The following is a 72,089-nucleotide window of genomic DNA, read 5'->3' as shown; positions in this document are numbered from 1 at the left end:
CGAGATCCTTTACCACCCGGGGAAGGCCAATGTGGTGGCCGATGCGCTTAGCTGCAAGACGGTGCCGATCAGGGACGTTTGCTTGAGGATGACCGTGGTGACTCCCCTATTGGAGCAGATTCGGGAGGCTCAACAGGAGGCTATCAAGGAGGAGCATCGGTAGAGCGAGCGTGTGGTAGGTCAGGTTTCCTCCTTTGATTATGATGGCAGAGGACTTTTGACACTACACCGTAGGGTGTGGGTGCCATATCACGGTGGCGTGCATCAGATTTTGATGGAGGAGGCGCACAAGTCCCGATTTTCTATTCATCCCGGGGCGACGAAGATGTATAGGGATCTTCGTCCGGATTACTGGTGGCCCTGCATGAAGCGGGATGTGGCATGGTACGTCGAGAGGTGTTTGACCTGCAGGAAGGTCAAGGCCGAACATCAGAGACCGCATGGAAAGATGCAGCCGTTGGACATCCCACTATGGAAATGGGAAGATATCACGATGGATTTTATCACAAAGCTTCCCAGGACCGCACGTGGAGTGGATTCGATTTGGGTCATCGTGGATAGATTGACCAAGAGTGCTCACTTTATTCCAATCCAGGAGAGCATATCGGCCTAAAAATTAGCCGACATCTATATCAGGGAGATTGTGGCACGGCATGGAGTGCCAGTATCGGTAATCTCGGATAGGTATGTGCGTTTTACTTCCAGATTCTAGAAGAAATTCCATGACGAGTTGGGCACTCGTCTGCATTTCAGCACCGCCTTTCACCCGCAGACAAATGGTCAGAGTGAGCGGACCATCCAGACTTTGGAGGACATGTTGCGGGCGTGTGTGTTGGATTTCGGTGGTAGCTGGGATACCTATCTTCCTTTGGCTGAGTTCTCCTACAACAACAGCTATCACGCGAGTATTGACCGACCACCGTTCGAGATGTTGTATGGGCGGAAGTGCAGAACCCCGATATGTTGGGGTGAGGTTGGCCAGAGAGTCATGGGAAGCACCGAGGTGGTGCTAGAGACGACCGAGAGGATCCAGCAGGTTCGGAGCAGACTTCAGACTGCACAGAGTCGGCAGAAAAGCTACGCCGATAGACGTCGATCCGAATTGGAATTCCAAGTCGGGGATATGGTCCTCCTGAAAGTGTCCCCTTGGAAAGGTGTCATTCGATTTAGGAAGCGGGGCAAGTTGGGCCCAAGGTTCATCGGGCCGTTCAGGGTTGCAGCCCGGGTGGGCAAGGTGGCGTATAGGCTGGACCTGCCAGCCGAGCTCAGTCAGATCCACAGCACCTTTCATGTTTCGCAGCTGCGGAAGTGCCTGGTGGACGATTCAGCAGTAGTACCATTGGAGGATATTCAGGTTGATGATAGCTTGAATTACATTGAGCGCCCAGTCGCAATACTAGACAGAAAGGCAAAGACGTTGAGGAACAAGAGGGTAGAACTAGTAAAGGTGCAATGGCAGCACCGCAAGGGTTCGAAGTGGACTTGGGAACCGATGGACGAGATGATGGAGCATTACCCCGAGCTGTTTCAGGACCGGGCAGCAGACTTCGAGGGCGAAGTCTAAAATAAGTGGGGGAGATTTGTAGCACCTGGTTTCCGGTATGTGAATTTTATTTGAGTATTGCCCTATTTTAGCCTTGGACTCGGCGAGTCACAAGGTTCGACTCGCCGAGTAGGGACGAGACCCAGGACACGTTTAAGTGGGCGACTCGGCGAGTCCATATCCTGGACTCGGCGAGTCACCGCTGTAGGATGAAACCCTAAGTTTCAGGGGTTTGCACCCTATTTAAACCTCAAATCTGCCTCTTGCCAGCCCCCATTCACCCCCAGAGCTCCCAACCCTCGACCTAACTCGTCCTAAGCTTGTTCCTTGTGAATTTGAGGCTCTTGTATGGATTCTTGAAGGTTTTGAGGCAAGGAGGGGAAAGAGATCAAGAGGAAGGAGAGCCATTCAAGCATCATTGTGTTTTTCAGCAGGTTTCATTGAGGTATATCTCGTTTTCCCCCTGTTTCTATGCTTAAGATTTCATTTAAGGCACTCTTGAGCCATTCCCCAAACTTGTTTGTGCTTAATGTTTCGTAATAAGTGGGTTGGCCTTTAGATCTAGACAAGATTGAGCTCCAAGAGCTCAGATCTGTTAGCTTTATGGACCCATGTGGCTTGTTCATCCTAGATCTACCCTTTTTGAGGCATTTTGGACCCTAAAATCCATATTAGTGAAGATCCACACGTAAAGTTGGAAACTTTACATATGATTCGTGTCTTAGAAGCCTAGATCTATGAATGGCATGGACTGAAATCAAACAAATCGGTGTATCTAGTGGATGCATGGCGACGACTCGGCGAGTCGTTCATGTGACTCGGCAAGTCGGATCGCGAGTCACCAAATTGGTCCCTTTTAGACGTATCGAGTTGAGCCGTGAGTCACAGGGGGTGACTCGGTGAGTTGAAAGTTGGACTCACTCATGATAGGACTCGGCGAGTCAATGCCTGACTCGGCGAGTCCAAGGCAATCTTCATAGATCAAGAACAGACTCGGCGAGTTGTTCATACAACTCGGCGAGTCTTAGCATATGTGTTCTTAGGATGAAGATGAACTCGACGAGTTGTTCATACAACTCGGCGAGTAGGATGAAGGAGTTGAATGACAGTTTACAAGATGAACTCGTTGAGTCATAGCCCAACTCGACGATTAGAATCAGGGACCCAGGACAATAGTTTGTTAGGGACTCGGCGAGTGGAGATCCACTCGGCGAGTCGGGTCAACTAAAAGTTAACTTCGAATTGACTTAGGGCTATACCAGGGGTAAAATGGTCTTTTTACCTAGAGGACAGTTAGCAGTGTATAATTAAGTATATTGTGGGAATTACAGTCGGGGAGTTTCCGGAGCAGCAGCAGCAGTAGTAGGTGATCAATTCCCACACAGACCAGCAGCTATTTCGAGGTGACTTTCCCTTCAGTAGTAACGGGTCTAAGGCACCAAGGCCGGCCCGTATAAATGAGACGATAGTATTATAGTGTGGGCCGAGCCCGTATCTATTAGTCGAGTTGATTGTGATATATACCAGTATGATAGAACTGTTTACACTTGTTGTCTGCGTGATACTTGTATGATATGTGTTGACGGTTGGGTGTGGGCGGGGCCCGTGTCCCTCCGAGAATGGAGTGTGGGCTAGGCCCGTATCTCCCAGGTAGCGAAGTGTGGGTGGGGCCCGTATCTTCACGAGTGTGGGCGGGGCCCGTATCTCCTAATTGCACGTTAATTGTTATATGTTGTATGGTATGGGGTATTATGGGGGAGCTCACTAAGCTTTGTGCTTACGGTTTCAGTTTTGGTTTCAGGTACCTCCTCAGCTAAGGGAAAGGAGCCGGCACGGTAGCAGCATGTCACACACACACTCTTCCGTTTCCGCATTTACGAGATTCACTGGGATTGTACTCTGATATTTGATGGGTTGTATGGTTTGATTATTAAAACATGGTCTGCGATGTGTTATGGCGTGATCAAACAATGTTTTTATTTATTAATGTTTTCTAAAAGTAATATTTTAAAATGAAATTTTTGGACATGAAAAATTGGGTTGTTACAACTCCCCTGGAGTCTATGATTTATTTTGCCTTAGTCAGCAGTCTTCACTGCTGAGGCATGTGTTATTTTCCCTGAAATTTTCCTACTTTCTTTCAAAACCAATACCACATTTTCATAATGATAGTCTTAAGGAAAAATTACTTTTTACCACATAAGTTTGTCCAGTCTTGGTAGAAGACTACTTTTAATTAGAAAATATAGGATTTTCTGGAAAGGACTCTGATTCACTATATACTTTAAAAATACTACTTATATAAAGTTATTTGGATAAAATGATACTAAAGACTTATGAACTCACCAGCATTTGTAAAAAAAGTTGATACTCGCTTTTCAAATCACTTGTATTCTCAGGTCAGCAATAGACAGGTGCCTCCACGAAGCTTTTGATGAACACAGTTTAGTACCAAGTTGCACCTATATTATTACTTGTATTACTTTGATGATGTAATGTAATGTAATCAATTTAAAACTATTACTATTAATGCAATGGTTGTTGTACTTTGATTACTATACTGCATATGTTGTGATACTTGACCTGACGTCATCCACCCCAGAACGTTTCTGCCATTCTGGTTTTGGGGTGTGACACCATAGGATGCTCCCTGGATGCTCCATAGGAGTTACAAACCCATGGGTCATGGAAATGAAGAGTCATGTCACATTAGGGTTTACACGGTGTAACCCTAGATATGACACACTATATAAGGAACATGATGCTCACCAAAATCAGGTACGAAAAGAACAAGAAAGGGCTAGACTAATTTTTGAAACTGTTATTCATACTCAAAGTCATTCCAAAACATTTGGTGTTGTGTGAAGCATTTGAGGCATCACACTTGGGGTGCTAGTTTCTCAAGGTTTTCAAGGAATCAAATCGACTACAAGGTATGTAATTCTAGCCATCTTTTAGATTAAAAGTTCCCCGTGTATGCTAGATAGGATTATGAACATTGGAAATCATATTTTGCATGTATTTTAGACAAACATAGATCCAAGGTTATCTAGGGTTGCATGTACACTTAGGGGTGTTAGAATGCTCAAAACCCATCAGTGGTATCAAAGCCTAGGCTTGTTTGTTCATACTAGATGCAAAATATTGAATAATTGAAATGTTGATCTGTCTGCATAGGGGACTCGACGGGTCCAATGGGAGGACTCAACGAGTCCAAGTGAAAATGCATCCAACTCGACGAGTCACTTCATGTACTTGATGAGTTAGCCATGTAGGGTGTAGAATTTCGATTTTTGCATCTGGAAATGGACTAGAAACACTACCCTAAACTATTTTGGTGTTGTAAAACTTATTTTAGAAGGTCTAATGGTTGTGCTAATCCATTTACAATGGCTAATATCAATTTTTCATGATTTTATGTGTTCATATGTTCTTGAAACTTTGATATGAATATTCATGTTTTTATGAGTTTTTTGATAGATCATAGGAATTACTTGTTTAAATGATTCATTCATGATCTTTAGGTGTTTTAATGGAGTCCATAACTTGTCGTCAATTTATGGATAACTCATATGTTATAAAAGAACACATAAGTTATAAAATGAAGAGTCTTCATTTTAATAACTCATATGTTATGAATTTGAAAGGTTTTGTAAACTTACAAAACTTGCCCTTAAGTTTCGAAACATATAAAGTCACTTAATAAACTTTATTTCCAACCCCTAGGTTTTTTAAAAGTTAAAAATCAATCCTTATACTTTATAATATTATAAGTTAACAATATATATATATATATATATATATATATATATATATATATATATATATATATATATATAAGAGCAAGTCGTCTTACTATTAGTAGGCCTTATTCACGAAGTCGGTCTATAAGGGGGGTATAAGGTTGCTGCCTATAAATTGGCAGCTTAATGGGTGTCCACTCTCACCCACCGCTTCCTTGATCGGTGGAGGGTCGTTAACCGAACGGGTAAGAGAAGGACTTATAAATTCTCATTAAAAGTATGATGAATATTATAAAGTAACTAAATGTTTTATTAAATTCCTAATCTTAGTTACTTTAGGAAAATGTAAATAACGTGCTAATCCATGAAATTACACTTTACACTTTGTTTATGTCGTTGGTGGAGTGTGTGTGGTTAACCGGCACACTAACTAGGACTTAACAAGGTAGGTAAAGGGTGACTTAAGGTTTATCATAGTATCGGCGGAGCGTGTGTGGTTAACCAACACATTGATTGAGTGATGAACTTTAAGGGTACCAAGTAATTTACATGGTTACTTCACACCTCGTTTTGTGATCCTCGGTATCCCAGTCACAAAACTTGGAGGGCACAATCGAGATTGAAACATGCCTTTGAAATGTTCAATGAATCTCAAAAGAATCTAGGAATTTCTAAGAACCAATTAAAAACCTAATATTTATATTTCGTTTTTCATTGTGGAAATTGGTGAATTGGCTTTCACCTACCTTTCAAATATGTTATAGGTTAGATTATGACATACCTCTTCTAGGTTATGATATAATATGATTGGATCCTAGCCTTAATATTACATTTGGGTGTTTTATTAAGGACTCTCTTTATATCTAAACTAATCCTGTTCTCTTCTTTTCAGATGTCTTCCAACAACACTGCTTCTGGCTCAAACCCAACTGGCTCCTTTTTCCCTCATGAACCTATGTAGGAGGGTCATCTTCGATGGTTCCAACTTTATGGATTGGATCCGGCACATCAGGATGGTGACTCGTTACGAGGATAAGGAATATGTTCTCAATAAGGAGCTAAAGGATATCATTGAGTCCACTGCTACTACCCAGGAGATCGCTAACTTTCGGACTCATGAAAGAAATTCCACCAAAGTGGCATGCTTCATGATGGCCACCATGACAGCTTAACTCCAAAAGTCCTATGCGGAGTACTACCCTTGTAGGACAAAAGTATACGAGTATACCGAACCGTCGAAATCCGTAACTACAAGTAGGACAAAACATAAGTAAATGGGTGTTGTACACTGTGGTTAAACCTGGGCAGTTATGTAGTTGTGTCTAGGATCAATATAGCCTGGCCAACTATATTCATTCGAGACACGGCCAACATGTGCTTGGGAGTGACTGTGGTCGCAGCATGCCTAAAACTTACCCAATATCTCAAACAATGAGTCGTCGTTGCAACGAGACAAGAAATACTATAGGAGTATTTATTGAGCCAATCCTTCGTAGAAAATCCTCGTATACGCGATGTTACTTGAACATTCCTCTAGCGATAAAATGTTCTGTCTTGATAACTCTTTCCTGCTTTATCGCTTAGTATAATGCTATATCTGTCTTGATGAGATATCCCCTGTTCCATATCTCTTGATTCAATTCAGAGGACTTATGATCCTCTCTTTCCTGATCTTTTTAGATCAAGATGCCTCCAAGAAAGAGACCCAGCTCGAAGAACAACGACAATCCTCCTCCGACACCACCTCCTCCTCAATTTGATCTCGCATCACTTCAGACAGTTCTGACTGCCGCAATGGTGGCAGCCATGTCACAAATGAATCCCGATGGCTCCAGAGGTGGTCCCCAGCCTCAAAACCCAGAAGACAGTCTGGAACACCGAAGAAAGGGTTCCTGTAAAGACTTCATGAATGCAAAACTCACATCCTTTGATGGCACTGGGGGTGTCATTTCCCTAACTCGATGGTTCGAGAAAATCGAATCAATCTTCGAAATATGTGTCTGTTCTGTCACACCCCAAAACTGATAACGGCGGAATACGTTTCGGGGTGGATGACGTAGTGTACAGTATCATCACAATTGTATAATATTAGAAACAAGAACCATACAACCATTTCATTTACATAGTAAGAGTATTTACAAGTGTGTTTTGTAATGTTTGACAAACACCAAAAGTAAACAAAAATAAGAGATGGGTCTTGTATCCTCCATCTTCTCCAAAAATTGCTGCTGTACCTGTCTATCTTTGACCTGAAGATACAAGTTATTTTGAAAAGAATATCAGCATAAAGCTAGTGAGTTCATAAGAGTTTTAGTGTGAGTACTTGTATAAAAAGCATTAGAGTCATTAGTATGAAAACTGAAGTTTGAAATCATAAATAGTGATAAAACCTAGAAAATCCCATATTTTCCAGAATTGCATAGTAAATGAAAATCCTTAAGAAATCTGTTGTTTCTATCTTTGAATGTCATTTATCATAGAAGTGTAATAGTGACTCACCATTTAGTAATGTAATATAGTGAGTTATTCTTAGAGTATATAATAATGGTGCAGCATCCTTTAGTATTAGATACTTATTTACTTCGGGATATTACTTCATCTTTCTTTTAGTATTTTAGTGCGGTTATAGTGTCTTTATAGTATATTCCTAATAGTGTGAGTAATAGCGAACTCCCATGACCTTCCCAGTCATGCATAGTGTAGTAGAGTAAAAGCGTCCCTGGGCCTGAGCGGCTCGGACTGAAGTTATCAGTCGGGATGTAATAGCGTCTGCCCCGTATAGATCTACACATATAGTGTCGTCTTCCTGTCGGAAAACTTCGGGCATAGTGAATAGCGTATAGAGTATCCCGTAGTGGATTAGTGAGTTATCTCATGATTAGTGCATTCTCTTGTATTATAGTGTAGTAATCTTTCATATAACTTGTATTGTATTCTCTTATTAGTGTATTGCTTCATAATATAGAGAATTATAGTAGTGTAGAGTAATAGTGGAAACTAGGGATAGAGTCCTTAACTATACCCATTATAGTTAATTTAGTGTATGTGGTTCTAGTCAAGTAGTGATTCAGGTAATTAATGAATTAAGAAGTACTCATAATCTGTACTAATATATGAGATATATAATTAAGAAATCAACGACAGTCGGATGGATAACTACTACCCTAAGTCCACAATCAAACAAGAAACAGGAAATAAGGCGAGCTATCGGTCCTAAGTCTTTGAAGTCTTACTTATATAAATATATTAGTATGATTACATTCTCATAAAGAGTTTTATTTAACAAAAGTATTGTACGAAAGGAACATTTAAAACTTGTTTGTTAATCCAAGACAGTTTTGAAAACAATTGACTTATTTATAAAGCATAGTGATAAATCACATGTGATTTGAACTACAGATTGTGAATCACATGTGATTAACTCTGAAATCAGAAAAATAGTTTTGTATAACTTTTCATAAACATGTATATTCAACTTGTATCTCCCCCCTAAAACATATAAAACATTTGAAAGGTTAATTAAGGGGTATGAACTCACCTGAAATCGCGGAAATCGGGTAAAAGTGTCGATTGAGCGTTTGGTACCCAATAACCTCTTGAGCACCTCCTAGGACCCTAATGTCATATGAAATATGTATTTTACAAGAAGTTAATCATCTTATGCTTTTCATTATAGTATTTGGACATTCTAGCATCGTTTTCGGGGTTTTAAGGCTTAGAAGGGGTTCCCGGGAGTGGTACAAGGTCATGAATGATTTACGGGAGGGTCCACGAGCTCACTCCCTTGGAGTTTATGGCCCAAAAGCCATCCTTTGGGAATTTACGGCCGTAAACCCCCTAGGTTTGGCCGTAAACTCTTGTGGCACTCCAAAGTGTATGTTTAAGGTCTTATTTCACTTCCTTGATTTAGTGGTATGTGTCTTGGACTATTTTAAGGGATTAAACATCATATATTGTGACATTTTTGGGGAGTTTACGGCCAAGACTTGTTCTTGGGCCGTAAACTCTTGTAAACCCTTCAAGATGTATGTTTTAATGGTACAACAAAGTCTCATACACCTTAGATAAATTCTAGAAGGCCATATAGTGAGTTTGGGACAATTTGGCATATATTTTTGGGGAGTTTACGGCCCAAGAACACCCTTTGCCATAAACTCTTCATTTTGTATCCAAATGTGAAGTTAAATGGTACAACACACTTCCAAAGGCCTTAACTAAATTCCTTACAAGCACTAGGGTAGTTTAGGGACTTGTTTGACACAAATTTTTGGGTGTTTACGGCCCAAGCTTAGCCTTGGCCATAAACTCCTCTTTTTGCCATCAAATGATGTTGTTTGATGCATTTAAGCCTTCCTTGTTGTCAAGTCTAAATTGCCAAACACCCTAGATGAGTTTTTGGGACATTAAACAAGTGTTTTTGGGGTGTTTGAGGTGTTTACGGCCTAAGCACAAGCTTGGGCCGTAAACTCCTTTTTAGGCTCTAATTCCTTGTGTTTTAGTGTCCAAAGTCCCCTAGGTTTATGCCTTAACTAGTCCATAAGCTTAAAGGAAGGAAAAACAAAGTCTTTGGCATGATTTTGGGGGTTTACGGCCTAAGGAGCTTCTTAGGCCGTAAACTCCTTTATGGTCCTTGATTCTCATGATTTTGGACTCTAAAAGCAGTAAAGTATGATTAGATTAAGTTAGGGGATGAATCCTTACGTTTGGAAGTCAGAAATTCGCGGATTTGGAGTCGATTTCGGGTCTAGAGAGAGAAAGTAGTGAGAGAGAGGTGTAATTGTGGTAAAAGAGTCCAATTGAAGTGTTCAAGTGTTTTTATATGTCTCGGGTATTGTACCCGATACACGGCTACCCGATGCTAAAGTTTAACGGGGTTAAAACTTTTTACCCGGGTGAAGTGGTTGAAACGGTAATACAACTCTATTAGGTTAAACTAGATTCACACGTAAGAGTTATATTACTTATAATGATATTAGGACATGCATATAATTAGATATTCGGATATTAACGATTCCAAATACTACATAAAATAACGTACGTTAACGTATTCCGTTAGTGAAAATGGGATTTGTAACGGGAATAGATTCAAGGTTGTCACATCATCCCCCCGTTAGGGGAATTTCGTCCCGAAATTTTAGAATTCATACATATAAGAGTTACAGTACAACTACGTGAAGAGATGGGGGTATTTGAGTTTCATTTGGTCTTCGCGTTCCCAAGTGAATTCCGGTCCTCGTTTGGCGTTCCACCGAACTTTCACAATTGGGATACAACTTTGCTTCGTTCGTTTTACTTCTCGATCCATAATTTCCACGGGCTCTTCCACGAAGTTGAGGCTCTCATTGACCTCAATCTCGTCGAGGGGAATTACGAGTGTCTCGTCTGACAGGCATTTCTTCAGGTTACAGACGTGAAAGGTAGGGTGTATGTTGCTTAGTTCGTGAGGTAGGTTGAGTTTATAAGCTACGGGGCCGATTCTAGCGAGAATCTCAAAAGGCCCTATGTACCTTGGGTTCAACTTTCCACGCCTTCCAAATCGTATCGTGCCCTTCCAGGGTGAGACCCTCAACATGACTCGATCTCCCACCTGGAATTCCAAGGGTTTTCTTCGTTTATCGGCGTAGCTTTTCTTTCGATCCCTAGCGGCTTTTAGTCGTTCACGTATCTGTATAATCTTCTCGGTCGTTTCTCGAATGATCTCCGGACCAGTGAGAGAGCTATCAGGAACTCTTCCTTTAGCTAGTTGAGTGTCACCCACCTCAGCCCAGCACAGAGGGGATCTACACTTGCGGCCGTAGAGGGCTTCGAATGGGGCTGCCTTGATGCTCGTATGATAACTATTATTATAAGAAAATTCCACAAGAGGTAAGTGTGTGTCCCATGACTTACCGAAGTCTATTACGCAAGCTCGCAGCATATCCTCTAAGGTTTGAATCGTCCTCTCACTCTGTCCGTCGGTCTGCGGATGGTAGGCTGTACTCATGTCCAGCCTCGTCCCTAGCGCTTCTTGCAACGATTGCCAGAACCTAGAGGTGAATCTACTATCTCTGTCTGAGATAATAGAGATAGGGACGCCATGTAGTCGTACTATTTCTTTAATGTATGTTCTAGTGAGTTTCTCCATCTTGTCCGTTTCCTTGATGGGTAGGAGATGTGCGGACTTAGTCAACCTATCGACAATGACCCAAATAGTGTCTAATCCACCCGTCGTCTTGGGAAGTTTGGTTATAAAGTCCATTGTGATCCGCTCCCACTTCCATTCTGGTATCTCGGGGTGTTGGAGAAGTCCTGATGGCTTCTGATATTCAACCTTGACTTTCGCGCAAGTGAGGCACTTACTTACAAATGTGGCGATCTCCGCTTTCATGTTTGGCCACCAGTATAGCTTTTTGAGATCCAGATACATCTTATCTGAACCTGGGCGGATGGAGTAGCGAGTGTTATGCGCTTCCCTCATAACCAAATCTCTAAAACCTCCATGGCGTGGAGTCCAGATTCGGTCCATGAAGTAGTAGGCTCCGTCACCCTTTACCTCCAAATTTTTATCCATTCCACGTAGAGATTCTCCCAACACGTTCTCGGGCATTAAGGCTTCCAGCTGAGCCTCTTTGATCTGCGTGGAGAGATGCGAATGAATAGTCATCGTCAACGACTTGGTCTTTCGACCAGTATACTCCTTCCTGCTTAGTGCATCTGCTACTACATTGGCTTTTCCCGGGTGATATCTAATTTCACAGTCGTAATCGTTAAGTAGCTCGACCCATCGACGCTGCCTCATGTTGAGTTCTTTTTGGTTCATTATGTGTTGGAGGCTTTTATGATCAGTGTAAACCACACTCTTCGTCGCATATAAGTAGTGTCTCCAGATTTTTAGTGCAAAAACAACCGCTCCTAATTCGAGGTCGTGCGTAGTGTAGTTCGCCTCATGGGTCTTTAGCTGTCTCGAGACATATGCGATAACCTTACCCCGTTGCATCAAGACACAACCGAGCCCCTGGTTGGATGCATCACAGTATATGACAAAATCTTCTGTCCCTTCGGGAAGGGATAATACCGGTGCGGTGCATAGGGCTCACTTCAGGGTTTGGAATGCCTTCTCCTGTCTTTCCTCCCAGTCGAACGGTACTCCTTTCTGTGTCAGCATAGTGAGAGGTTTCGCAATCCGAGAAAAGTTTTGAATGAATCTACGGTAGTAGCCAGCGAGGCCTAGAAATTGACGAATTTCCGTAGGCGTCTTCGGTGCTGACCAGTTCTCAATAGCTTTAATCTTGGAGGGATCCACATGAATTCCTTCTTCACTAACCACGTGACCTAAGAATTCGACTCTTCGGATCCAGAACTCACACTTAGAGAAATTCGCATATAACTTTTCGGATCGCAACGTTTCCAAGACTTGTCGTAGGTGATCCTTGTGTTCTTCCTCGTTCCGAGAGTAAACGAGGATATCGTCAATGAAGACAATGACGAACTGATCCAGGTATGGACAACACACTCTATTCATCAAGTCCATGAATACTGTGGGGGCGTTGGTCAGTCCAAAGGGCATCACTACGAACTCAAAGTGTCCGTAGCGGGTTCGGAAAGCTGTCTTCGGAACATCTTCCTCGAGTACCCGTAACTGATGATACCCAGATCTAAGGTCAATCTTGGAGAAGTAACTTGCTCCTTGTAGTTGATCAAACAGATCGTCGATACGAGGGAGAGGGTAGCGATTTTTAACCGTGAGTTTATTGAGTTCTCTATAATCGATGCACATCCGAAACGATCCGTCCTTCTTTTTCACGAACAAGACCGGAGCTCCCAAAGGTGAGAAACTCGGTCTTATAAAGCCCTTGCTGAGCAGTTCGTTGAGTTGACCAGACAGTTCTTGCATTTCGGCGGGCGCTAAATGGTAGGGCGACTTAGCTACGGGGGTAGCTCCTGGAATTAGGTCGATTCTGAACTCAATCTGATGTTTGGGAGGTAGGCCGGGAAGATCCTCCGGAAAGACGTCAGGGAAATCGCATACTACGGGAATGTCTTTTGGATATTTCGATTTCTGGTTAGTGTCGACGACATGGGCAAGAAAGGCGCGGTATTCCTTGCGTAAGTATTTCTGAGCCTGAACACTGGAGATGATACGAAGGCTCGTACTCGGCTTATCTCCATATATCAAGAGGGTTTCGTGATTTGGAAGGTTCAGGCGAATGGCTTTGTCGGAACATAGGATATCGGCGCAATGGAGACTCATCCAATCCATACCAACAATGACATCGAAATTTTTTATTGAGACTGGCATAAGATCGATTGGAAATGAGTGATCGTCTAACATAAGAGTGCACCCTATGTAGATTTCGCTAGAGCTTTCTGTTTTCCCATTAGCCATTTCTACGACCAATGTTTCTTTTAGTGGCTGAGAGATTTGTTTGAGTAAGTGTTTAAAGTTATGATTTACGAAGCTTCTTTCTGCACCACTATCAAATAAGACACAGGCATAGGAGTTGTTGAGAAGAAACGTACCCGTGACTACTGTGGGATCTGCTACCGCTTCATTGTGACCGATAGCGAGTAGCCTTCCAGTTCCTCCAGCATTTGTGGTCTTTGGACAGTTTCTCTTAAAATGACCCGCCTCTCCACATCCATAACAAGTTGGGGTCACTCCCGTACCAGGAACCTGCGTGATAGGTTTGGGAGGGGCCTTACAAAATCGGATAGTATGGCCTTTTCGACCGCAGTTGGAACACTGCAGTTCACGGCAGGGGCCATTGTGGTGGAAAGGGCACTTGGGACACTTGGTCAAGTTTCCACTGTAAGCTTTTGGCGGGGCTGGAGCAGCTGGAGTAGTTGGGGTGGTGGCAGCATGGACCGCCACAATTTGTTGATCCCTTGAGGAGGTTTGAGTTTTCTTGCCTTTCATCTTATCCCATCGCTTCCTCTTTCTGTCAGATGAAGCGGGCGGTGCAGTGGTTGTTGTCGCCGGAGTGGAGGGGATTTCATGGTTGATCAGACTCTGGGCCAATTCCTTGGCGCTATCAAAAGTTGTAGGGCGTGAAGCTAGAACATTTCCTTGATACGGGGGCACTAAACCCCAGATATACCGTTCAATCTTCTTGTTCTCTGTAGGGATCATATTGGGGCACATAGCTGCCAAGTCGCAAAACCTGGCCGTATAAGCTGTTATATCGGTCCCCTTCATCTTGAGGTTCCAGAGTTCTTCCTCAAGTTTCTGAATTTCGCCCCTAGGGCAGTACTCTCCTCTCATGAGGTCCTTCAGAGTGTCCCAGCCCATAGCATTGGCTGTGACCAAGGAAAGTGAACTAACATGGCCATTCCACCATGTCAAGGCCCTGTTGGTAAGGGTAGCGGTAGCGAACTTGATTTTGCTCTCCTCGGGACAAGAGCACATCTCAAACACCGCTTCGGTTCTTTCGAACCATCGGGATAATGTCAGAATTCCTCCGGTACTGTCGAAGAAGGTAGGTTTACAGTTCATGAAATCCTTATAAGTACATCCCTGCACTCGATGATGGACTTCACCGAACCTGGAGTTACCACCGCTCGCATCCCCAGAATTCATTTGGGCCATGGCTGCTATCACGGCCGCAGTTACCGCTGTTTGAAATAACACCAGATCGATCTGTGGAGGAGGGGGTGGTGGAGTAGGTGTTTGAGTTGCAGGTCTTCCTCTGGCGGGACGCTTTCGTGGAGGCATCCTTTACTGGAAGAAGTATAGAAATGATAGTAATAGTAAGGGCCTATTGCGAATATAAATAGAGTGTTTTGTGGACTAAATCAACATAATCCAAGATCAAGATGAGAGTTATAGCAATAGAGAAATCAACTGCCAATATATTGGAATCCATGATGCAACACAAGTTCATGAAAATTTGACCTAGCAATAGGTCTTACATCATACCATAGAGAAAAGGTTTGGCAGTTTAGAGGTTTGACTAGGGTACTTTCAAGCTAGGAATGTTTACAGATAATAGATCTACTGAACATAGAGTGGATAGGTTAATCCATTAAACAAAAGATAGAGGTAACTAGACGTCTTCTACTGGCGACGGTTACTTGTCGGGTGAATCCTCAGTTCTGCTAGCTGACGCATAACTTCTTGAAGGTGTCGGTCATGAGTCCTTTGGCGTGCACGGAGTTCTCTAACTTCAGCTCGGGATGCAGCCAGCTGGTGCTGCAGAGCCTCGTTAGTCCTCCTTCTCATGTCCATGGCTTCTTCGAGTTGGCGGATGCGAATTGTGTTGAGATTTGAGTTGGCATCCACTTCCACAACTCGACCTATTGCAGCTTAACCTTGCTCGACGTTCCTGGCAATCCTTCGGATCATGATGGGAAGAACCTGATCTGCTGATCCACCTTCGTTTATGTTGTAGAAACTTTGGTCTCCATTGTATGGCGTGGGCTGACCCTGCTCTTCGCTCCATCTGTGCAAGGATATGGCCCACATAGGAGTGGGGCCCTGAAATGTTGGACGGGGGTTGGGGTTTGGGACTCCAGGGGGTAGGTTATTAACTTCTGGCTCGGAGTCGGAGTTATCCGGAAAGCCTTCTGCTCGGTGGTCATCCAAGGGGATTGGGTGATCATCGTCCGACTCTTCACTGAGCCATCCCCCATTACCCTGGTTTGGGTAGTACGGGTCGCCAGGAGGGTGGAAGCCAGCCATGGTATCTATGCGAGAAGAGGGGAAAACAAGGTTAATAGGCGTACTAACCTAAATTACTTATAAGACGGTCGTCACGAGTTGGACCAATACTTGCATAATGCATACTAATTACATGTGATTTGGGCAGGATAGTCCGTCGAATAAGTGACCCTAACTCTAAATCCACAACCAAACAAGGAACAGGAAGTAAAGCAAAGATCACAGATTCTAAGTCTATAGCGCCCTAGTCACATGTAACCGGAAAGTATCCATTTAGCAACTATTGCTCCATTAGTAACGACCCTTTTTAGTTCTCACAGATGTATGTTTTTAGAGGTACAGAATACTCCTATAGTATTCTAATGTTAACGTTATTGTGGTAGTGTTGGTAAGTTTTAGACTTGTTGCAATACCACAACCAAACTTAGGCACATGCTAGTCACTCCCAGGAAAACGTAGTTGATCAGGCTACATCCCCCTAAATGTGACTATATGTCTCTAAGCTCAATTGTGCTATCCAACAATCTTAATACTTTTGTTTGGTTCTAGGACGATACTGACTTCTGTGTTTTATAATGATGTGTGAATATATACTTAGTTAAATCTTTTAGATACTTAACTGTATATATTTTTGGTCAGAGTGTTTTAGTCCCGAAGTGTTTATAGTTCGTATATCTTTTATAGGTTGATATACTTGATTCACTATAAACAATGCTCTGATACCAATCTATCACACCCCAAAACCGATAACGGCGGAATACGTTTCGGGGTGGATGACGTAGTGTACAGTATCATCACAATTGTATAATAGTAGAAACAAGAACCATACAACCATTTCATTTACACAGTAAGAGTATTTACAAGTGTGTTTTGTAATGTTTGACAAACACCAAAAGTAAACAAAAATAAGAGATGGGTCTTGTATCCTCCATCTTCTCCAAAAATTGCTGCTGTACCTGTCTATCTTTGACCTGAAGATACAAGTTATTTTGAAAAGAATATCAGCATAAAGCCGGTGAGTTCATAAGAGTTTTAGTGTGAGTACTTGTATAAAAAGCATTAGAGTCATTAGTATGAAAACTGAAGTTTGAAATCATAAATAGTGATAAAACCTAGAAAATCCCATATTTTCCAGAATTGCATAGTAAATGAAAATCCTTAAGAAATCTGTTGTTTCTATCTTTGAATGTCATTTATCATAGAAGTGTAATAGTGACTCACCATTTAGTAATGTAATATAGTGAGTTATTCTTAGAGTATATAATAATGGTGCAGCATCCTTTAGTATTAGATACTTATTTACTTCGGGATATTACTTCATCTTTCTTTTAGTATTTTAGTGCAGTTATAGTGTCTTTCTAGTATATTCCCAATAGTGTGAGTAATAGCGAACTCCCATGACCTTCCCAGTCATGCATAGTGTAGTAAAGTAAAAGCATCCCTGGGCCTGAGCGGCTCGGACTGAAGTTATCAGTCGGGATGTAATAGCGTCTGCCCCGTATAGATCTACACATATAGTGTCGTCTTCCTGTCGGAAAACTTCGGGCATAGTGAATAGCGTATAGAGTATCCCGTAGTGGATTAGTGAGTTATCTCATGATTAGTGCATTCTCTTGTATTATAGTGTAGTAATCTTTCGTATAACTTGTATTGTATTCTCTTATTAGTGTATTGCTTCATAATATAGAGAATTATAGTAGTGTAGAGTAATAGTGGAAACTAGGGATAGAGTCCTTAACTATACCCATTATAGTTAATTTAGTGTATGTGGTTCTAGTCAAGTAGTGATTCAGGTAATTAATGAATTAAGAAGTACTCATAATCTGTACTAATATATGAGATATATAATTAAGAAATCAACGACAGTCGGATGGATAACTACTACCCTAAGTCCACAATCAAACAAGAAACAGGAAATAAGGCGAGCTATCGGTCCTAAGTCTTTGAAGTCTTACTTATATAAATATATTAGTATGATTACATTCTCATAAAGAGTTTTATTTAACAAAAGTATTGTACGAAAGGAACATTTAAAACTTGTTTGTTAATCCAAGACAGTTTTGAAAACAATTGACTTATTTATAAAGCATAGTGATAAATCACATGTGATTTGAACTACAGATTGTGAATCACATGTGATTAACTCTGAAATCAGAAAAATAGTTTTGTATAACTTTTCATAAACATGTATATTCAACTTGTATCTCCCCCCTAAAACATATAAAACATTTGAAAGGTTAATTAAGGGGTATGAACTCACCTGAAATCGCGGAAATCGGGTAAATCGGGTAAATCGGGTAAAAGTGTCGATTGAGCGTTTGGTACCCAATAACCTCTTGAGCACCTCCTAGGACCCTAATGTCATATGAAATATTTATTTTACAAGAAGTTAATCATCTTATGCTTTTCATTATAGTATTTGGACATTCTAGCATCGTTTTCGGGGTTTTAAGGCTTAGAAGGGGTTCCCGGGAGTGGTACAAGGTCATGAATGATTTACGGGAGGGTCCACGAGCTCACTCCCTTGGAGTTTATGGCCCAAAAGCCATCCTTTGGGAATTTACGGCCGTAAACCCCCTAGGTTTGGCCGTAAACTCTTGTGGCACTCCAAAGTGTATGTTTAACGTCTTATTTCACTTCCTTGATTTAGTGGTATGTGTCTTGGACTATTTTAAGGGATTAAACATCATATATTGTGACATTTTTGGGGAGTTTACGGCCAAGACTTGTTCTTGGGCCGTAAACTCTTGTAAACCCTTCAAGATGTATGTTTTAATGGTACAACAAAGTCTCATACACCTTAGATAAATTCTAGAAGGCCATATAGTGAGTTTGTGACAATTTGGCATATATTTTTGGGGAGTTTACGGCCCAAGAACACCCTTTGCCGTAAACTCTTCATTTTGTATCCAAATGTGAAGTTAAATGGTACAACACACTTCCAAAGGCCTTAACTAAATTCCTTACAAGCACTAGGGTAGTTTAGGGACTTGTTTGACACAAATTTTTGGGTGTTTACAGCCCAAGCTTAGACTTGGCCATAAACTCCTCTTTTTGCCATCAAATGATGTTGTTTGATGCATTTAATCCTTCCTTGTTGTCAAGTCTAAATTGCCAAACACCCCAGATGAGTTTTTGGGACATTAAACAATTGTTTTTGGGGTGTTTGAGGTGTTTACGGCCTAAGCACAAGCTTGGGCCGTAAAATCCTTTTTAGGCTCTAATTCCTTGTGTTTTAGTGTCCAAAGTCCCCTAGGTTTATGCCTTAACTAGTCCATAAGCTTAAAGGAAGGAAAAACAAAGTCTTTGGCATGATTTTGGGGGTTTACGGCCTAAGGAGCTGCTTAGGCCGTAAACTCCTTTATGGTCCTTGATTCTCATGATTTTGGACTCTAAAAGCAGTAAAGTATGATTAGATTAAGTTAGGGGATGAATCCTTACGTTTGGAAGTCGGAAATTCGCGGATTTGGAGTCGATTTCGGGTCTAGAGAGAGAAAGTAGTGAGAGAGAGGTGTAATTGTGGTAAAAGAGTCCAATTGAAGTGTTCAAGTGTTTTTATATGTCTCGGGTATTGTACCCGATACACGGCTACCCGATGCTAAAGTTTAACGGGGTTAAAACTTTTTACCCGGGTGAAGTGGTTGAAACGGTAATACAACTCTATTAGGTTAAACTAGATTCACACGTAAGAGTTATATTACTTATAATGATATTAGGACATGCATATAATTAGATATTCGGATATTAACGATTCCAAATATTACATAAAATAACGTACGTTAACGTATTCCGTTAGTGAAAATGGGATTTGTAACGGAAATAGACTCAGGGTTGTCACATGTTCGGAGTCGGACAAGGTAAAGTTCGCCGCCTGCACCTTCCTTGATAAAGCCCTAACTTGGTGGAACGGCCGATTCAAAACTTTAACTTTACCTGTAGCAAATGCCATGGGTTGGGAAGCTATGAAGGAGCTTCTGCTTGCAGAGTATTGCCCTCGAGGTGAAATACAGAAGCTAGAACACGAACTCTAGAACCTTAAGATGAAGGGTTCCAACATAGCTGCTTATACCTCAAGATTCGATGACCTGGCATTACTCTGTCCAGGAATGGTTACCCCGGAGAGTAAAAAGATCGAGAGATTCATCTGGGGATTGACCCAGCCAACAAAAGGGAATGTCTTGGCTGCGAAGCCAGACACCTACGACAGTGCTAAATGTCTTGCGAAAATCTTGATCGATCATGAAGACAACTATGATGAGGAAGCTACTACCCCCGAGCCAGTCACCAGCGGAGATGGAAGCAAAAAGAAATCTTGGAACAAGCGGAAGGCCCAGAGTACGCAAGGGTCTTCTAAGAAACAGCAAACAGTAGCACTCTATGCTGCTACTACCCCTGTTGCTGTTTCAGCTATCGGTTCCACATCGCAAACTCCCACCAGTGGATACACTGGTACCCTTCCTTGGTGTGGTAAGTGCAACTACCATCACCGCATTCCTGGTCCATGTCGGGAAAGGATCTGTGACAACTGTGGGAAGAAGGGCCATCTTGCTCAAACCTGCAGAAAACCAGCCAAATCAACGGACCAATCATCCGAAGTGGGAATCAGTCCATCCTGCTACAATTGTGGCGAAGCAGGGCACTTCAAAAGGAATTGCCCCAAAGCAGCTACAACCACTGATCCCTCTGTCGCCGCAGGTATACTTCTCTTTGATAATTCTTATACCTCTAACTCTTTTCGATTCCAGTACAAAGAGGGAAACCTGTTATCTATCTATTCGAACATTTTCTAAGCTCAATCCTTCGTATGTGATCGAAATGTGTATCATCGAGACGACTAACCAGTGAGATAGAGAACACTAACTTTGTACCTATAGATTAAATCCTCAGTCCGGAGGACTATTCTGTCCTATTCGATTTAAAAGGGGGAAACTTTTCACGAAAATACTTTGATGCTATGATTGACATGAAATGACCGAGTCTCGTTCATGTTGTTATCTTGGTTTCGAAAGGTTCGCCTGTCTAGATCTTTTCCTCGACCCGACTCTCATGATCTTCGGCATCAAACCTTCGTATTGTTTCATGCTTTAAAACTCAAAGGTTTTTCCTGATATGAATTACCACGTATCCCTCGTTTCTGTGAGCATTGAGAAATGGGAAGTTAGCAGCACTTGCTTCTAAATGTCTGTTCCGAAGGATTCCCGGGAATTTCATTCGAACATCTAAAGTTTAGTCCCACCTCAGACCTTTCAAGATCTTCGTAGAAATCGATTCTGCAACCTTCAGATTTCGGATGCACTTAGAACTTGGTAACATCTATCCAGTACATCACGTCTCGAATCCTTAGAAACATCTACCCAACGAGATCCTATTGATTCCTTTGAGGAAACCGAAGACGTTCAGGGTTGGAACCCCCATGGGAGAATCAATTAAGGTCATAGATTGAGAGAAAGTCAAGGTACGAAAGAAAGACACGTCCCGATAGTGAGAATTCGCTAGAACGCCCATCAGTGGCCCGATTCCATTTGAGAAAGTGAAGATCCGAGGTAACAAATCCATCCGTGTCTCATTTCAAATTCATGATCTATATCTTATTCTTTGAATTTCGGGATGAAATTCCCTCTAATGGGGGGATAATGTAACAACCCGAAGTTGTTCATCGCCAAAACCCGTTCTACCCGAAAAATTCACCGTTATCAAATTCTTTCCGTGTTCACTTTGGATTAAATTATTTAGACTTATATGTTTATTATAATTTAATGAGTGTCCAAACCCCTTTGGAATTCATGAAATTAACCCATAAGTGTTTATTTCAAAAAGTTAGAAACATTCCCGCCGGGTTACGGTAACTTAATTGGGTGCGACCAAAAGCCTCGTTGAATGCTGGTATCGGGTAGAATTCCACTGTGTCCAAGTTTTAGGACCCATGTAAACATGTTTAAACATTCATTTAAAGCTTTTTCTTCCATTCTCTACTCTCTCTCTAACCTCTCTCCTAAATCCAAGTTTAAGGGTCCAAAACTCAAATTTAAGACCTCAAATCTCTAAGGTACTTTCCCTAGCTTGTTATGTAACCTCCCTAGCCTTCAAATTCGAGTTCAAAACATGGATTAGGACCACATTCTTGAGTTTTCGGCCCTGGAACCATCCTAGGCCGTGAACTCATATGAAATGGGTTTTGGAGCACAAAAACCCTTCCTAAACACAATTGGACCTTAGATATGGCTACATGGTTTCATGGAATGGACTTATGACATTTAAAACATGTATTTTGAGACATTTGAAGGAGTTTATGGCCAAGGCACATGCTTGGGCCGTAAACTCATGTATATGGGGTTTTTAAGCCCTTAAACCCTTCCAAAACCTCAACAAGACATGGATATGACTTCTAGAATAATTGCTTTAGCCTTGGAACACTTTAAGCATAATTTTGTTGGATAAGGTGTCTAAGTCCATAACTATTTCTGGTATGTACTTGACCCGACCCGGCCTGGTCCATTTGGGTTGCATGGCACCATGCAATTGGATAGACTAAATGAGAGAAATAACACTTGGAGATTATTAATATATTATAAGTTCTAATATATTAATAATATTATTTGATTAGTTTGATCAAGAATTAATTTAGAATTAATTAAGTGATCAAAAGATAACTAATTAAATATATGGGTTGATTATGTAAACCATCCATATCTTGTATAGTGGGCTAAAAGGCTCCATGGACTATCAAGTTGGGTTCCACCCATAGGATGCTCCATGGATGCTCCATGGGAGTTACAAACCCATGGGTCATGGATATGAAGAGTTATGACACATTAGGGTTTAACCCTAGATGTGTCAACACTATATAAGTAACATGTTCTCCACCTAAAATCAGCTACACTAAGAAACAAGAGGGCTTGGCCGATTTTGAAGAAGTGTGTCTTCTCTCATAAGTTCTTCCAAGAGCATTTGGTGTTGTGTGAAGCATTTGAGGCATCACACTTGGGGTGCAAGGCTCACAAGGTTTCAAGGAACACTAACAACAACAAGGTAAGTTATTCTATCTATACTTTATGTTAAAATTGTTCCCCATGTATGCTAGATAGGAATATAACCTTGGAATTCAACTTTGCATGACAATTAGACAAACATAGATCCAAGGTTATTAGGGTTGCATGTACACTTAGGAAGTGTTAGAATGCTCAAAACCCATCAGTGGTATCAGAGCCTAGGCTTGTTTGCTATTATTTGTGCTTAAAAGTTGAAAACTGAATCGGAAATCTTGCTGTCTGCAAATGGACTCGTCGAGGCTATAGGGGGGACTCGTCGAGTTCATGAGTATCTTCAACCAACTCGGCGAGTGAGTTCATGCACTCGGCGAGTAGGGTCGACTGAGTGCAGAATTTCGATTTAGTTGCTGGAAATGAATTAGAAGCATTACCCTAAACTGTTTTGGTAATTAAAAACTTGTTTTTGGTGGTGTAATGTCTTTGCTAATGCATTTACAACAACTAGTTATCAAAATTACAAAGTTTTAAATGTAATTTTTGATTGTGTTCATATTCATGTTCTTGTTCTTATGATGTTCTAGATGATCATAGGAATTATTTGTAACCTATTTGGTAGATTAATTCTTGATCATAATGTGTTTTAATGGAGTCCATAACTTATCCTTAAATTATGGAAAACCAAGAGTCACACTTGAGTTAAAACCATTAAAACAAATACAAGAGTTAGAAAAATAAAGAGTCTTCATTTTATTACTCTATTAAACTCATAAGTTACAAGAAATGAAAAGTTTTGAAAGTTACAAAACTTGCCCTCAAGTTTTGGAACAAGTAAAGTTAAGTTAAAACTTTTAAAAGTAAAAATTCAACCCTAGAATTTAATAATTATATATATATGTATAAGAATAATTAAAAGTTAAAATTCAACCCTTATACTTATATTATGATGATTTAATAATTATATATATATGTATAAGAATAAAGTCGTCTTACCGCTAGTACGCCTCATTCACGAAGCCGGTCTATAAGGTGGGTATAAGGTTATTGCCTATAAAATGGTGACTTAATGGGTGTATATTCTCACCCACCGCTTGCTTGACTGGTGGAGGGTCGTTAGCCGAACGGGTAAGACAAGGACTTATAAATTCTCATTCAAAGTATGATGAATATTATAAAGTAACTAAAATGTTTTATTAAATTCCCAATCTTAGTTACTTTAGGAAAATGTGAATAAGGTGCTAATCCATGAAATTACACTTTACACTTTGTCTAAGTCATTGGTGGAGCGTGTGTGGTTAACCGGCACACTAACTTGGACTTAACAAGGTAGGTAAAGGGTGACTTAAGGTTTATTATAGTATCGGTGGAGCGTGTGTGGTTTACCGGCACATCGATTTAGTGATAAACTTTAAGGGTACCAAGTGATTTGCATGGTTACTTCACACCTCGTTTTGTGATCCTCGGCATCCCAGTCACAAAACTTGGAGGGCACTCTCGAGATTGAAACATGCCTTTGAAAAGTTCATTGGATCTCAAAGAATCTAGGAATTTCTAAAACCAATAAAAACTAAATATCTAATATTTCGGTTTTCGTGGTGGAAATTGGTGAATCGTCATTCACCTACCTTTCAAATATGGTATAGCTTAGATTACGACATACCTCTTCTAAGTTATATTATATTGTGATTGGATCCTAGCCTTAATATTACATTTGGGTGTTTTATTAAGGACTCTCTTAAATCTAAACTAAACTTGTTCTTCTCTTTCAGATGTCTTCAAATAATGCTTCTGGCTCGAATCCTAATGGCTCCTTTACTCTTATGAGTTTGTGTGGGAAAGTCACCTTTGATGGATCCAACTTCAATAAATGGATCAAAAACATCAGGATGATTACCCGCTACGAGGACAAAGAATATGTCCTTGACAAGGAGCTTAAGGAAATTGATGAGTCCACTGCAACTCCACAGGAGATCGCTGACTTTCATACTCATGAAAGAGATGCAACCAAGGTGGCTTGCATCATGTTGGCCACCATGACAGCTGAACTCCAAAAGTCTTATGAAGATTTCTACCCTTATGAAATGCACCAAGATTTGATGGAAAGATACCATCAAAGTGCACGACAAGAGAGGTACGAAGTCATCTGCTCCATGATAACAACCATGATGAAGGACGGAGAGTCCGTCACGAGCCACATGCAGAAAATGCAAAGGTATGTGGATCGTTTGCTGAAGCTCAATGTGAACTTCCCTGAGGAGCTTGCAATAGATATCATTTTGCACTCCTTACCATCGTGCTATGATCAATTCCGCATGACATATCACATGAACAAGGAAGAGGTCACCCTTAGCAAACTTCAGGGACTTCTCAAGACCGCAGAAACAGGTCTTAAGGGGAAGTCGGTTGCTATCACTCCTACTCCAGATTCAACTCCGGTCTTGGCAATCGGGCAAAGTCGAGGAAGGAAGAGAAAGAGATCTTCGAAGGGTACCAAGGCTCGGACCCTTGATGGCTCTTCTTCAAGTGGAACCAAGAAAGGTTTCATTACTCCTTCTTCTGACCCAAAAGAGGCTGAATGCTTCTATTGCCATGAAAAAGCTCATTGGAAGCGGAACTGCCCAAAGTACCAGCAGGATGTGAAGGATGGGAAAGTCAAACCCAACCATGCAGGTATTTACACTATCTTTTCTAATAACCCACCCCATTCGAAATCTTGGGTCCTTGATACCGGTTGCGGTATTCATATTTGTTGTGACTTGCAGGGACTAGGAAGAAGTGAGAATGTGGAGCAAGGAAGAATAAACTTAATCATGGGGAATAGGAAAGTTACACCTGTCACCAAGATTGGAGTTTATACTTTATCGCTAAGTAGTGGGTTAAATTTAGATTTGAATAAATGTTGTTATTCGCCAGAAATGGAAAGAAATATTATTTCCTTTCATGCATTGTACAAACAAGGTTTCACCTTTTCGTTTGATAATGAAGTTGGTTCGATTAATGTTTTCTTTAATAATGTTCTTTATTTTAAAGAATTACCTTGTGATGGTGTGTATGAAGTTGTATCTGTTGTAGATAACTTAGGAAATAATGTTTTGTGTATTGATTCAACTAATAATAATAACTTGGATAAAGCATCATTATGGCATTGTCGTCTTGGACATATAAGCAAGAAACGCATAGGCCAACTCCAAAAAGATGGAGTCTTGGAGTCGTTTGACCTAAAGTCAAATGATAGTTGCGAATCATGCTTACTTGGAAAAATGACAAAGTCACCCTTCACAGGCTCGTGTGAAAGGGGTGAAGGTTTGTTGGACCTTATACACACGGATGTGTGTGGACCATTCAATCATGCCACAAGGGATGCTAATCGTTATTATTTGACTTTTACTGATGATTACAGTAGATATGGATATGTCTACTTAATCAAGCATAAGTCAGAGACTTTTGTGAAGTTTAAGGAATTTAAACAGGAAGTCGAGAATCAATTGGATAGGAACATTAAGATGCTTCGATCCGATCGGGGTGGTGAGTATCTTAGTTCAGAGTTCCTCGACTATCTAAGGGAATGTGGGATTGTCTCACAATTGACACCTCCCAGGACACCGCAGTTGAATGGTGTGGCTGAGAGGCGTAATCGAACCTTGTTGGACATGGTTCGTTCCATGATGAGTCGATCTTCGCTACCAATCTCATTCTGGGGGTATGCCTTAGAGACTGCCGCCCATATCCTTAATCTAGTCCCTACAAAGAAAGTTGCCAAAACTCCTCACGAGATGTGGACTGGTAAAGTACCTAAACTAGACCACATCAAGATTTGGGGTTGCAAGGCTTTCGTGAGACGCGAGACTCATGATAAGCTCGAACCCCGAAGCGAGAGGTGTATTTTCATCGGGTACCCACAGCAATCCTTTGGTTACCTCTTCTACAGACCTAGTGACAATGTGGTCTTTGTAGCAAGAAGAGGAGTCTTTCGAGAAAGAGAGTTTATAAGCCAAGGAGACAGTGGGAGGCAATTTGATCTTGAAGAAATTCAAGAGTCAAGTGGTGAAGGAACTTCAGTCTCTAGCCCTCAACTTGAGGAGGAAATTCCTGTTGAGCCAATTGACGAATCTGTACCTCTGAGGCGTTCCACGAGAGTTAGGAGTGCACCTGAGCATTACTATGGATTCCATATTACTGCAGAAGGTGAGACACTTATTAGTGATGAGACACTAGTAAGTCAAAATGACCCTAACAGCTACGAGGAAGCCATGGCAGGCCCCGAGTCTGCTAAATGCAAAGAGGCTATGGATAGCAAGATACAATCCATGTATGACAATCAAGTTTGGAACTTGGTTGAGAATGTACCAGGTCGAAAGACTGTAGGGTGCAAATGGGTGTTCAAGAAGAAGACCGACATGGATGGTAAAGTACACACTTATAAGGCTAGACTGGTTGCAAAGGGCTTCTCTCAAATTCCTGGAGTGGATTATGATGAGACCTTTTCTCCGGTAACCAAGATTAAGTCTATTCGGGTTCTGTTAGCCATAGCCACATTTCATGACTATGAAATTTGGCAAATGGATGTAAAAACCGCTTTCCTTAATGGAAAGTTGGCTGAAGATGTTTACATGAGTCAGCCAGAGGGTTTTGTCAGCAACGAGTACCCTAATAGAGTGTGTAAGCTTGAGAAATCCATTTATGGATTAAAGCAAGCACCTCGCAGATGGAATCTTTGCTTTGATGAAAAGGTCAAGGAATTTGGCTTTTCTAGGAGTGAAGATGAATCTTGTGTATATGTCAAGGCTAGTGGGAGTATAGTTAGCTTTTTGGTATTGTATGTGGATGACATACTACTCATAGGAAACGACATTCCAACCCTGCAGGAAGTAAAGTCCTGGCTTGGAATGTGTTTCGCTATGAAGGACCTTGGTGAAGCTGCCTATATTTTGGGGATAAGGATCTTGAGAAATCGGAGTAAAAGACTAATTGGACTTAGTCAAAGTACCTACTTGGAGAAGGTTCTGAAGAGATTCAGAATGCAAGACTCCAAGAAAGGAGAGTTGCCCATCCAGAGTAACGCCAAACTGAGTAAGACACAAAGCCCTAGCACTGAGGCTGAGATAGCACAAATGAGTCGAGTACCTTATGCTTCGGTTGTAGGATCGATCATGTATGCTATGACGTGTACTCGACCTGATGTAGCTTTTGCCCTGAGCATGGTTAGCAGGTTTCAGGGGAACCCTGGCAAGGCACACTGGACTGTGGTAAAGAATATTCTCAAGTACCTACGAAGGACTAAGGACTGGGTCCTTACCCTCGGTGGGAGTGATGACTTGAGAGTTGTAGGGTATAGTGATGCTAGCTTCCAGACTGATAGGGATAACTTCCGCTCTCAGTCGGGCTGGGTCTTTACCCTAAATGGAGGAGCAATTTCTTGGAAGAGTTCCAAGCAAGAGACAGTGGCAGATTCTACTTGTGAATCAGAGTATATTGCAGCTAGCGAGGCGGCAAAGGAGGCGTTACGGCTGAGGAACTTCATTGGAGACCTTGGAGTTGTACCAGCTATTAAAGAGCCAATGGAAATTTTCTATGATAGTGAAAGTGCTGTTGCCTTAGCCAAGGAACCAAGGGATCACGGGAGATCCAGACACATCGACAGAAAATACCATTTCATCAGACATCGGATCGAAGAAGGACTCCTCGTGGCAAAGAGGGTATCATCAGATGAGAATCCAGCAGATCCCCTCACGAAGGGACTGACTCGGATTAAGCATCTCCAGCATGCTCGGAGCATAGGGCTGAAGGATGATATTAGATTTAGTAGTTAGATAACCTCGAAATTTGTAAAGTGTAATTGACATTTGATGATGAATAAAAGTGTTTTATTTATGAGTAAAGTGTTGCTATCTCTTGTCAATCGTTTACTATATTTCTTTTGCATGTTTTGACTTCCAGAATAATTTTGTTTGGTATAACATATTATTCAAACCTCCACAGTCGGTCATATGTCGGAAGTAGGTATGAATCAAGACTGTCATGTTTGGTTGTAGAGGTCTTGGACAAGGCTACAGCAATCATGAGTGCTCATAAGTTCTGAGCATTGGACTCAACCCACGCTCACTGGAATCACTTCATGGAATTCTATCTCGAGTGATCGTGAGACGGTAATATCATATAAGTCTTTAAACCTAGAGATATGATTTGTTACTTACAAGTTGGTTATGCATTGATTGTACGAAAAACGCATTGCTAACTCGATGTTATAAATCGCGCTCTTGTGTGTAATCCAATGAGTAGTAGAACAAACATATGAGTCGAAGTTTATCTGTTCCTTCTTGGATTAGAAGCTGATATCTGGGCCCCTCGATGATTTTGTTTTTACCTATGTACCGGGCCCGGTCAGAACTAAATTGATGTGTTCAATGAAGTTCTTTGTCAAACAAATTGGAAATCGGGAAACAAATCGTTGGACAATAAGTAAGACATTGTTCCATGTATTTGTCCGACTGATATCTAGAACAGAGGATTATATGATCACTTATCTTAAATGGCGTACCATCATCGTCTCATTTTCGAGAAATCTTGTAAAGTGCTACGATTGCCGATCGGTTCCTGAAGTCATACTTGCAGTAATAGTTATTAGACTTATCCAAGTGGGAGACTGTTGGATAAGGTGTCTAAGTCCATAACTATTTCTGGTATGTACTTGACCCGACCCGGCATGGTCCATTTGGGTTGCATGGCACCATGCAATTGGATAGACTAAATGAGAGAAATAACACTTGGAGATTATTAATATATTATAAGTTCTAATATATTAATAATATTATTTGATTAGTTTGATCAAGAATTAATTTAGAATTAATTAAGTGATCAAAAGATAACTAATTAAATATATGGGTTGATTATGTAAATCATCCATATCTTGTATAGTGGGCTAAAAGGCTCCATGGACTATCAAGTTGGGTTCCACCCATAGGATGCTCCATGGGAGTTACAAACCCATGGGTCATGGAAATGAAGAGTCATGACACATTAGGGTTTAACCCTAGATGTGTCAACACTATATAAGTAACATGTTCTCCACCTAAAATCGGCTACACTAAGAAACAAGAGGGCTTGGCCGATTTTGAAGAAGTGTGTGTTCTCTCATAAGTTCTTCCAAGAGCATTTGGTGTTGTGTGAAGCATTAGAGGCATCACACTTGGGGTGCTAGGCTCACAAGGTTTCAAGGAACACTAACAACAACAAGGTAAGTTATTCTATCTATACTTTATGTTAAAATTGTTCCCCATGTATGCTAGATAGGAATATAACCTTGGAATTCAACTTTGCATGACAATTAGACAAACATAGATCCAAGGTTATTAGGGTTGCATGTACACTTAGGAAGTGTTAGAATGCTCAAAACCCATCAAATTTTTGGGGGACTTATATGAGTTTACGGCCAAGGTTTGTGCTTGGGCCGTAAACTTCTTAAAAATGGGTGAAAATTCAATTTCAAGGTGTTAGAAAGCCATCCAACACCACCAAAAGCCTTGGAATAAATCATAGCACCAACCAAAAATAGTTTAAGGGCCTTAAACACATAAAAACCCTTCATTTAAGAGTTTACGGCCATAAAAGGTGTCCCATGGCCGTAAACTCCAAAAACCCCTTCAAATCATCAAGCAAATGCATGTAAGGCTTAGGAATAAATCTAGCAATCACATGTGATTAGTTTGGAATCCAAAAACACAATTTTTCATGGGTATTTAGGAGTTTACGGCCAGGAGACCATGCTAGGCCGTAAACTCCCATAAATGTGTCATTTTGATGTTAAAAATCCATTCCAAGACTTTGATCCAAACCTAGAAAAATTCCCCTAAGTGTTTGAAGTCCAAATTGCACCATAAACCACCCACCATGAGTTTACAGCTGTAAAGTCATGGGGAATGGGTGTTTAGGCTGTAAACATCATTTAGAAGTTTACTCTTGGGGAGTAAACTCATTGCCTAAGTCCCTCGCATCATTACATGTCCTTAAAAGCCACCCGGGTCCCTCCAAACACTTGTATCGGAGTGTTTTCGCGACTAGAAGTAATTGTCCCTAACAAATAATCAATCTAATTCCTAATTAGACACAAATGTGTATCTTTACATTATACTTAGGAACCTCGTGCGTTTGCAAGCCCCGGAACAACGTTTAACATCCGAAATCATCACATTCTTATTCGGTGAGTTCATACCCCTACGCCCTTTTCCGTGTTTTTCAATGCTTTCAGGGGGGAATGCAAGCAGACTATAACTGTTTTCAAATCATAACATTGATATGTTTCAAATAATATCTGGAAAATTTATAAACACTTTTACTCCTTATGTATTATGCTGAGCATAAGGAATGATTTATCAATTACAACTAAATGTATTTTAGTTAAGAAAATACCCAAACTAATCAAATTATTATGGTAATATTTTGGGGTTCTTTATTGTTCGTTTTATCATGTATTGATATCTATATAAAGTTATTAGATAAACTATGTCTGATTTAGTTTATCTCTGTATCATTATAATGTATTGTCAGATAGTTTCATTGTATGTATCTATATTCGTTGTATTACGTTTTCATAATCTTCTGTATGTTGATATTGTATGAGAACCCTGTGAATAGTTTAGTACTAGTTTGTGAGATAGTCACTACCCTTTATGGATGATCAGTAAATCCTCCCCGGAAGTGTAACCAGAGTCTCCTGGAGGGAGAGCGAGGAATTTGTGAATAGATCTATTCGGGACTGACAATCCCACACCTTAACTGCTAGCTGCAGTTAGGCGGGCACGCCTGGGGTGACAAATTTCTAGATATCATTCGACGTCTGACAAGCGTCAAGGAGGTCTCGTTGTCGTATTAGCATGGTTACCTGACTCACAACATGTATTAATATAAGTGTATTCACAGTATCGTTTTGACTTTGTTTCGATTCCATATCTACTTTTTATATGGTATTTACAACCTGTACGGGATGTTTTCCCCATGATTTTTAACTATATTTTATATGGGATAGTAATCCCATGGTTTTGAATCAACAACTATTCCGGGATTGTAATCCCATGGTTTACACTTATATCTTGTCCGGGATAGTGATCCCATGGTTCCTAATCTATATCTATTACGGGATAGTGATCCCATGATTTCAATCTATATCAAGTACGGAATGATAATCCCATGGTCTAAATCTATATCTTGTTCGGGATAGTAATCCCAAGGTTCTTAATCTATATTTTCATATATATCAAATTATCTTGTGTCTAGTCCGGGATGGTAGTCCCATGATCTTAAATTTGTATTTTCATATGTGTGAAACTATATTATGTCTCGTTCGGGATAGTGATCCCAAGATTTTCAATATATAGTTTTGTGTATTAAACTATACTCTGTGTTAGTAAATCTTGCATTTAGGAAAATATGGGATTTTCCTGGTGTAAAATACATCACATAATCGAATTGATAACAAATGATAACTAAACTAACTTTACATAAGAAAATATGGGATTTTCTTGTATAACAAACCTTTTCGGAAAAACTAAAGGAAACCGATACATTTTCGTAAAACAAAACCGCTTATGAACTCACCAGCTTTATGTTGATTTTCAAACCGCTTGTATTCTCAGGTCCAAGTTAGACAGGTACCCGACGATATCTTTTGGTGAAGACGGAGTGCTCAGTAGACTCGTCTCAACTTTTGTTAATATGATGCATATTTATATCTTGTATAACTTTACTTTTGAAACAAATGTAAACTTTCATATGTATGTAATGTAATGGTTGTTTACTGTGATTACTATGTACATTGGATTTGATACACAATGTGGAGTCCACCCCAGAAATGTTTCTGCCTTTGATTTTCGGGGTGTGACAGATTGGTATCAGAGCCCTTGTTTATAGTGAACGGAGTATACCAAAGCTTACATGGTATAAAACTATAAACACTAAAGGGCCTCAGTGCTCTGAATTAAAAGCATCTTCAAAACTATAAGTATTTTCAAAAGTATACAAGTATACCGAACCGTCGAAATCCGTAACTACAAGTAGGACAAAACATAAGTAAATGGGTGTTGTACACTGTGGTTAAACCTGGGCAATTATGTAGTTGTGTCTAGGATCAATATAGCCTGGCCAACTATATTCATTCGAGACACGGCCAACATGTGCTTGGGAGTGACTGTGGTACGCAGCATGCTTAAAACTTACCCAATATCTCAAACAATGAGTCGTCGTTGCAACGAGACAAGAAATACTATGGGAGTATTTCTCGAGCCAATCCTTCGTAGAAAATCCTCGTATACGCGATGTTACTTGAACATTCCTCTAGCGATAAAATGTTCTGTCTTGATAACTCTTTCCTGCTTTATCGCTTAGTATAATGCTATATCTGTCTTGATGAGATATCCCATGTTCCATATCTCTTGATTCAATTCAGAGGACTTATGATCCTCTCTTTCCTTATCTTTTTAGATCAAGATGTCTCCAAGAAAGAGACCCAGCTCGAAGAACAACGACAATCCTCGTCCGACACCACCTCCTCCTCAATTTGATCTCGCATCACTTCAGACAGTTCTGACTGCCACAATGGTGGCAGCCATGTCACAAATGAATCCCGGTGGCTCCGGAGGTGGTCCCCAGCCTCAAAACCCAGAAGACAGCCAGGAACACCGAAGAGGGGGTTCCTATAAAGACTTCATGAACGCAAAGCCCACATCCTTTGATGGCACTAGGGGTGTCATTTCCCTAACTCGATGGTTTGAGAAAATCGAATCAATCTTCGAAATATGTGCCTGTTCGGAGTCTGACAAGGTAAAGTTCGCCGCCTGCACCTTCCTTGATAAAGCCCTGACTTGGTGGAACGGCTGAGTCAAATCTTTAACTTTACTTGTAGCAAATGCCATGGGTTGGGAAGCTATGAAGGAGATTCTGCTTGCAGAGTATTGCCCTCGGGGCGAAATATAGAAGCTAGAACACGAACTCTGGAACCTTAAGATGAAGGGTTCCAACATAGCTGCTTATACCTCAAAATTCGATGACCTGGCATTACTCTGTCCAGGAATGGTTACCCCGGAGAGTAAAAAGATCGAGAGATTCATCTGGGGATTGACCCAGCCAACAAAAGGGAACGTCTTGGCTGCGAAGCCAGACACCTACGACAGCGTTAAATGTCTTGCGAAAATCTTGATCGATCACGAAGACAACTCTGATGAGGAAGCTACTACCCCCGAGCCAGTCACCAGCGGAGATGGAAGCAAAAAGAAATCTTGGAACAAGCGGAAGGCCCCGAGTACGCAAGGGTCTTCTAAGAAAAAGCAAACAGTAGCAGTCCATGCTGCTACTGCCCCTGTTGCTATTTCAGCTATTGGTTCCATAGCCCAAACTCCCACTAGTGGATACACTGGTACCCTTCCTTGGTGTGGTAAGTGCAACTACAATCACCGCATTCCTGGTCCATGTCGCGAAAGGATCTGCGACAACTGTGGAAAGAAGGGCCATCTTGCTCGAACCTGCAGAAAACCAGCCAAATCAACGGACCAATCATCCGAAGTGGGAATCAGTCCATCCTGCTACAATTGTGGCGAAGCAGGGCACTTCAAAAGGAATTGCCCCAAAGCAGCTACAACCACTGATCCCTCTGTCGCCGCAGGTATACTTCTCTTTGATAATTCTTATACCTCTAACTCTTTTCGATTCCAGTACAAAGAGGGAAACCTGTTATCTATCTATTCGAACATTTTCTAAGCTCAATCCTTCGTATGTGATCGAAATGTGTATCATCGAGACGACTAACCAGTGAGATAGAGAACACTAACTTTGTACCTATAGATTAAATCCTCAGTCCGGAGGACTATTCTCTTCTATTCGATTTAATAGGGGGAAACTTTTCACGAAAATACTTTGATGCTATGATTGACATGAAATGACCGAGTCTCGTTCATGTTGTTATCTTGGTTTCGAAAGGTTCGCCTGTCTAGATCTTTTCCTCCACCCGACTCTCATGATCTTCGGCATCAAACCTTCGTATTGTTTCATGCTTTAAAACTCAAAGGTTTTTCCTGATATGAATTACCACATATTCCTCGTTTCTGTGAGCATTGAGAAACGGGAAGTTAGCAGCTCTTTCTTCTAAATGTCTTTCCCGAAGGATTCCTGTGAATTTCATTCGAACGTCTAAAGTTTAGTCCCACCTCAGACCTTTCGAGATCTTCGTAGAAATCGATTCTGCAACCTTCAGATTTCGGATGCCCTTAGAACTTGGTAACATCTATCCAGTACATCATGTCTCGAATCCTTAGAAACATCTACCCAACGAGACCCTAGTGATTCCTTTGAGGAAACCGAAGGCGTTCAGGGTTGGAACCCCCATGGGAGAATCAATTAAGATTATAAATTGAGAGAGAGTCAAGGTACGAAACAAAGAGACGTCCAAATAGTGAGAATTCGCTAGAACGCCTAGCAGAGGCCCGATTCCACTTGAGAAAGTGAAGATCCGAGGTAACAAATCCATCCGTGTCTCATTTCAAATTCATGATCTATATCTTATTCTTTGAATTTCGGGACGAAATTCCCTCTAACGGGGGGGATAATGTAACAACCCGAAGTTGTTCATCGCCAAAACGCGTTCTACCCGAAAAATTCGCCGTTATCAAATTCGTTCCGTGTTCACTTTGGGTTAAATTATTTAGACTTATATGTTTATTATAATTTCATGAGTGTCCAAACCCCTTTGGAATTCATGAAATTATCCCAAAAGTGTTTATTTCAAAAAGTTAGAAACGTTCCCGCCGGGTTACGGTAACTTAATCGGGTGCGACCAAAAGCCTCGTTTAATGCCGGTACCGGGTAGAATTCCACCGTGTCCAAGTTTTAGGACCTATATAAACGTGTTTAAACATTCATTTGAAGCTTTTTCTCCCTCTCTCTACTCTGTCTCTAACCTCTCTCCTAAATCCAAGTTTAAGGGTCCAAAACTCAAATTTATGGCCTCAAATCTCTAAGGTACTTTCCCTAGCTTGTTATGTAACCTCCCTAGCCTTCAAATTCGAGTTCAAAACATGGATTAGGACCCCATTCATGAGTTTACGGCCCTGGAACCATCCTAGGCCGTGAACTCATATGAAATGGGCTTTGGAGCACAAAAACCCTTCCTAAACACAATTAGACCTTAGATATGGCTACATGGCTTCATGGAATTGACTCATGACATTTAAAACATGGATTTTGAGACATTTGAAGGATTTTATTGCCAAGGCACATGCTTGGGCCGTAAACTCATGTATATGGTGTTTTTAAGCCCTTAAACCCTTCCAAAACCTCACCAAGACATGGATATGACTTCTAGAATAATTTCTTTAGCCTTGGAACACATTAAACATAATTTTTGGGGGACTTATATGAGTTTACAGCCAAGGTTTGTGCTTGGGCCGTAAACTCCTTAAAAATGGGTGTAAATTCAATTTCAAGATGTTAGAAAGCCATCTAACACCACCAAAAGCCTTGGAATAAATCATAAGACCAACCAAAAATAGTTTAAGGGCCTTAAACACATAAAAACCCTTCATTTAAGAGTTTACGGCCATAAAAGGTGTCCCATGGCCGTAAACTCCAAAAACCCCATCAAATCATCAAGTAAATGCATGTAAGGCTTAGGAATAAATCTAGCAATCACATATGATTAGTTTGGAATCCAAAAACACAATTTTTCTTGGATATTTAGGAGTTTACGGACAGCAGACCATGGTAGGCCGTAAACTCCAATAACTGTGTCATTTTGATGTTAAATATCCATTCCAAGACTTTGATCCAAACCTAGAAAAATTCCCCTAAGTGTTTGAAGTCCAAATTGCACCATAAACCACCCACCATGAGTTTACGGCCGTAAACTCAAGGGGAATGGGTGTTTAGGCCGTAAACATCATTTAGAAGTTTACTCTTGGGGAGTAAACTCATTTCCTAAGTCCCTCGCATCATTACATGTCCTTAAACGCCACCCGGGTCCCTCCAAACACTTGTATCGGAGTGTTTTCGCGACTATAAGTAATTGTCCGTAACAAATAATCAATCTAAGTCCTAATTAGATACAAATGTGTATCTTTACATTATACTTAGGAACCTCTTGCGTTTGCAAGCCCCGGACCAACGTTCAGTATCCGAAATCTTCACATTCTCGTTCGGTGAGTTCATACCCATACGCCCTTTTCCGTGTTTTTCAATGTTTTCAGGGGGGAATACAAGCAAAAAATAACTGTTTTCAATTCATAACATTGATATGTTTCAAATAATATCTTGCAAATTTATAAACACTTTTACTCCTTATGTATTATCCTGAGCATAAGGAATGATTTATCAATTACAACTAAATGTATTTTAGTTAAGAAAATAACCAAACTAATCAAATTATTATGGTAATAATTTGTGGTTCTTTATTGTTCGTTTTATCATGTACTGATATCTATGTAAAGTTATTAGATAAACTATGTCTGATTCAGTTTATCTCCGTATCATTTGAATGTATTGTCAGATAGTTTCATTGTATGTATCTATATTCGTTGTATTACGTTTCATAATCTTCTGTATCTTGATATCGTATGAGAACCCTGTGAATAGTTTAGTACTAGTTTGTGAGATAGCCACTACCCTTTATGGATGATCAGTAAATCCTCCCCGGAAGTGTAACCAGAGTCTCCTGGAGGGAGAACGACGAATTTGTGAATAGATCTATTCGGGACTGACAATCCCACACCTTAACCGCTAGCTACAGTTAGCCGGGCACGCCTAGGGTGACAAATTTCTGGATATCATTCGACGTCTGACAAGCATCAAGGAGGTCTCGTTGTCATATTAGCATGGTTACCCGACTCACAACATGTTTTAATATAAGTTTATTCATAGTATCGTTTTGACTTTGTTTCGATTTCGTATCTACTTTTTATATGGTATTTACAACTTGTACGGGATGTTTTCCCCATGATTTTTAACTATATCTTATATAGGATAGTAATCCCATGGTTTTGAATCAATAACTATTTCGGGATAGTAATCCCATGGTTTACACTTATATCTTGTCCGGGATAGTGATCCCATGGTTTTTAATCTATATCTATTACGGGATAGTAATCCCATGATTTCAATCTATATCAAGTATGGGATGATAATCCCATGGTCTAAATCTATATCTTGTCCGGGATAGTAATCCCAAGGTTCGTACTCTATATTTTCATATATATCAAATTATCTTGTGTCTAGTCCGGGATGGTAGTCCCATGATCTTAAATATGTATTTTCATATGTGTCAAACTATCTTATATCTCGTTCGGGATAGTGATCCCAAGATTTTCAATATATAGTTTTGTGTATTAAACTATACTCTGTGTTATTAAATCTTGCATTTAGGAAAACATGAGATTTTCCTGGGGTAAAATACATCACATAATTGAATTGATAACAAATGATAACTAAACTAACTTTACATAAGAAAATATGTGATTTTCTTGGATAACAAAGCTTTTCGGAAAAACTAAAGGAAACCGATACATTTTCATAAAACAAAACCGCTTATGAACTCACCAGCTTTATGCTGATTTTCAAACCGCTTGTATTCTCAGGTCCAAGTTAGACAGGTACCCGACGATATATTTTGGTGAAGACGGAGTGCTCAGAAGACTCGTCTCAACTTTTGTTAATATGATGCATATGTATATCTTGTATAACTTTACTTTTGAAATAAATGTAAACTTTCATATATATGTAATGTAATGGTTCTTTACTATGATTACTATGTACATTGGATTTGATACACAATGTGGAGCCCACCCCGGAAATGTTTCCGCCTTTGATTTTCGGGGTGTGACATAACAATTGGACATAACAAGAACTGTGTAACATAATAGATAACTAAACTTTACATATAAGAAAATATGGGATTTTCTTGGGTCGTAACTTTTTCATAAACCAAAATGAAACTCGTACATTTTCAGAAAACAAAACCGCTTATGAACTCACCAGCTTTATGCTGATTTTTAAAATGCTTGTATTCTCAGGTCCGCATTAGACAGGTACCCGATGATCCTTTTGGCGAAGACGAAGTGCGTCGAAGACACGTCGTGATTTTTTTCATATATATACATATGTATGACACTTGTAAACAAATGTAAATTTTCATATGTAATGTAATGGTTGTTTTCTTTGCATACTATGTGAATTGGATTTGATACTCAACGTGGAGTCCGCCCTGAAAATGTTTCCACCTTGGTTTTCGGGGTATGACACCCTCAAGTTTTGGAATTTGTAAAGTCACTTTAGAAAAGTTTAATTCCAAACCCTAGAATTTTAAAAGTTTAAAACCCAATCCTTATACTTCATAGTATTATAAATTTATATATATATATATATATATATATATATATATATATATATATATATATATATATATATATATATATATATATATATATATATATAAGATCAAGTCAGTCTTACCATTAGTAGGCCTCATTCACGAAGCCGGTCTAGAAGGGGTTATAAGGTTACTTCCTATGAAATGGCAGTTTTACGGGTGTCCACTCTCACCCACCGCTGCCTTAACTGGTGGAGGGTCGTTAGCCGAGCGGGTAGGATATGACTATAAATCTCATTAAAAGTATAATGAAAATAATAAAGTAAGTAAACATTTTTATTAAATTCCCATGAAATTGCACATTGCACCTTACCAAGTTATTAGTGGAGTGTGTGTGATTAACTGGCACACTAACATGGACTAGTAAAGGTGGCAAAGGGTTGTTCGATGTTTATCTTAAGATCAATGGAGCATGTGTGGTTAACCGGCACATTGATTGGGTGATAAAGTCGAGTGTACCAATTTAATTTTCAAGGTTATTCACACCTTGTTTGTGATCCTCGGTATCCTAGTCACAAATATGAAGGTCATAATCGAGATTTAAACATGTCATTGAATTGATCAATGAATCGCAAAGGTTTTGGATAAGGTGTCTAAGTCCATAACTATATTTGGTATGTACTTGACCCGACCCGACATGGTCCATTTGGGTTGCATGGCATCATGCATTTGGATAGACTAAATGAGAGAAATAACACTTGTGGTTTATTAATATGTTATAAGTTCTGATATATTAATAGTTTTATTTAATTAGTATTGATTGCGAATTAATTTTGAATTAATTAAGTGATCAAAAGATGGCTAATTAAATATATGGGTTGATTATGTAAATCATCCATAACTTGTATAGTCGGTTAAAAGGCTCTACGGATTATCAAGTTAGGTTAAACCCATATGTGACAACCCGAAATTTATTCCGTCATTTTTAATCCTTTCTTCCGTTAATAAGCCTCGTTGTATTTACCTGTCCGTTAACTTTTGGACTGGTTAATTAATTTGGGACTTTTTGAATGACTTCATGAAGGTTGAAATAAATTAGAAACACCCACAAAATGCCCTTAAAAATGTTTAGTTTCAACCAAGTCAAAATAAAACAGTTTAATCGGGTGCGACCAAAAAGCCCCGTTTAACAGCAGTATCGAGCCAACTTGTTTTCACTCTCTCTCTCTCTCTACAACTTATTTTCGAGCCAAAAACATCTGTTTCGACCCCCAAACGAGTAAGCAATCCACCCTAACTTGTTGTATAGCTTAACTAACATACAAATTTGTGTTTAGGACATCAAATGGGGGCAAGATTATATGTTTACAGCCCAAGAATAGTCTTGTACCGTGAACACCCCTAAATAGGGTTTTTAAGCCCCAAAACCCCTCCAAATTGCCCCTAAGGCTTAGATATGACTTGTGGACTTACACATTCGGACTTAGAACACCTTGAACTATAATTTTGGGGAGTAAACTTGAGTTTACTGCCTAAGAACTTGCTTGGGCCGTAAAATCCTCTTCATGGGGAGTAAACTCAAGTTTAGGTGTTAGAAATGCCCCTAAACACCTCCTATGGCCTTGGAAAATGTCAAGAAGCAACCGCCGTTCTAGTAAGGACATTGAACATCAATTAAACCAATGAAATAGGAGTTTACGGCCGTAAACCGCCATATAATAGGTCCATGAGCCATAAACTCCCATTAAGTGCCCATATGATGCCCTAACACCCCCATTTGACTTGGAAAGATGCATAAAACTTTATTTCCTACCATTTAAGACACTAATACACCAAAGGAATGAGTATATAGGAGCTTACGGCTGTAAACTCCTTGTTTAGGGCCGTAAATTCCTAAAATGGTCCCTTAAGAGCCTTAAACCTCTTCATATGCATTTTATTTGGACCTAGCCTAATTCTATGAATGATATAAGGCCATTTAGCATCCTAGAACACTCCCACCATGAGTTTATGGCCGTAAACTCATGGGGACATGGTCTTAGGGCCGTGAACTCTATAAAGAGTTTACTCTTGAAGAGTAAACTCCCTATCTAAGCCAAGCACACCCTTAAATGTTACCCAGGACACCCTAGCACTTAATCAAAGTGTTTTCCGCACTTTAGGATGCGTATACGTGATTAATTAGTATTATATTTACTAATTGTATGTAAACATATGTTATCATATGTTAATAGGTCACTAAGTGTGTTCAAGTCTTTACATGACATCGAGTACCCAACCGGCACCTTCGTAGGATCCACTTACATAAGGTGAGTTCAAACTGCTGAATTAACCTTTTAAATGTTTTTACATGCTTTTATGGGGGGGGGATACAAGTTAAACATGCCAGTTATCATATCAATCACATGTGATTGATAACCCGCATCCACAAGGATTTATTACATTGTCAACTGTTTTACCAAGAATGATACTGTAAATGGCTTTCCAAAATGTTTTTACTTGTTCAAAGCTCTTCTCAAATTGTCCCTCTCGCTATATGTTTTATTTCAAATTCCGTTACAGCAGCATTTTAAACAAAGGTTTTCTTTACCTAAATGTTTTATCAAAGTTTCATTTAAAACTTATTTTACAAAAGAATACCAAGACGTGATGTTCTCAAGTATAGAAGTTTTCCCAATTATTTCATCAAAGTTTTCTTCCATGTTTTTATATTCCTACTTTGTTAGATACTACTACTTCGTTATACTTCCTTGTAGTTAATGCTAATACTTTGTTAACACTTTTACTTCATGATACACTGTTACTTCAGGATACACTTTTACTTCACGATACGCTTTTACTTCACGATACGCTTTTACTTTACGATACGCTTTTACTTCATGATACGCTTATACTTCACGATACACTTATAGTTCACGATACGCTTACACTTCACGATACGCTTCTACTTCACGATACACTTCTACTTTTTAACACTTATACTTTGTGAAACAGTTCTACTTCGTTAAACACTTAAACTTTGTTAAATGCTTCTACTTAGTTAAATGTATGTTTGTGCTTGTATAAGTTATATAAATAATGTTTAAAGGACTTAGGAATGCTAGTTCGCCCTATTTCCTTTTCTTCGTTAAGATGTGGTTTGGTGGGATCGGATGTCCGTCCGAAGGTCGTTTGATCATTAGTTATATATTATGTATATAAGCATAGAAAATATAGGTTTACATTAGTCAGTTCAGTTGTGAGTCTCTATCATTAGTCCAGTATTTTACATCAGATCTCGGTACAAAAGATACATCTTCAGTAGACGGACTTCTTCGTTGTCAAGTTGGTAACCTGAGTCTCTTGTAGGGAGAGTGGACATTGTGTGTATAGCTATACGGGATCGACACCCCCGCACTCTGACTGTTAGCTACAGTCCATGCCCTACCAAGCCAAGGGGTGACAAATGTCATATTCATACCGATGCTTGTAGGGCGTTAAGTTCTCTAGTGTCTATCAGTATGGTTACAAGTATCTCGGGGTTACCTTATAATTCATGGCCTTAAGGTAACGGGTTTTAACATTGTATGCATTGTATTCATTGTATTTAGACCTTGCTAGACATATCATTCATTTGATATTGTCTAGGGTCTGTGTTCACTGTTTTTAGACCTTGCTAGACGTGTCTTTCGTTTGATACTATCTGGGGTGTGCGTCTCCCTTTTTGTTAGACTGAGCCAGGCGTACCGTTCACTTGATACTCCCCTGGAGTGTATGATTTCTTTTGCCTTAGTCAGCAGTCTTCACTGCTGAGGCATATGTTATTTTCCCTGATATTCTCCTACTTTCTTTCAAAATCAATACCACATTTTAATAATGATAGTGTTAAGGAAAAATTACTTTTTACCACATAACTCTGTCCAGTCATGGTAGAAGACTGCTTTTAATTAGAAAATATAGGATTTTCTGGAAAGGACTCTAATTCACTGTATACTTTAAAACTCCTACTTATATAAAGTTATTTGGAGAAAATGACACTAAATACTTATGAACTCACTAGCATTTGTAAAAAATGCTGATACTCGCTTTCCAAATAACTTGTATTCTCAGGTCAGCAATAGACAGGTACATCCCCGGAGCTTTTGATGAAGACAATTTAGTACCAAGCTGCACCTATATTATTACTTGTATTACTTTGATAATGTAATGTAATGTAAACCATGTAAAACTATTACTATTAATGCAATGGTTCTTGTACTTTGATTACTATACTGCATATGTTGTGATACTTGACATGACGTCATCCAACCTAGAACGTTTCCGTCGTTCCGGTTTTAGGGTGTGACGGATTGGTATCAGAGCATTGTTTATAGTGAGCTAAGTATATCAAATCATAAAAGATATATGACCTATAAATACATAGGGATAAAACACTCTGAACAAGAATTATACTTTAAAATATAACCATATTTTACCAAAGTATAAGAACATTCAGAATCTAAACACTCGAATACAAGTATCACAAGAAGAACAAGAATAAAAGTCTTCGGATGTTGAGCATTGCCGTCAAACCTAGGCAGTTATGTAATCATAAGCTGGAATAAATGTAACCTGATCAACTACATTTACTTGAGATGCGATGAAGATGTGCTTGGGGGTGATAGTGGTGTTGCAAAAGGTGTGAAACTTACCAACTAGGAATGCTAGAGCCAAACATAAAGTTTATAATACTATAGAAGTATTTTAGAATACTAAAAGACACACACTTATCCCAGAATCATATTCAGAAGATAAGAAACAAACAAGAAATTAAAATACCATAGGGGTATTTTAGGATCCATATATAACCTTGTGTGAAGAACTAAAAAGATCCTTATTGATATACCTACAATTACAGAGGGTATGCTCCCTAGATTATATATAATAAGGATCCCATATGCTAAGAATGTGTGGTTTCGCCCTACTTCCTTTTCCTTGTTGGGATGTGGATATAGAGTAGTATCACATATTCGAAGGCCTATCGGATCTAAGATATATATGATTTGTATACCCTACTTAATCGTAGCAGGACTCGATATGGATCACCTAGTGAAATGTTAATAATCTCTTAAGATTCTTTAGACATTTCCATTCTCGCATGAACCCTGTAGAAAACCCTATCCACTTCAGTACTTGGCAGAAGAGGTGATGCAGACCTAGAAGAGGTTCATTGAGAGGATTTCCAATTAGGAAATAAATGAACCAAGAAAAAACTATTGAAATCACCAAGTGCCTATATATTTTTAGGGACATGGTGGGAAATTCGCCTAAACTTCTGAGATTTCTAGTCATCCATCCTGAAGCGATGACACTCAGAGTCAGAATCAAAAGCAAGGCGGAGTAGAGATTCAATATGTCCATACGAGGAGAGAACCCTAGGTAACTACCCGATGGAAACCACACCGGCCCCAGTCAAAAATACGAGGTAGACAGAGGGAGCCAGTACATGGAAACCGAGAAGTGTCTTTTCATCGTGTTCATCACGCTAATACACCCATAAAATAATACAATTTAGTGAGTTAGTGGTTACACTACTCACACTATGTGTTAGGTAAATCGCCATTTCCTGATGTCAGTAACACGATTAGAGCGGATCCCAACACCTCTATTGAGGACATTTAGCCATAAGTCTTCATGAGCTTTTCTTCCCGCAAACTTCGTTCCGAACTGTTCTCAAATCTTTCCAGGCTGGAGAGTGAAACCTTTCCCTGTATAAAGGTAACTTAGTAGGATGAACTCCCATCTTATGGTTTTTTTTCTAATACTCACACTCGTACCTTGTACACCATGACTACATCATAGGGATGTAGGTCGACACCTAGACAACCCATATCCGAGGCACGGGGAAAAATTTATGCCTAACACTGTATGGATAGATACGTCCAGGGTTAACCTTCATCTCTCATCAGCTTATGTTCCTTTTTTGTGTAGGAAAACCATGCCTTCGAAGAAGCGTAACCCATCCTCCGGCAAGAAACCGACTCTCCTATTCGATGAAGCTACGTTCCAAGCTGCAGTTTCGGCATCCATAGCAGCTGTCATGGCTCAGCTGAATACTAACAACGCCGATGTTAGCAAGAGCCTTATCGGAAATTCTGATCCTAGTAGTGGACAGCAGCAACCAACCTCTGTATACCCAGCCACCCATGAACCTCACTCAAATCCAATGAAGAGAAAGATCAAGATTGAGGAGGGAAGTACCTAGGCTCAAGGACCTTCCGAAGGGCAATGAGTTGAGGCAGTCAATACCCCTACCAACCCTTCCATCCCAACACCTACAAGACCATACTTAGGAAGCCTTCCCTACTGCAGCAAGTGCAGCAATCATCATCATGGTATATGCCGGGAGCTCTATTGTGCTAGGTGCCACATGAAGGGGCATACTGCTCGCGTCTACAGAACCCCGGTTGAGTTTATTACATCAACCACCAATGTGGCGACCAATACAGTTTGCCACCTATTTGGTGAGATCGGACACTTCAAGAAGGACTATCCAACCGAAGGATACAACAAGGACACAGGAGGAGTCTAACTCTAATGCTTAGGGAGAATCAGCAAGGAACCTGGTAGATTTTTGGTATGTCTCTCAATCCCAGCTAACTAACCGAAAACATTAAAAAGATAATTGTAAATGTAAATACTTTCCCGTTAAGGCGAAAGTCGCAGCACTGTTATAAGATTTATATTTCATCAGGTAAAACTATAATGGCTAAATATATATGTTACGACCATGTATAATTGAGATGGATAGACCTAGAGTGAGTGAAGGCCGCCTCATTTCCTGTTCCTCGATTGGTTGTGGATTTAAGACGGAGTCGGTCAGTCAACAGTCCTCCCCACCTTTGTGAGGCGATTATAGAAATGCCTCGTGGGAATCGATTCATGAAAAGGTACTTTACTCAGAAACACTCAGGACCCTCTATTGTTCCGTGTCAACTCTATCGGTCCAAGTATCCATGATAGCGATACACGGGACGAAACCCGAGATGCCTAGAACTTGTGTGCCCGTTCGGCACATGACTCTATTGACCCTCATTCTATATCATGTCGAAGTATGCCAACTTCGACGCTTCTATCAATCATGGTTTGACTTCGTGCAACCATGCGTAACTCCTTAGTGCTATGTAAAAAGAACTTTCTCGATAGCCATTTCGGCAAACAAAGGTTCTTCTGAACCTAAACAAAATAAAAATAATAAAGACTAATGTGATCCGTCAGTCGTCACTCTTATTTCGAACCTCCAGAAGTACCCAGGAGAAGAGTACCACGCGCTGTTAACCAGCCCTTCTTAGACAGAGAGAAACCAAAGCGAAAGACACTGCAGGCATTCCAGAAGATGGTAACTAGCCGAAGCATACCTCGTAGATTTCTAGAAAGACCCTTCGCATCACACAATCAGGTTCGTGAGTTAAGAGGATAGAACTCATGAGACTGACCACTATAACCGAGTATGAGCCCTACCACGAACCTCATAGTAAGACCCTTCATCCTGTTCCATAGAATAGGAACTAGAGTCAAGAGAACCCCTGCGGGTTGAGCTACTATAATGACCACAAATCCAAAGTTTTTTGTCATCGTTATTAAGCCAACATAGTAGCTAACACCCTCAGTTGATAAAGAAATCTGAGTCGTAAGAGCCAAGGACATTGACTACGACCATCCATTCACGCTTAATCCCACAAATTAAACATCTCAACGGATATCATGGAAATCCAGATACTGAGATATGTCAAACCCTGAGAAGAATGGATGAAGAGATTAAAGTTCCAAATGATGGGAACCTATGCTCACTAGATTTGACCTAGACTGAGAAAACTTAGAACCTTCGGAAGAGTAGTTGCAGAAGGTGTTCGCACTACTTAGGCACTTCGTCCACCCCGTTACAGAGGAGTAGTGCCTAGGATCCTCCGCCCATTCGAATGGAGGAAGTCACCGCCGCCTTGCACGCGATAGACTGCATTCTCCGACACAAACACTAGAATACCGAGAACCACAGGATAACCTTCACAGCCAATAATACTTGATCAAAGTGCGAAAGTAGTTGCATTAAGCCTTATAACCCAGATCCCGAAGAGATGAAAGACTTGACACCAGTCTAGGTGTTAGTCGATGGGTTATACAAGAGCAACCGCTTTCCGCACTGAAATAAACAAATTAGAGATTCATTGGACTACTAGGTGTTCCACGAATACTATCTCGCACAGAAATAGTAGAACCACCTCCTGAAATAGTGCAACGCTCATCTCGTGAAACCTTATCTCCCCGACCCTGAGGGTTTCCATTGGAAATATCTCCAGAATCAGTAGTGCAGGTTCATTTTGCACAAGATTGAGATAGACACTCTGCAACAAACAAGTCCCCGTATACACGCAATCCATCCGATGATCTAGAACCAGCCTGAAAGACTACACTTCTAGTATGAGAGAGAACGTTAGGAACTTTGGAATGGCGATCACGCCGGTGATGATCTTGCCATATAAGTACACTATGTTCTAAGTACTGAAAAGCTCTACCCTTCCGAGAGCTTTGGACCATCTGAGATCCTTTACGGAGATTGGTCGCAAACCGCAAACACATACAACATCACATAAAAATATATTTTCCTAGATAAGCAAAGTATAAACCATATTTTTGACCCAACAATCTCCCCCTTGGTTTATACCTTTCTTTTTCTAAATGACCCAACAAACTCCCCCTAAAAAGTAGATGGCTTTTCTTATTAATATTCATTGGGAACTTGGCTTCAGCATTAATCTTCAAATTCTTCACAGCTTCAAGATGAACTTGATGAATCTTCAATGAATGACTTCATATTGAGCGGTTGGGCTTTTCTTCAAAATTTGGCTTTGAACGCACATCGGGTGAGGAGGCTTGATGTACTGATTCTTGAAAGATAGCGCTTTCAGCTTGAGAATCTACAGATAAAACATCAAAGAGAACAAATCTTTTGGATCACTTCAGCATGTACAAAGATAGCAGCAGACTGATTGAGGAAGATTCATTGCAATATGTCACATATTCTTCAATTTCAGCTTCACCTTGCTTCTGGGGTTGAAGGATGGAATGTCGAAAGAATAATCTTCATTTCTTGCTCCTTCGAATGAGAATTCTTCGATGCTCATAGATGAGGCCTTGGCTCAGAAATACTCAACACAAACTCCATGAGTCTTATCTATACCTGAAATCACTTTTCAAGACAAAACAAAACTAAAAGAAAAATTAACACACAAAATAAAAATAGAAACAAAAATATTTTTATATTTTCTGATTTTTCTAAACAAGAAATAACACTATTTTTGGATTTTAATTTTCTGATTTTTGTTTGATTTTTGAATTATTTTTATTCTCCCCCTAAAATTTATGCATAGAGGAAAACTATGAACAAATTTAACAAAAATAAAATGATATCTAACTTTAAGAATGATTTGGGATCAAAGTTTTTAGACAACCTTTATCCGCTTGTCGGTACCTTCTATCTTTACGACTTTTTTCGGTCGATCGTCGGTATTGTTGTCCACTTAAACACGAAAAATTGTGACAAAATTAGGACATACTATAAGTGACAAGACAATGTGGTCCTAAGTTATTTCAATAATCACTGAAACCATTGGTCACTCTCCTTTAAAGCTGGCTGATGAAGGTCCAAGTACCATGTTCGAGACTGGTGGATCACTCTCCACTCTCTCTCTCTCTACAACTTATTTTCGAGCCAAAAATGTCCGTTTCAACCCTCAAACGAGTAAGCAATCCACCCTAACAGGATGTATAGCTTAACTAACATACAAATTCGTATTTAAGACATCAAATGGGGGCAATATTATGTGTTTACGGGCCAAGAACACTCTTGGACCGTGAACACCCCTACATGGGGTTTTTAAGCCCCAAAAACACTCTAAATTACCACTATGGCTTAAATATGACTTGTGGACTTACACATTCGGACTTAGAACACCTTGAACCATAACTTTGGGGAGTAAACTTGAGTTTACTTCCCAAGAACTAGCTTGGGCAGTAAACTCCTCTAAATTACCACTATGGCTTAGATATGCCCCTAAACACCTCCTATGGTCTTGGAAAATGTCTAGAAGCAACCTCCATTGTAGTAAGGACATTAAACATCAATTAAACCAAGGAAACAGGAGTTTACGGCCGTAAAAACCCATGGAATTGGTCCATGGGCCGTAAACTCCCATTAAGTGCCCAAATGATGCCCTAACACCCCCATTTGACTTGGAAAGATACGTAGAACTTTATTTCCTACCATTTAAGACACTAATACACAAAAGGAATGAGTATATAGGAGCTTATGGCTGTAAACTCCTTGTTTAGGGCCGTAAACTCCTCAAATGGTCCCTTAAGAGCCTTAAGCACCTTCATATGCATTATATTTAGACCAAGCCTAATTCTATGAATGATATAAGGCCATTTAGCATCCTTAAACACTCCCACCATGAGTTTACGGCCGTAAACTCATGGGGACATGGTCTTAGGGCCGTGAAATCTATAAAAGAGTTTACTCTTGAAGAGTAAACTCCCTATCTAAGCCATGCACACCCTTAAATGTTACCCGGGACACCCCTAGCACTTAATCAAAGTGTTTTCCGCACTTTAGGATGCGTATACGTGATTAATTAGTATTATATTTACTAATTGTATGTAAACATATGTTATCATATGTTAATAAGTCACTAAGTGTGTTCAAGTCTTTACTTGACACCAAGCACCCAACCGGCACCTTGGTCGGATCCACTTACATCAGGTGAGTTCATACCCCTGAATTAACCTTTTAAATGTTTTTACATTATTTTATGGGTGGGGGGGGGGGGGAATACAGGTTAAACATGCTAGTTATCATATCAATCACATGATTGATAACCCGCATGCACAAGGATTTATTAAACTGTCAAATGTTTTACCAAGAATTAAATGGTTTTCTAAAATGTTTTTACTTGTTCAAAGATCTTCTCAAATTGTCCCTCGCGTTGTATGTTTTATTTCAAATTCGGTTACAGCAGCATTTTAAACAAAGGTTTTCTTTATCTAAAATGTTTTACCAAAGTTTCATTTAAAACTTATTTTACAAAAGAATACCAAGATGTGATGTTCTGAAGTATAGAAGTTTTCCCATGTTTTTCATCAAAGTTTTCTCCCATGTTTTTATACTCCTACATTGTTAGATACTACTGCTTCGTTATACTTCCTCGTAGTTAATGCTACTAATTTGTTAACACTTTTACTTTGTGATACACTGTTACTTCGCGTTACACTTTTACTTCACGATACGCTTTTACTTCACGATACGCTTTTATTTCACGATACGCTTATACTTCACGATACGCTTATACTTCACGATATGCTTATACTTCACGATACGCTTATACTTCACGATACGCTTCTACTTGTTAACACTTATACTTTGTGAAACACTTCTACTTCATTAAACACTTAAACTTATTTAAATGCTTCTACTTAGTTAAATGTATGCATGTGCTTGTATAAGTTATATAAATAATGTTTAAAGGACTTAGGAAGGCTAGTTCGCCCTATTTCCTTTTCTTCGTTGAGATCTGGTCTGGTGGGATCGGATGTCCGTCCGAAGGTCGTTTGATCATTAGTTATATATTATGTCTACAAACATAGACATATAGGTTTACATTAGTCAGTTCAGTTGTGACTCTTTATCATTAGTCCAGTATTTTACATCAGATCTCACTACACGAGATACATCTTCAGTACACGGCCTTCTTCGTTTTTAAGTTGGTAACCAGAGTCTCTTGTAGGGAGAGCGGACATTGTGTGTATAGCTATACGGGATTGACACCCTCACACCCTGACTGTTAGCTACACTCCATGGCCTTCCAAGCAAAGGGGTGACAAATGTCATATTCATATCGATGCTTGCAGGGCGTCAAGTTCTCTAGTGTTTATCAGTACGGTTACGAGTATCTCGGGGTTACCTTATAATTCATGGCCTTAAGGTAACAGTTTTAACACTGTATTCATTGTATTCACTGTATTTAGACATTTTTTAGACCTATCATTGATTTGATATTGTCTGGGGTCTGTGTTCACTTTTTTAGACCTTGCTAGACGTGTCTTTCATTTGATACTGTCTGGGGTCTCTATCTCCCTTTTTGTTAGACTGAGCCAGGCGTACCGTTCATTTAATACTCCTGTAGCACCTGGTTTCCGGTATGTGAATTTTATTTGAGTATTGCCCTATTTTAGCCTTGGACTCGGCGAGTCACAAGGATCGACTCGCCGAGTAGGGACGAGACCCGGGACACGTTTAAGTGGGCAACTCGGCGAGTCCATATCCTGGACTCGGCGAGTCACCGTTGTAGGATGAAACCCTATGTTTCAGGGGTTTGCACCCTATTTAAACCTCATATCTGCCTCTTGCCAGCCCCCATTCACCCCCAGAGCTCCCAACCCTCGACCTAACTCGTCCTAAGCTTGTTTCTTGTGAATTTGAGGCTCTTGTGTGGATTCTTGAAGGTTTTGAGGCAAGGAGGGGAAAGAGATCAAGAGGAAGGAGAGCCATTCAAGCATCATTGTGTTTTTCAGCAGGTTTCATTGAGGTATATCTCATTTTCCCCTTGTTTCTATGCTTAAGATTTCATTTAAGGCACTCTTGAGCCATTCCCCAAACTTTTTTGTGCTTAATGTTTCGTAATAAGTGGGTTGGCCTTTAGATCTAGACAAGATTGAGCTCCAAGAGCTCAGATCTGTTAGCTTTATGGACCCATGTGGCTTGTTCATCCTAGATCTACCCTTTTTGAGGCATTTTGGACCCTAAAATCCATATTAGTGAAGATCCACACGTAAAGTTGGAAACTTTACGTATGATTCGTGTCTTAGAAGCCCAGATCTATGAATGGCATGGACTGATATCAAACAAATCGGTGTATCTAGTGGATGCATGGCGACGACTCGGCGAGTTGTTCATGTGACTCGGCGAGTCGGCTCGCGAGTAACCAAATAGGTCCCTTTTAGACGTATCGAGTTGAGCCGTGAGTCACAGGGGGTGACTCGGTGAGTTGAAAGCTGGACTCACTCATGATAGGACTCGGCGAGTCAATGCCTGACTCGGCGAGTCCAAGGCAATCTTCATAGATCTAGAACAGACTCGGCGAGTTGTTCATACAACTCGGCGAGTCTTTGCATATGTGTTCTTAGGATGATGATGAACTCGACGAGTTGTTCATACAACTCGGCGAGTAGGATGAAGGAGTTGAATGACAGTTTACAAGATGAACTCGTCGAGTCATAGCCCAACTTGACGAGTAGAATCAGGGACCCAGGACAATAGTTTGCTAGGGACTCGGCGAGTGGACATCCACTCGGCGAGTCGGGTCAACTAAAAGTTGACTTCGAATTGACTTAGGGCTAGACCAGGGGTAAAATGGTCTTTTTACCCAGAGGACAGTTAGCAGTGTATAATTAAGTATATTGTGGGAATTACAGCCGGGGAGTTTCCGGAGCAGCAGCAGCAGTAGTAGGTGATCAATTCCCACACAGACCAGCAGCTATTTCGAGGTGAGTTTCCCTTCAGTAGTAACGGGTCTAAGGCACCAAGGCCGGCCCGTATAAATGAGACGATAGTATTATAGTGTGGGCCGAGCCCGTATCTATTAGTCGAGTTGATTGTGATATATACCAGTATGATAGAACTGTTTACACTTGTTGTCTGCGTGATACTTGTATGATATGTGTTGACGGTTGGGTGTGGGTGGGGCCCGTGTCCCTCCGAGAATGGAGTGTGGGCTAGGCCCGTATCTCCCAGGTAGCGAAGTGTGGGCGGGGCCTGTATCTTCACGAGTGTGGGCGGGGCCCGTATCTCTCAGAAAGTGAGGTGTGGCCAGGGCCCGTATCTTCACGAGTGTGGGCGGGGCCCGTATCTCCTAATTGCACGTTAATTGTTATATGCTGTATGGTATGGGGTATTATGGGGGAGCTCACTAAGCTTTGTGCTTACGGTTTCAGTTTTGGTTTCAGGTACCTCCTCAGCTAAGGGAAAGGAGCCGGCACGGTAGCAGCATGTCACACAGACACTCTTCGGTTTCCGCATTTACGAGATTCACTGGGATTGTACTCTGATATTTGATGGGTTGTATGGTTTGATTATTAAAACATGGTTTGTGATGTGTTATGGCGTGATCAAACAATGTTTTTATTTATTAATGTTTTCTAAAAGTAATATTTTAAAATGAAATTTTTGGACATGAAAAATTGGGTCGTTACAAGTTGGTATCAGAGCCCTGGTTTGAGGGATTCGGACACGCCTTCGGGAGTGTCTGAAATCAAATCGAGGGATTGAAAGATTTTCCAAAAGAAAATGTTCTCTAAAAACTCGGAAAAAAATCATAAGAAAGAGCGAAGTGTGTGACGTGCGCGACCGGCCGAGCTCAAGTAAGTATTCCCCATAGTACCCATACAAGTTTATGTTATGTTTATCAGCTTACGTAGAACCGCATGCTAGAATAGGGCTAAGGATCTAGGAGTGATGCCTTATGTGCCTGCTTATGTGTTACAGCTTTATGAGTATTGCATGCTAGAATTGAGTAGACAGCAGTAGGATAGCCTGTTTAGGTTACGCCTGATAGTATGAGCTTAGCATCTTATGCTAGTGTCGTTTCTTGTTATAAGAATAGTTTGGCTTGAGTCTGTTTCCCCTTAACCGAATGCTGCTTGCTTCGTGCTTGGTGGGGTTCTGAGTAATGTGAGTTAGCCACTAGGTGAACATGTCACACCACATGTAATCAGGTTTGAATAATCCCAAAGTACTGGAACTAGCCCTATTGCGCAGCTCTTGTTTGAGTCCAACCGTTGTAGGGACGGATCTTTTACTTGAAGGATTATCTAATCCTCATCACATGTGATGGTGTTTAGGTGGTGGCTAACTGGCATTATGAGGAGACCTACAGCAGCTGAGGCCCAGTCGTGTTGAACTTGAGTTTTCCCTAGGGCAAGCCTAGGATGAGAATAGCAGGGAGTAGCAGTAGTAAAGGGGATCTGGTAAAGTCGAGGAACTTCTCGGAGAAGGTACGGATAGATGTGGAAGGTAGTATGGGCCCGTACTACTGAAAGCAGAGGATCCGTACCCTAGCCGAGGAAGGCCAAGACGAGACCAAGGAACCTGTAAGTAGTTGAGATCCCTCAGAAAGTAGCAGTATCACTAATGATTATTATGATGTTTTGCAGAATGGTGGTACTTCGACCGAGATCGACAGATGGCGGGTCAGGAGAGGGGTCAGGTTCGGGATCAGGCACCGAGCCGATTGATGAGAGGCTACGTGAGTTCATCACGTCGGAGATCACCAGGGGCATCCTTGAGTCGACCCCCATCCTCTTTGGGTCGATCAAGGAAGGGATTATGGAGTTGATGGAGGATCGCCTACGGGCATTCAGGAGCGATTTAGCCTCTAGCCAGTCAGGGTCTCGCACACTGTCCTTCAAGGACTTCAGGGGCAGTGGTGCGCCGGATTTCCATGGGGTGAAGGACCCCATTGTCGCCAGGCGGTGGATTGCGGATATCGAGTCTGCCCAGTTGACTAGCTTCTGCCCCGAGGGGTCGAAGGTGAGGTACGCAGCAGGGTGTTTACGGGACCGAGCCCGGGATTGGTGGGAGTCAGTGGGTGACTCGTTGGGAGCCTCGGCTATCGAGGCAATGACCTGGTCAGACTTTGTGACTAGGTTCAGGGCGGAGTTTGCACTGGCGGTCGAGCTTCAGCAGCTGGCCAGGGAGTTTCTAGACATGAGGCAGACAATGGAGACTGTAGCGGAGATCACCGCCAAGTTCCGGGAGAGGGCTTTATTGGTGCCCCAGTATGCCGGTGACGAGGATATGAGGAGGACTCGTTACCATGATATGCTACGAGCTGACATCCGGGAGCATGTTAGCTTTTCGGCTTGCCCTACCCTGGACTCTATGATTGCCAGGGCTAGGGAGAGAGAGATAGATTTGGAGCACATCCGGAAACGGAAACTAGAGGATGGTCAGGCAGGAGGGGCTTCGGGGAAGAAGCCCAAGGGATCAGATGGTAGACCAAAAGGTCATTCAGGACCGAGCCGCTGCGGGAAATGCGGCAGGATGCACGTGGGGATATGTAGGATGGGATCAGGAGGCTGCTACAAGTGCAGCAAGACAGGGCACTTTAGCAGGGATTGTACTGCTCCAGTTTCAGCTATTCAGACATCCGAGTTGCTGTGTTTTCACTGCAACCAGAGGGGCCACAAGAAGGCCAATTGCCCCCAGTTGTTAGTTGTAGCGCCGGTGAAGGCGCCGGCTCCAGTGACCCTGCGGATCACGGATGGTCGGCAGGGCAAGGCAGAGGCTCCAATAGTAAGGAGTCGGGCATTTCAGTTGACTGCCGAGGAGGCATGCACCGCGCCCGATGTGGTGACGGGTATGATTCTTTCTTTCTATCTTTTGTTTTATGTTGTTATGATATTGATATGTGCTCCGTGTGTATACATGTGTATTAGGATCGTTCCATGTGAACGGCATCCCGGTTCAGGTATTGTTCGACTCGGGTGCATCCCGATCGTTCGTTTCTCTAGCTCTTAGCAAGAGATTTCATGAGACTTCAGGCGAGTTAGATTGCCCGTTAGAGGTAGAGATTGCTGACGATTGATCGGTGCGAGCATCGATGGTGTTTCGAGATTGTGTTCTGCGACTGTTTGAGGAGCGTTACCTGGTAGACTTGGTCCCTATCCCATTGCGTGGGAACAAGGTGATTATTGGCATGGATTGGTTTGTCCTAATGGGGCAGTGATAGATTGCGCGCAGCAGCTAGTGCGAGTCAGAACCCCAAGCGGGGGAGAGTTAGTGATTCATGGAGAGCGGCCACAGTGTGGACCCACTGTATGCTCAGCAGCGAGGGCTACGCGCTACCTTCAGCAGGGATGCGCAGGTTATGTTGCGTATGTGATGGATACCCGGGAGACGGGTAAGGCGACCGTGAGCGAGGTCCCGGTGGTTCGAAATTTTGCAGATGTTTTCCCGGAGGAACTACCTGGGATACCTTCGGAGCGACAGGTGGAGTTCAGGATTGACCTCATTCCCGGTGCGGCTCCGATAGCCAAAGCACCGTATCGGTTGGCTCCTCCCGAGATGCAGGAGTTGTCTACGCAGCTGCAGGAGCTGCTAGACAAGGGATTTATTCGTCCGAGCAGTTCACCCTGGGGAGCCCCGATTCTGTTTGTAAGGAAGAAGGACGGGTCGCATCGGATGTGTATAGATTATCGGGAGCTGAACAAGGTAACGGTGAAGAACCGATACCCGCTTCTGAGGATTGATGACCTATTTGACCAGCTTCAGGGAGCATCTTGGTTCTCCAAGATTGACTTGCGTTCAGGCTATCATCAGATGAGGGTTAGGGAGGAGGATATGCAGAAGACTGCGTTTCGGACGCGCTATGGTCATTACGAGTTCGTGGTGATGCCGTTTGGGCTCACCAATGCTCCTACCGCGTTCATGGACCTCATGACCCGCGTGTGTAGACCGATGCTGGATCGGTCTGTGATAGTCTTTATCGATGATATTTTGGTCTATTCCAAGACTCGGGAGGAACACGAGGAGCATCTGAGGGAGGTATTGGAGACCCTGAGGAGGGAGAGCTTGTATGCCAAGTTCTCCAAGTGTGAGTTTTGGTTGCGCGCGGTGCAATTCCTTGGACACATCGTAAACAAGAACGGGATTCTGGTTGATCCGGCCAAGGTCGAGGTCGTGATGAGATGGGAGGTCCCGAAGTCTCCATCTGAGATTCGGAGCTTCCTGGGATTGGCAGGCTACTATCGGAGGTTTATCCAAGATTTCTCCAAGATAGCTGTGCCCCTAACACGATTGATGAAGAAAGTCGTGGTCTTTCGGTGGGGACCCGAGCAGCAGGCTGCGTTTGAGATGCTGAGACAGAAATTGTGTGAGGGGCCGATCCTAGCCCTGCCTGAGGGCGTAGAGGATTTTGTGGTTTACTGCGATGCGTCCATTTCCGGGTTGGGCGCAGTTCTGATGCAGAGGGGGCATGTCATTGCCTACGCTTCGCGGCAGCTCAAGCCTCACGAGGCGAACTACCCGACGCACGATTTGGAGTTGGGGGCGGTGGTCTTTGCCCTCAAGATTTGGAGACATTACCTCTACGGGGTTCGGTGTACCATCTACATGGACCACAAGAGTTTGAGGTACCTCATGGACCAGCCGAATCTGAATATGAGGCAGCGGCGGTGGTTGGACGTGGTGAAGGATTATGATTGCGAGATCCTTTACCACCCGGGGAAGGCCAATGTGGTGGCCGATGCGCTTAGCTGCAAGACGGTGCCGATCAGGGACGTTTGCTTGAGGATGACCGTGGTGACTCCCCTATTGGAGCAGATTCGGGAGGCTCAACAGGAGGCTATCAAGGAGGAGCATCGGAAGAGCGAGCGTGTGGTAGGTCAGGTTTCCTCCTTTGATTATGATGGCAGAGGACTTTTGACACTACACCGTAGGGTGTGGGTGCCGTATCACGGTGGTGTGCGTCTGATTTTGATGGAGGTGGCGCACAAGTCCCGATTTTCTATTCATCCCGGGGCGACGAAGATGTATAGGGATCTTCGTCCGGATTACTGGTGGCCCTGCATGAAGCGGGATGTGGCATGGTACGTCGAGCGGTGTTTGACCTGCAGGAAGGTCAAGGCCGAACATCAGAGACCGCATGGCAAGATGCAGCCGTTGGACATCCCACTGTGGAAATGGGAAGATATCACGATGGATTTTATCACAAAGCTTCCCAGGACCGCACGTGGAGTGGATTCGATTTGGGTCATCGTGGATAGATTGACCAAGAGTGCTCACTTTATTCCAATCCAGGAGAGCATATCGGCCGAAAAATTGGCCGACATCTATATCAGGGAGATTGTGGCACGGCATGGAGTTCCAGTATCGGTAATCTCGGATAGGGATGTGCGTTTTACTTCCAGATTCTGGAAGAAATTCCATGACGAGTTGGGCACTCGTCTGCATTTCAGCACCGCCTTTCACCCGCAGACAGATGGTCAGAGTGAGCGGACCATCCAGACTTTGGAGGACATGTTGCGGGCGTGTGTGTTGGATTTCGGTGGTAGCTGGGATACCTATCTTCCTTTGGCTGAGTTCTCCTACAACAACAGCTATCACGCGAGTATTGACCGACCACCATTCGAGATGTTGTATGGGCGGAAGTGCAGAACCCTGATATGTTGGGGTGAGGTTGGCCAGAGAGTCATGGGAAGCACCGAGGTGGTGCTAGAGACGACCGAGAGGATCCAGCAGGTTCGGAGCAGACTTCAGACTCCACAAAGTCGGCAGAAAAGCTACGCCGATAGACGTCGATCCGACTTGGAGTTCCAAGTCGGGGATATGGTCCTCCTGAAAGTGTCCCCTTGGAAAGGTGTCATTCGATTCAGGAAGCGGGGCAAGTTGGGCCCAAGGTTCATCGGGCCGTTCAGGGTTGCAGCCCGGGTGGGCAAGGTGGCGTATAGGTTGGACCTGCCAGCCGAGCTCAGTCAGATCCACAGCACCTTTCATGTTTCGCAGCTACGGAAGTGCCTGGTGGATGATTCAGCAGTAGTACCATTAGAGGATATTCAGGTTGATGACAGCTTGAATTACATTGAGCGCCCAGTCGCAATACTAGACAGAAAGGCAAAGACGTTGAGGAACAAGAGGGTAGAACTAGTAAAGGTGCAATGGCAGCACCGCAAGGGTTCGGAGTGGACTTGGGAACCGATGGACGAGATGATGGAGCATTACCCCGATCTGTTTCAGGACCGGACAGCACAATTCGAGGGCGAAGTCTAAAATAAGTGCGGGAGATTTGTAGCACCTGGTTTCCGGTATGTGAATTTTATTTGAGTATTGCCCTATTTTAGCCTTGGACTCGGCGAGTCACAAGGTTCGACTCGCCGAGTAGGGATGAGACCCAGGACAAGTTTAAGTGGGAGACTCGGCAAGTCCATATCCTGGACTCGGCGAGTCACCGCTGTAGGATGAAACCCTAAGTTTCAGGGGTTTGCACCCTATTTAAACCTCATATCTGCCTCTTGCCAGCCCCCATTCACCCCCAGAGCTCCCAACTCTCAACCTAACTCGTCCTAAGCTTGTTTCTTGTGAATTTGAGGCTCTTGTGTGGATTCTTGAAGGTTTTGAGGCAAGGAGGGGAAAGAGATCAAGAGGAAGGAGAGCCATTCAAGCATCATTGTGTTTTTCAGCAGGTTTCATTGAGGCATATCTCGTTTTCCCCCTGTTTCTATGCTTAAGATTTCATTTAAGGCACTCTTGAGCCATTCCCCAAACTTGTTTGTGCTTAATATTTCGTAATAAGTGGGTTGGCCTTTAGATCTAGACAAGATTGAGCTCCAAGAGCTCATATCTGTTAGCTTTATGGACACATGTGGCTTGTTCATCCTAGATCTACCCTTTTTGAGGCATTTTGGACCCTAAAATCCATATTAGTGAAGATCCACACGTAAAGTTGGAAACTTTACGTATGATTCGTGTGTTAGAAGCCCAGATCTATGAATGGCATGGACTGAAATCAAACAAATCGGTGTATCTAGTGGATGCATGGCGACGACTCGGCGAGTCGTTCATGTGACTCGGCGAGTCGGCTCGCGAGTCACCAAATTGGTCCCTTTTAGACGTATCGAGTTGAGCCGTGAGTCACAGGGGGTGACTCGGTGAGTTGAAAGCTGGACTCACTCATGATAGGACTCGGCGAGTCAATGCCTGACTCCGCGAGTCCAAGGCAATCTTCATAGATCAAGAACAGACTCGGCGAGTTGTTCATACAACTCGGCGAGTCTTAGCATATGTGTTCTTAGGATGAAGATGAACTCGACGAGTTGTTCATACAACTCGGCGATTAGGATGAAGGAGTTGAATGACAGTTTACAAGATGAACTCGTCGAGTCATAGCCCAACTCGACGAGTAGAATCAGGGACCCAGGACAATAGTTTGCTAGGGATTCGGCGAGTGGAGATCCACTCGGCGAGTCGGGTCAACTAAAAGTTGACTTCGAATTGACTTAGGGCTATACCAGGGGTAAAATGGTCTTTTTACCCAGAGGACAGTTAGCAGTGTATAATTAAGTATATTGTGGGAATTACAGCCGGGGAGTTTCCGGAGCAGCAGCAGCAGTAGTAGGTGATCAATTCCCACACAGACCAGCAGCTATTTCGAGGTGAGTTTCCCTTCAGTAGTAACGGGTCTAAGGCACCAAGGCCGGCCCGTATAAATGAGACGATAGTATTATAGTGTGGGCCGAGCCCGTATCTATTAGTCGAGTTGATTGTGATATATACCAGTATGATAGAACTGTTTACACTTGTTGTCTACGTGATACTTGTATGATATGTGTTGACGGTTGGGTGTGGGTGGGGCCCGTGTCCCTTCGAGAATGGAGTGTGGGCTAGGCCCGTATCTCCCAGGTAGCAAAGTGTGGGCGGGGCCCATATCTTCACGAGTGTGGGCGGGGCCCGTATCTCTCAGAAAGTGAGGTGTGGGCGGGGCCCGTATCTTCACGAGTGTGGGCGGGGCCCGTATCTCCTAATTGCACGTTAATTGTTATATGCTGTATGGTATGGGGTATTATGGGGGAGCTCACTAAGCTTTGTGCTTACAACATGTCAGAAAGGAGCAGCATGTCACACACACACTCTTCGGTTTCCGCATTTACGAGATTCACTGGGATTGTACTCTGATATTTGATGGGTTGTATGGTTTGATTATTAAAACATGGATTGCGATGTGTTATGGCGTGATCAAACAATGTTTTTATTTATTAATGTTTTCTAAAAGTAATATTTTAAAATTAAATTTTTGGACATGAAAAATTGGGTCGTTACAACTCCCCTGGAGTCTATGATTTATTTTTCCTTAGTCAACAGTCTTCACTGCTGAGGCATGTGTTATTTTCCCTGATATTTTCCTACTTTCTTTCAAAATCAATACCACATTTTCATAATGATAGTGTTAACGAAAAATTACTTTTTACCACATAACTTTGTCCAGTCTTGGTAGAAGACTACTTTTAATTAGAAAATATAGGATTTTCTGGAAAGGACTCTGATTCACTATATACTTTAAAAATACTACTTATATAAAGTTATTTGGATAAAATGATACTAAAGACTTATGAACTCACCAGCATTTGTAAAAAAAAGTTTATACTCGCTTTTCAAATAACTTGTATTCTCAGGTCAGCAATAGACAGGTGCCTCCACGAAGCTTTTGATGAACACAGTTTAGTACCAAGTTGCACCTATATTATTACTTGTATTACTTTGATGATGTAATGTAATGTAATCAATTTAAAACTATTACTATTAATGCAATGGTTGTTGTACTTTGATTACTATACTGCATATGTTGTGATACTTGACCTGACGTCATCCACCCCAGAACGTTTCTGCCATTCTGGTTTTGGGGTGTGACACCATAGGATGCTCCCTGGATGCTCCATAGGAGTTACAAACCCATGGGTCATGGAAATGAAGAGTCATGTCACATTAGGGTTTACACGGTGTAACCCTAGATATGACACACTATATAAGGATCATGATACTCACCAAAATCAGGTACGAAAAGAACAAGAAAGGGCTAGGCTAATTTTTGAAACTGTTATTCATACTCAAAGTCATTCCTAAACATTTGGTGCTGTGTGAAGCATTTGAGGCATCACACTTGGGGTGCTAGTTTCTCAAGGTTTTCAAGGAATCAAATCGACTACAAGGTATGTAATTCTAGCCATATTTTAGATTAAAAGTTCCCCGTGTATGCTAGATAGGATTATGAACATTGGAAATCATATTTTGCATGTATTTTAGACAAACATAGATCCAAGGTTATCTAGGGTTGCATGTACACTTAGGGGTGTTAGAATGCTCAAAACCCATCAGTGGTATCAAAGCCTAGGCTTGTTTGTTCATACTAGATGCAAAATATTGAATAATTGAAATGTTGATCTGTCTGCATAGGGGACTCGACGGGTCCAATGGGAGGACTCAACGAGTCCAAGTGAAAATGCATCCAACTCGACGAGTCACTTCATGTACTTGATGAGTTAGCCATGTAGGGTGTAGAATTTCGATTTTTGCATCTGGAAATGGACTAGAAACACTACCCTAAACTATTTTGGTGTTGTAAAACTTATTTTAGAAGGTGTAATGGTTGTGCTAATCCATTTACAATGGCTAATATCAATTTTTCATGATTTTATGTGTTCATATGTTCTTGAAACTTTGATATGAATATTCATATTTTTATGAGTTTTTTGATAGATCATAGGAATTACTTGTTTAAATGATTAATTCATGATCTTTAGGTGTTTTAATGGAGTCCATAACTTGTCGTCAATTTATGGATAACCAAAAGTCTCTTTGTGTTAAAAACCATTAAAAGAACACATAAGTTATAAAATGAAGAGTCTTCATTTTAATAACTCATATGTTATGAATTTGAAAGGTTTTGTAAACTTACAAAACTTTCCCTTAAGTTTCGAAACATATAAAGTCACTTAATAAACTTTATTTCCAACCCCTAGGTTTTTTAAAAGTTAAAAATCAATCCTTATACTTTATAATATTATAAGTTAACAATATATATATATATATATATATATATATATATATATATATATATATATATATATATATATATATATATATAAAAGAGCAAGTCGTCTTACTATTAGTAGGCCTTATTCACGAAGTCGGTCTATAAGGGGGGTATAAGGTTGCTGCCTATAAATTGGCAGCTTAATGGGTGTCCACTCTCACCCACCGCTTCCTTGATCGGTGGAGGGTCGTTAACCGAACGGGTAAGAGAAGGACTTATAAATTCTCATTTAAAGTATGATGAATATTATAAAGTAACTAAATGTTTTATTAAATTCCTAATCTTAGTTACTTTAGGAAAATGTAAATAACGTGTTAATCCATGAAATTACACTTTACACTTTGTTTATGTCGTTGGTGGAGTGTGTGTGGTTAACCGGCACACTAACTAGGACTTAACAAGGTAGGTAAAGGGTGACTTAAGTTTTATCATAGTATCGGCGGAGCGTGTGTGGTTAACCAACACATCGATTGAGTGATGAACTTTAAGGGTACCAAGTAATTTACATGGTTACTTCACACCTTGTTTTGTGATCCTCGGTATCCCAGTCACAAAACTTGGAGGGCACAATCGAGATTGAAACATGCCTTTGAAATGTTCAATGAATCTCAAAAGAATCTAGGAATTTCTAAGAACCAATTAAAAACCTAATATTTATATTTCGTTTTTCATTGTGGAAATTGGTGAATTGTCTTTCACCTACCTTTCAAATATGTTATAGGTTAGATTATGACATACCTCTTCTAGGTTATGATATATTATGATTGTATCCTAGCCTTAATATTAAATTTGAGTGTTTTATTAAGGACCCCCTTTATATCTAAACTAATCCTGTTCTCTTCTTTTCAGATGTCTTCCAACAACACTCCTTCTGGCTCAAACCCAATTGGCTCCTTTTTCCCTCATGAACCTATGTAGGAGGGTCATCTTCGATGGTTCCAACTTTATGGATTGGATCCGGCACATCAGGATGGTGACTCGTTACGAGGATAAGGAATATGTTCTCAATAAGGAGCTAAAGGATATCATTGAGTCCACTGCTACTACCCAGGAGATCGCTAACTTTCGGACTCATGAAAGAAATTCCACCAAAGTGGCATGCTTCATGATGGCCACCATGACAGCTTAACTCCAAAAGTCCTATGCGGAGTACTACCCTTTAGAGATGCACCAAGATATGATGGAAAAATAACATCAGAGTGCTTGTCAAGAGCGGTATGAAATAATCTCCTCCATGATAACAACCAGGATGAAGGACGGAGAATCCGTCACGGGCCTAATGCAGAAAATGAAAAGGTATGTGGACCGTTTGCTGAAACTTAATGTGAACTTCCCTGAGGAGCTTGCAATAGATATCATTTTGCACTCCTTACCCTTGTGTTATGACTAATTTCTCATGAAATATCACATAAATAAGGAAGAAGTCACCCTCAGCAAACTTCAAGGACACCTAACGACCGCATAAACAGGTCTTAAAGGTAACTCGGTTATTAACACTCCTACTCCTACTCCAAACTACACCCCTGTCTTGGCAATCAGGAAAGGTAGAGGGAAGAATAGGAAGAGCTCTTAAAAGGGTACCATGGCTAGGACCCTTTACGGCTCTTCATCAAGTGGAACCAAGAAAGGTTTCGTCATTCCTTCTTCTGACCCAAAAGAGGTTGAATGCTTCTATTGCCATGAAAAGTCGCATTGGAAGCGGAACTCCCCAAAGTACCAGCAAGATGTGAAGGATGGGAAAGTTAAACCCAACCATGCAGGTATTTACATTATTCTATCTAATAACTCAGCTTATTCTAACTCTTTGGTCCTTGATACAGGTTTTGGTATTCATATATGTTCTAATTTGCAGGGACTAAGAAGAAGTGAGAATGTGGAGCATGGAAATATAAACTTGATTATGGCGAATGGGAAATCTTCACCTGTCACGAAGATTAGAGTTTATTCTTTGTTTCTAAGTAGTAGGTTTACTTTAGATTTGAATAAATGTTGTTATTCTCCATAAATGGCAAGAAATATTATTTCCTTTCATGCTCTATACAAACAAGGGTTTACGTTTTCTTTTGATAATGAAAATGATGGTATAAATGCTTTCTTTAATAATGTTCTTTATTTTAAAGCATTACTTTGTGATGGTGTGTATGAAGTTGTATCTGTTGTAGACAATCTAGGCAATAATGTGATGTATATTGATTCTTCAAGTAATAATAACTTGGATAAAGCATCATTATGGCATTATCATCTAGGACATGTGAGCAAGAAACGCATAGGCTAACTCCAAAAGGATGGAGTCTAGGAGTCATTTGACCTAAAGTCAGATGATAGTTGTGAATCATGCTTACTTGGAAAAATGACAAAATCACCCTTCACTGGTTCTTGTGCTATAGGTGAAGGTTTGTTGGACCTAATGCACATGGATGTGTGTGGACCCTGCAAATCTGCCATAAGGGATGCTAATCGTTATTATTTGACTTTTACTGATGATTAAAGTAGATATGGATATGTCTATTTATTCAAGCATACGTCAGAGACTTTTGAAAAGTTTATAGATTTTAAACAGGATCTCGAGAATCAATTGGGCAGGAACATTATGATGCTTCGATCCGATCGTGGTGGTGAGTATCGTAGTACAAAGTTCCTCGACTATCTTAAGGGATGTGGGATTATCTCACAATTGAAACCTCCCAGGACACCACAGCTTAATGGTGTGGTTGAGAGGCGTAATCAAACCTTGTTGGATATGGTTCATTCCATGATGAGTTGAGCTTCGCTACCAATCTCATTTTGGGGGTATGCCTTAGAGACTGTTGCCCATATCCTTAATTTGGTCCCTACAAAGAATGTTGCCAAAACTCCTCTTAAGATGTGGACCGGTAAAGTTCCCAAACTAGAATACATTAATATTTGGGGTTTCGAGGCTTTCATGAGACATGAGATTCATGATAAGCTTCAACCTCGAAGTGAGAGGTATATTTTCATCGGCTACACATATAATTCCTTTGGTTACCTCTTCTACAGACCTGGTGACAATGTGGTCTTGGTAGCAAGGAGGGGTGTCTTTAGAGAGAGAGAGGGGGAGAGAGATGTTGGATAAGGTGTCTAAGTCCATAACTATTTCTGGTATGTACTTGACCCGACCCGGCATGGTCCATTTGGGTTGCATGGCACCATGCAATTAGATAGACTAAATGAGAGAAATAACACTTGGAGATTATTAATATATTATAAGTTCTAATATATTAATAATATTATTTGATTAGTTTGATCAAGAATTAATTTAGAATTAATTAAGTGATCAAAAGATAACTAATTAAATATATGGGTTGATTATGTAAATCATCCATATCTTGTATAGTGGGCTAAAAGGCTCCATGGACTATCAAGTTGGGTTCCACCCATAGGATGCTCCATGGGAGTTACAAACCCATGGGTCATGGAAATGAAGAGTCATGACACATTAGGGTTTAACCCTAGATGTGTCAACACTATATAAGTAACATGTTCTCCACCCAAAATCGGCTACACTAAGAAATAAGAGGGCTTGGCCGATTTTGAAGAAGTGTGTGTTCTCTCATAAGTTCTTCCAAGAGCATTTGGTGTTGTGTGAAGCATTTGAGGCATCACACTTGGGGTGCTAGGCTCACAAGGTTTCAAGGAACACAAACAACAAGGTAAGTTATTCTATCTATACTTTAAGTTTAAATTGTTCCCCATGTATGCTAGATAGGAATATAACCTTGGAATTCAACTTTGCATGACAATTAGACAAACATAGATCCAAGGTTATTAGGGTTGCATGTACACTTAGGAAGTGTTAGAATGCTCAAAACCCATCAGTGGTATCAGAGCCAGGTTTGTTTGCTCTTATTTGTGCTTAAAAGTTGAAAACAGAATCGGAAATCTTGTTGTCTGCGAATGGACTCGTCGAGTCTATAAGGGGGACTCGTCGAGTTCATGAGTATCTTCAACCAACTCGGCGAGTCAGTTCATGCACTCGGCGAGTAGGGTCGACTGAGTGCAGAATTCCGATTTAGTTGCTGGAAATGAATTAGAAACATTACCCTAAACTGTTTTGGTAATTGAAAACTTGTTTTTGGTGGTGTAATGTCTTTGCTAATTCATTTACAACAACTAGTTATCAAAATTACAAAGTTTTAAATGTAATTTTTGATTGTGTTCATATTCATGTTCTTGTTCTTATGATGTTTTAGATGATCATAGGAATTATTTGTAACCTATGTGGTAGATTAATTCTTGATCATAATGTGTTTTAATGGAGTCCATAACTTATCCTTAAGTTATGGAAAACCAAGAGTCACACTTGAGTTAAAACCATTAAAACAAATACAAGAGTTAGAAAAATGAAGAGTCTTCATTTTATTACTCTATTAAACTCATAAGTTACAAGAAATGAAAAGTTTTGAACGTTATAAAACTTGCCCTCAAGTTTTGGAACAAGTAAAGTTAAGTTAAAACTTTAAGTTCCAACCCCTAGAATTTTAAAAGTTAAAATTCAACCCTTATACTTATATTATGATGATTTAATAATTATATATATATGTATAAGAATAAAGTCGTCTTACCGCTAGTACGCCTCATTCACGAAGCCGGTCTATAAGGTGGGTATAAGGTTGTTGCCTATAAAATGGTGACTTAATGGGTGTATATTCTCACCCACCGCTTGCTTGACTGGTGGAGGGTCGTTAGCCGAACGGGTAAGACAAGGACTTATAAATTCTCATTCAAAGTATGATGAATATTATAAAGTAACTAAAATGTTTTATTAAATTCCCAATCTTAGTTACTTTAGGAAAATGTGAATAAGGTGCTAATCCATGAAATTACACTTTACACTTTGTCTAAGTCGTTGGTGGAGCGTGTGTGGTTAACCGACACACTAACTTGGACATAACAAGGTAGGTAAAGGGTGACTTAAGGTTTATTATAGTATCGGTGGAGCGTGTGTGGTTTACCGGCACATCGATTGAGTGATAAACTTTAAGGGTACCAAGTGATTTGCATGGTTACTTCACACCTCGTTTTGTGATCCTCGGCATCCCAGTCACAAAACATGGAGGGCACTCTCGAGATTGAAACATGCCTTTGAAAAGTTCATTGGATCTCAAAGAATCTAGGAATTTCTAAAACCAATAAAAACTAAATATCTAATATTTCGGTTTTCGTGGTGGAAATTGGTGAATCATCATTCACCTACCTTTCAAATATGGTATAGCTTAGATTACGGCATACCTCTTCTAAGTTATATTATATTGTGATTGGATCCTAGCCATAATATTACATTTGGGTGGTTTATTAAGGACTCTCTTAAATCTAAACTAAACTTGTTCTTCTCTTTCAGATGTCTTAAAATAATGCTTCTGGCTCGAATCCTAATGGCTCCTTTACTCTTATGAGTTTGTGTGGGAAAGTCACCTTTGATGGATCCAACTTCAATAAATGGATCAGAAACATCAGGATGATTACCCGCTACAAGGACAAAGAATATGTCCTTGATAAGGAGCTTAAGGAAATTGATGAGTCCACTGCAACTCCACAGGAGATCACTGACTTTCATACTCATGAAAGAGATGCAACCAAGGTGGCTTGCATCATGTTGGCCACCATGACAGCTGAACTCCAAAAGTCTTATGAGGATTTCTACCCTTATGAAATGCACCAAGATTTGATGGAAAGATACCATCAAAGTGCACGACAAGAGAGGTACGAAGTCATCTGCTCCATGATAACAACCATGATGAAGGACGGAGAGTCCGTCACGAGCCACATGCAGAAAATGCAAAGGTATGTGGATCGTTTACTGAAGCTCAATGTGAACTTCCCTGAGGAGCTTGCAATAGATATCATTTTGCACTCCTTACCATCGTGCTATGATCAATTCCGCATGACATATCACATGAACAAGGAAGAGGTCACCCTCAGCAAACTTCAGGGACTTCTCAAGACCGCAGAAACAGGTCTTAAGGGGAAGTCGGTTGCTATCACTCCTACTCCAGACTCAACTCTGGTCTTGGCAATCGGGCAAAGTCGAGGGAGGAAGAGAAAGAGATCTTCGAAGGGTACCAAGGCTCGGACCCTTGATGGCTCTTCTTCACGTGGAACCAAGAAAGGTTTCATTACTCCTTCTTCTGACCCAAAAGAGGCTGAATGCTTCTATTGCCATGAAAAAGCTCATTGGAAGCGGAACTACCCAAAGTACCAGCAGGATGTGAAGGATGGGAAAGTCAAACCCAACCATGCAGGTATTTACACTATCATTTCTAATAACTCACCCCATTCGAAATCTTGGGTCCTTAATACCGGTTGCGGTATTCATATTTGTTGTGACTTCCAGGGACTAGGAAGAAGTGAGAATGTGGAGCAAGGAAGAATAAACTTAATCATGGGGAATAGGAAAGTTACACCTGTCACCAAGATTGGAGTTTATACTTTATCGCTAAGTAGTGGGTTAAATTTAGATTTGAATAAATGTTGTTATTCGCCAGAAATGGCAAGAAATATTATTTCCTTTCATGCATTGTACAAACAAGGTTTCACCTTTTCGTTTGATAATGAAGTTGGTTCGATTAATGCTTTCTTTAATAATGTACTTTATTTTAAAGCATTACCTTGTGATGGTGTGTATGAAGCTGTATCTGTTGTAGATAACTTAGGAAATAATGTTTTGTGTATTGATTCTACTAATAATAATAACTTGGATAAAGCATCATTATGGCATTGTCGTCTTGGACATATAAGCAAGAAACGCATAGGCTAACTCCAAAAGGATGGAGTCTTGGAGTCGTTTGACCTAAAGTCAAATGATAGTTGCGAATCATGCTTACTTGGAAAGATGACAAAGTCACCATTCACAGGCTCGTGTGAAAGGGGTGAAGGTTTGTTGGACCTTATACACACGGATGTGTGTGGACCATTCAAACATGCCACAAGGGATGCTAATCATTATTATTTGACTTTTACTGATGATTACAGTAGATATGGATATGTCTACTTAATCAAGCATAAGTCAGAGACTTTCGAGAAGTTTAAGGAATTTAAACAGGAAGTCGAGAATCAATTGGGCAGGAACATTAAGATGCTTCGATCCGATCGAGGTGGTGAGTATCTTAGTTCAGAGTTCCTCGACTATCTAAGGGAATGTGGGATTGTCTCACAATTGACACCTCCCAGGACACCGCAGTTGAATGGTGTGGCTGAGAGGCGTAATCGAACCTTGTTGGACATGGTTCGTTCCATGATGAGTCGAGCTTCGCTACCAATCTCATTCTGGGGGTATGCCTTAGAGACTGTGGCCCATATCCTTAATCTAGTCCCTACAAAGAAAGTTGCCAAAACTCCTCACGAGATGTGGACTGGTAAAGTACCTAAACTAGACCACATCAAGATTTGGGGCTGCGAGGCTTTCGTGAGACGCGAGACTCATGATAAGCTCGAACCCCGAAGCGAGAGGTGTATTTTCATCGGCTACCCACAGCAATCCTTTGGTTACCTCTTCTACAGACCTAGTGACAATGTGGTCTTTGTAGCAAGAAGAGGAGTCTTTCGAGAAAGAGAGTTTATAAGCCAAGGAGACAGTGGGAGGCAAATTGATCTTGAAGAAATTCAAGAGTCAAGTGGTGAAGGAACTTCAAACTCTAGCCCTCAACTTGAGGAGGAAACTCCTGTTGAGCCAATTGACGAATCTGTACCTCTGAGGTGTTCCACGAGAGTTAGGAGTGCACCTGAGCATTACTATGGATTCCATATTACTGCAGAAGGTGAGACACTTATTAGTGATGAGACACTAGTAAGTCAAGATGACCCTAACAGCTACGAGGAAGCCATGGCAGGCCCCGAGTCTGCTAAATGGAAAGAGGCTATGGATAGCGAGATACAATCCATGTATGACAATCAAGTTTGGAACTTGGTTGAGAATGTACCAGGTCGAAAGACTGTAGGATGCAAATGGGTCTTCAAGAAGAAGACAGACATGGATGGTAGAGTACACACTTATAAGGCTAGACTGGTTATAAAGGGCTTCTCTCAAATTCCTGGAGTGGATTATGATGAGACCTTTTCTCCGGTAGCCAAGATTAAGTCTATTCGGGTTCTGTTAGCCATAGCCGCATTTCATGACTATGAAATTTGGCAAATGGATGTCAAAACCGCTTTCCTTAATGGAAAGTTGGCTGAAGATGTTTACATGAGTCAGCCAGAGGGTTTTGTTAGCAACGAGTACCCTAATAGAGTGTGTAAGCTTGAGAAATCCATTTATGGATTAAATCAAGCACCTCGCAGATGGAATCTTTGCTTTGATGAAAAGGTCAAGGAATTTGGCTTTTCTAGGAGTGAAGATGAATCTTGTGTATATGTCAAGGCTAGTGGGAGTATAGTTAGCTTTTTGGTATTGTATGTGGATGACATACTACTCATAGGAAACGACATTCCAACCCTGCAGGAAGTAAAGTCCTGGCTTGGAAAGTGTTTCGCTATGAAGGACCTTGGTGAAGCTGCCTATATTTTGGGGATAAGGATCTTGAGAGATCGGAGTAAAAGACTAATTGGACTTAGTCAAAGTACCTACTTGGAGAAGGTTCTGAAGAGATTCAGAATGCAAGACTCCAAGAAAAGAGAGTTGCCCATCCAGAGTAACGCCAAACTGAGTAAGACACAAAGCCCTAGCACTGAGGCTGAGATAGCACAAATGAGTCGAGTACCTTATGCTTCGGTTGTAGGATCGATCATGTATGCTATGACGTGTACTCGACCTGATGTAGCTTTTACCCTGAGCATGGTTAGCAGGTTTCAGGGGAACCCTGGCAAGGCACACTGGACTGCAGTAAAGAATATTCTCAAGTACCTACGAAGGACTAAGGACTGGGTCCTTACCCTCGGTGGGAGTGATGACTTGAGAGTTGTAGGGTATAGTGATGCTAGCTTCCAGACTGATAGGGATAACTTCCGCTCTCAGTCGGGCTGGGTCTTTACCCTAAATGAAGGAGCAATTTCTTGGAAGAGTTCCAAGCAAGAGACAGTGGCAGATTCTACTTGTGAATCAGAGTATATTGCAGCTAGCGAAGCGGCAAAGGAGGCATTATGGCTGAGGAACTTCATTGGAGACCTTGGAGTTGTACCAGCTATTAAAGAACCAATGGAAATTTTCTGTGATAGTGAAAGTGTTGTTGCCTTAG

This window comes from Lactuca saligna, chromosome 8 (genome assembly GCF_052625555.1).
Source record: "Lactuca saligna cultivar CGN05327 chromosome 8, ASM5262555v1, whole genome shotgun sequence".
Classification (NCBI taxonomy): domain Eukaryota; kingdom Viridiplantae; phylum Streptophyta; class Magnoliopsida; order Asterales; family Asteraceae; genus Lactuca; species Lactuca saligna.
The sequence above is the reverse complement of the archived record's forward strand: the minus strand, read 5'-3'. Positions refer to the sequence as shown.